The sequence below is a fragment of the Hordeum vulgare genome, chromosome 4H (genome assembly GCF_904849725.1).
Source record: "Hordeum vulgare subsp. vulgare chromosome 4H, MorexV3_pseudomolecules_assembly, whole genome shotgun sequence".
NCBI lineage: Eukaryota > Viridiplantae > Streptophyta > Magnoliopsida > Poales > Poaceae > Hordeum > Hordeum vulgare.
This window is the reverse complement of record NC_058521.1, coordinates 604,023,865-604,086,370: the sequence shown is the minus strand read 5'-3', so window position 1 is coordinate 604,086,370 and position 62,506 is coordinate 604,023,865. Positions and strand designations below refer to the sequence as shown.

General features: G+C 46.0%; 5 protein-coding genes and 1 pseudogene across 7 annotated transcripts; all 6 read left to right on the top strand.

Annotated features, from left to right (window-relative positions):
• The first annotated feature begins 11,247 nt into the window (after window positions 1–11,247).
• Window positions 11,248–17,874, top strand: LOC123449989. Of its 2 annotated transcripts, none has more exons than XM_045127383.1 (16): window positions 11,248–11,472; window positions 11,787–11,878; window positions 12,094–12,173; window positions 12,247–12,305; window positions 12,650–12,735; window positions 12,957–13,075; window positions 13,144–13,200; window positions 13,269–13,327; window positions 13,642–13,727; window positions 13,924–14,042; window positions 14,111–14,163; window positions 14,255–14,362; window positions 14,985–15,137; window positions 15,219–16,176; window positions 16,927–17,065; window positions 17,227–17,874. In XM_045127383.1, exons 1-16 carry the CDS (start codon window positions 11,319–11,321, stop codon window positions 17,428–17,430), a joined length of 2,526 nt encoding a protein of 841 aa, XP_044983318.1. In that variant the 5' UTR covers window positions 11,248–11,318; the 3' UTR covers window positions 17,431–17,874. The 2 variants fall into 2 exon arrangements, with proteins under 2 accessions (XP_044983318.1, XP_044983319.1); XM_045127384.1 differs by having other exon boundaries at window positions 11,277–11,472; window positions 11,790–11,878.
• Window positions 17,875–20,051: 2,177 nt separating this feature from the next.
• LOC123449987 (DNA-directed RNA polymerases II, IV and V subunit 9A-like) lies at window positions 20,052–21,888 on the top strand. The gene is made up of 4 exons (XM_045127382.1): window positions 20,052–20,195; window positions 20,290–20,365; window positions 20,880–21,038; window positions 21,584–21,888. The coding sequence occupies exons 1-4, from the start codon at window positions 20,167–20,169 to the stop codon at window positions 21,662–21,664; spliced, it is 345 nt and encodes a 114-aa protein (XP_044983317.1). The 5' UTR covers window positions 20,052–20,166; the 3' UTR covers window positions 21,665–21,888.
• Window positions 21,889–21,995: 107 nt separating this feature from the next.
• On the top strand, window positions 21,996–24,509 carry LOC123449984 (2-oxoglutarate-dependent dioxygenase 11-like). Of its 2 annotated transcripts, XM_045127378.1 has the most exons (5): window positions 21,996–22,365; window positions 22,502–22,749; window positions 22,961–23,285; window positions 23,430–23,704; window positions 24,430–24,509. In XM_045127378.1, the coding sequence occupies exons 1-4, from the start codon at window positions 22,072–22,074 to the stop codon at window positions 23,670–23,672; spliced, it is 1,110 nt and encodes a 369-aa protein (XP_044983313.1). In that variant the 5' UTR covers window positions 21,996–22,071; the 3' UTR covers window positions 23,673–23,704; window positions 24,430–24,509. The 2 variants fall into 2 exon arrangements, with proteins under 2 accessions (XP_044983313.1, XP_044983312.1); XM_045127377.1 differs by lacking the exon at window positions 24,430–24,509 and having other exon boundaries at window positions 23,430–23,916.
• On the top strand, window positions 24,016–26,428 carry LOC123449986 (2-oxoglutarate-dependent dioxygenase 11-like). The gene is made up of 4 exons (XM_045127381.1): window positions 24,016–24,719; window positions 24,875–25,122; window positions 25,356–25,680; window positions 25,857–26,428. The coding sequence occupies exons 1-4, from the start codon at window positions 24,501–24,503 to the stop codon at window positions 26,106–26,108; spliced, it is 1,044 nt and encodes a 347-aa protein (XP_044983316.1). The 5' UTR covers window positions 24,016–24,500; the 3' UTR covers window positions 26,109–26,428.
• Window positions 26,429–26,647: 219 nt separating this feature from the next.
• LOC123449988 lies at window positions 26,648–28,604 on the top strand (annotated as a pseudogene).
• A 713-nt stretch (window positions 28,605–29,317) lies between these two features.
• Window positions 29,318–31,989, top strand: LOC123449985 (metalloendoproteinase 1-MMP-like). The gene has a single exon (XM_045127379.1). The coding sequence runs from the start codon at window positions 30,359–30,361 to the stop codon at window positions 31,430–31,432; it is 1,074 nt and encodes a 357-aa protein (XP_044983314.1). The 5' UTR covers window positions 29,318–30,358; the 3' UTR covers window positions 31,433–31,989.
• The last annotated feature ends 30,517 nt before the right edge of the window (window positions 31,990–62,506 follow it).

Below are 62,506 nucleotides of genomic sequence, written 5' to 3'. Positions count from 1 at the left end.
GTAATTTCAGATTAAAAAAACCTATATCTACCATCCATATTGCACTTGTATCACCATCTCTTCGCCGAACTAGTGCACCTATACAACTTACCATTGTATTGGGTGTGTTGGGGACACAAGTGATTCTTTGTTATTTGGTTGCAGGGTTGCTTGAGAGAGACCATCTTCATCCTATGCCTCCCGCGGATTGATAAACCTTAGGTCACCCACTTGAGGGAAAATTGCTACTGTCCTACAAACCTCTGCACTTGGAGGCCCAACAACTCTACAAGGAGAAGGTTGCGTAGTAGACATCAAGCGACTCTAGCGGTCGCTCGATGCTCGGGCCGCGAGGGATCGGCCGAGCTCCAGCCGCAGTCGCAAGCAGTTGTTTCCGAATGACCGCCAGTGGCACATCGAGGTGATGCGGACACCTCTACTGAACTTGGCCGCAACCACTATGATCGCTGATTCAGTTCAGCCGAGTGACACTTCAGCCAGAGAAGGCATTCAACAGATCCAGACTCTATTGAAGACTGTCATGCAGTAGAAGTGTGCATTGTTGCAATCGCGGCATCGCATTCACACCAAGTCCGTCCAAGCGGCCACCATGCAGTCGGCTCATAGCCCGCACGTGCACAGACGACGTCAAAGGTCTCCGCCTCTTCTGAGAGGCCTGCATGAAGACTCGAGGCAAGGTCACCTCCTCATGGGAGTGGCTCACTCGGTCGGCGTCCTCATGACCGCAGGCCAAGCCCCAATCGGCGTCGGGATAATGAGGGCGACGACTATCGGCCCCCCGGGTTCAACGCTCGGTCTATAATCACGCAACACATGGTTGATCGATCGTGAGCTGGTCGGGGAGTGTCCGGCCTCGAGTGCTTCGGCCGACACATCCGCAAAGCAGAAATCCCCTCCAACTACCGGTTGGCCACAGAGATCGAAAACTTCAATGGCGAGTAGAAGCCAGAGACCTGTCTGGAAGACTACCGAGTGGCCATCCAGATCGGCGGCGACGATGATTATGTTGCTATGAGGCATTTTCCCCTCATGTTGGAGGGTCTACGAGGACGTGGCTCAATCAGCTACCCTCCAGTAGCATCCACAGTTGGGGCGATCTTGCTCGAGTGTTCATTAAGACTTTCGAGGGCACATACAAGTGCCCATGCGGCCTGACAAAGCTGCAACATTGTGTCCAGAGGAGCAACGAGACTCTTAGGGAGTACATCCAGCAGTGTACCACACTGCACAACACCGTTGAGAACGTCACAGAGCACCAGGCCATGTGCGCCTTCAAAGCGGGCACTCGGAATCGGGAGCTGATTCTCAAGTTTGGCCGATTGGGGGACCTATTCCTTAGTCGGGCCAAGGAAATCACCAATCGGTACGTGAATGGCGAAGAGGAAGACCGCCTCCGCAGCGGCAAAGGCCGAGCCAGCGAAGCCTGTCAGTCGAGCAACGCTGGGAAGAAGCAGAAGCGAAAAGGTGACCCATCGGGCAAAGACAAAGTAGTTGCTGTTCCAGGGCAGAGCCAAAATAAATCCAAGAAAAAGAAGAAGGACTAGGCTGGCAAGAAAGCCGAGTCAAAGAGCGGCCTATTGGACCAGCCATGTCCGATTCATTCTCGCAAAGACGAGGAGGGGGAGCCATCCCCGACAAGCACACAGCTCGCGACTGCCGTATCCTCCAGAAGGAGATGAGCGGAGAGCCCTCCGGGGAATTCCAATGTGTTTTTAGTGGAATTACTGTGCATTTCTGTGATTTTTTACACTGTAGTTATTAGTGGTATTATTAGTGTAATTTTAGCCATTTGTATAGTTGATTCACAACAGCATCAACTATATTTTTTAAGTATTTTAGCGCTCAGAGTATTATTCGGCTGTGCGGTTAGATGTCATCAGTTTTGGTCTTCTTCATCCTCCTGTAGTCAGCTTGGTCCACCTTTTGTTAGCTTTTGACTCTTTTAGCCGCTTTTTGTACGGTTTTGAATAGTTTTGTGTGCGGACCTGTTTATAGTTTGGTGTGTGTGTGGGGAGGGAGGGAGGGAGGGAGGGAGGGAGGGAGGGAGCGAGAGAGAGAGGGAGCGAGAGAGCGAGGGAGCGAGAGAGAGAGAGAGAGAGAGAGAGAGAGAGGGAGGGAGGGAGGGAGGGAGGGAGGGAGGGAGGGAGGGAGAGAGGGAGAGGGAGAGGGAGAGGGAGAGGGAGAGGGAGAGGGAGAGAGAGAGAGAGAGAGAGAGAGAGAGAGAGAGAGAGAGAGAGAGAGAGAGACCTGCCCCAACATTTGGTATACAGAGCCAAGTTGTGATCCACTTATTCGGCCATGTCCATCATCCCGTACGGCGCCTGAGGGAGCACGTCGTCGCTCCTCGTGCTGATGCTCACCGATGACAACTACACCGTATGGGTGATCAAGGTGGAGGCGAACCTCGATGCGCAAGGGCTATGGGTGGGTGGCGGCCGTCATCGCCAAGAAGGACAAGCCGGCGAGGGCATACAGGCGTGGGAATGATCCTGATAATAATACCAGGGGTACAAACTAAGGGGCGGAGTCTAACTAGGCATAGTGGATGCACTCGGATTTACGAGTTCAGGTCCCACTCGAAAGTGTTAATAGCCCTACGTCTCCAGCCCAGAGGCTGGTGTTTGCTTATAGAGGGTGTAAAAGATTACAAGTGTTGAACCTTGAGCCAATGTCCGGGAGTGGCTTATATAGTGGCTGCCACGACCGGCAGAACACCATTACACGCAATAAATGCTAATAATTAAGGGAATTACTAGAAACTATGGCTTTGATTAGGAACCCGACTAACTATTCACATCATCGTCTAAGAAATTTATCGGTGAAAGCAACCGAATAACTATCCACCATAACATGCATATTATTTTTAGAAAAAAATATATTTCTTCACGTACTGGTGTAGACGGGGTACTATTTGGGACAGAAAAATGGTTGCTTTCTCTTGCTTAAACTCAACAAATCAATAATAGTGTTACATAGCAAAACAATCTATGGTTGAATGGTTAGAAAGACAGTGATATAATCGGCCCATCAGGATTCAAGTCCTATTGCTCGTATTATTTCTTAATTTATTTTAGGATTCCTGACGACGAGCATTTAGTTGAAGGAGACATTCCCGTCGATGACGAGGCGACTACGGTGACTTCGTAAATCTTAAAATGATATATCAACTCAGTTTTCTCGAAGGTGCTCGTAGGGGTAGGGTGTATGTATGTTCGTTCATAGGGATGGGTGTATGCGTGTATATATGAGCATTTATGTATGTATTATGTTAAAAAAAGTGTTACATATTAACATTATAGTGCATGTATATGTCGGATGCCTTCCGACGGTTGTGTGATGGTTGCCCGACACGTTGATTGTAATCATACTGCTAAAAAAATAAAAAAAAACTTAATGTAATCATTTACTTATTATTTGCTTTGACTTTTTATATATCTATCTCTATCAAAATTAATTCTTGCAAGTAACGAGTTCAAGTAGATTGACAATCCTCTTTCCTGTGTTGGGTGTAAGTGTTTGATTTTATATGTGTAGGCGGTAATGACGAGAGTTTGTCTTGATTCTCCTATTGATTTGATGAAGCTTGGTTCTTGCCGAGGGAAATATTTATCGCTACTATATTGCTTCAACCTTCCTCTTCGGGATAAAACCTAACATAATTCACAAGTAGGAGTGGGATGAAGGAAAGGCGGTGTAGGTGGGCCCACACGTTGTGGTGGCACGCCTTAGGCCTGTGGTGCGTCACCTGGTCGTGTAGGCTCCCTGTGGCTCCTCCCATGCCTTTCCGAAGCTTCTAGGTCCTTCATTGCCCGAAAAAAATAATGTTAAATTGGCACTACATTTTGACCTTCCTACGTATTGATTTCCCGCGAAACTAATAATTTGCAGAAAACATAACTCACATTGAAAACTAAATTAATTGGTTATTCTAAAAATTATTATATATTGGTAATATAATAACATGAAGTAATTAAAAATATACATACATTTGCTACGTATCACATCACTAGAGGAAGAACAACGCAACATATTAAGCGGTAATCAACATCTCCCATGTCCTCAAGAATAAATGAAATACTACTCACAACATTCATATGGATCATGGTCAGTAGGTACAAATATATGATGAACAATTTAAACACAAAAATAAATCACCAATAAATCTCCTATGCATAACCTACAATGTGTAATCAACACACATAAGTACTTCGGTTTATCAATATGAGGTTTCATACAAAGAATGAACAATAGGTATGAATTATGGTTTGGAGATGAGATCATGTTGATGAAGATGTTGATGAAGATAATTATCTCCATGATGAACAGAGTGTTGGTGATAACGAAGGCTTTAAATTTCCTCTCATGGAGGGAAGTTTTCCCTATAGAATCGCTCTGCTGGGAGCCAAGGTTCCGCTTCGCAGACGACGGTTGAAAGTCCCGAGGATTTTTAATGGGGCTTTTTGAAAAAGCTCAAACATTGTTTTAGTTTTGGATAAAAATTTGAATATGCGAACATTTTTTTATCTTGTGAACGTTATTCTTAAAATGTGAAAGAAAAATAAAAAACAATTTTACAAAATGGGAACTTATTTGAATTTGTGACGATTATTTTAGAACATTAGTTAGCATGCACGTGTAACACACGACTAACCGAATAATTTATAAATTGCTTTTTATATTAAATTTTTAGTATATATATATATAGCTGCAAAAATATTGAAACACACACAATATACACATTACTTGCACTTCATTGAAAAATTGAAAACAAATGTATTCAATGGAATAATGAAAAAAATGTTTGGAGTAATATAAGACAAGGAGAAACATTGGGCTCACTTGAAGGTTGCAGCAAGCTGGAATGAATCCTAACTTCTTCACTTGATGCATCATATCTAGCTTCGATGTCTGAAAAAGGCTTAAAATACACATAATCTGGCATTAGAACAGGACACAACCTGGTATTTCAAAGGAAATATATACAACCTGAGATCTTTTGGCACTTGCATATAAAGGTTGAGGTATCACCTGCAAAAACTCCAAAAAATCAAACAGAAATCCGTTGTGAGTAACTGCAAATCACAAAAAATATCAACAGTCCCAACATATATAACCAGTGAACGAAAACGGTAGTGTAAAATCAAAATAATAGGTAGGTCCTTTGCTGAGCACAAATCATAATAATCGGTTGACGTGAAATTAAAGCTTCTAGAGCTACCTCACAGGTGAAGAATTGTGGCTTATTAATGGGGTATGCCGGTCTTGTGACATCCTCAACTTTTGCTACAGTGAGCATTGTAATTAAGCTACAGTGATGACCATGATCAAGAACTAATCATTTTGCTAAATTGGATATGATCAAGTTGAAATTCATATCTCTTTTCAAATTCCACGCAAAATGACCCTGAATTATATGGAAATAAAATAATTCCCCAAACAACATCGGAAAAATGTTGCACAATTGTGGAATAATCCAAAACAATTATTATTAAGGAAACCAAAATCACCCTCGATGTTGGTGTGGACCCCACCATCAAAACAGAGTCATTTTTGCATTTAAAAGTGCTCTTAAATTCCATGGAAAAATCCAAACATATTCCAATGGGCCCAATTATTTTTGTGGTACTAATCAAATGGAGCTCTCTTGGTCTCTTCAGCCCTCCCAGCCTTTTGCATCTTTTGTTGTTCTAGAGATGCACCGGGAGATCTACAATTTGAGGCTAAAAGTTTCAGAAATGAAAAGTTACGCTATATTTGCAAGGAAAATAGACTATAGTTAAATTAAAATGGGACTATCTTATGTTAAGTGTCCACTCCTCGAGTGGAATTAAATGGACTATTTGTTGAGATTGTAAATTGATTAAGTTAAACAATAGGTCTTGAAGTGAATCATGTTTTGAACAGTTTTCAGCTACTAACTGAAATTGTTGAGGTTCTGAAAATGTTCAGGTTTGCACTTATAGCTGTACTTTTACAATTTAGGACCATTAATCTATAGATAATGTTGTGGATTAATTCCAAAAATGAAGTGCAATCTCTACAAAAAGAGTGTACCTGCAATATTATTCAGATTAAATGCAGTCTAGTTTGTTAATTGAATTTGTTACTACTCCATGAGTCTAGTTTTTCTGTTTCCTAGTTTGTTAACTAAATTCGTATTAAATTCATTCTAGACTGACTTTTAGACTGATTTTCCACCAAAATTCAAAATACACTGCTCAGTTTCAAAATGAAAAATACACTCCTTACTTTTACAAACTAAAAATTACTGTACGACACTACAAAACTTGCTTGCAATAAAAGCCCAACTCTCTAAAAGTGAAACCTTAACTAACTTTTAGACTGTATTTTTACTCCAACTTTTCTTTATATTCAGATCATTTTAACTGACATTTAGACTGACTTCTAGATTGAATTTTAAACTTGTTTGCTTGCATTAAGCCGACAGTACACTTTATATTCAGATCAGGAGCCAAGCTCTAAAATTGAATTTTTAACTGACTTTTCAACTAATTTTTACTACAGCATCTGTTACAATTTCAGTTTCAGATAGAGATTATATTCAGATTAGGAGACTGACTTTTTATTCAGTTTAAGATAAGGAGAACAGAGAATCTACAATTCTATTGTAACATCCCAATCAATTCAACTTAAGCAAAGAATCTATAGTACTCAGGCCAATCAGTATGAAAGCATCTGTGTAAGGAATCGAAGAATCTACAACACCGACGAGGAGCAAACCTTCAGGTTGGTGTGCTTGACGATGGAGTCCCAGAGCGGGCGGATGAACATGTCGGAGCTGGCCGCTCTCCTACAGCCGCGGCTGCTGTGTGGCCGTAGCCATGCCGTAGTCAGACCTGCGCCTGATGCACAAACCGGCTCGAGTGTAAGATGGATCGAAAGAATAAGCTTCGTCGCACCGTCTTGTTAGTACCCGCCGCAGATCGAGCACGGCCGTTGCAGATCAGAGCCCAGGACGGAAAAAAAAAAAATCACATTTTCACTAATACGGAGGGACATGCGAGAGGAAGAGAGAGCCGCCGGTCGCCGTAGCATCACTACTGCTCCCCCCGGAAGCCACTGTTGTTGGCAATGCAGGAGGCGGCCAACAGGGGCTCGGAGGAGAATGGGAAGGGCGTCGGGGGGATGGACAGCGGCGCATGGCGCAGCAGCTGCTGCTCGACGCCGGTGAAGGCGGAGTTGTACTACGACCAGAAGGCGTCGCCGGGGCCGTCGGGGATGACGTCGGACTTGAGCGTGCGGACGTTCAGCGGCCGATTAGAGGAGGAGCACTACTCGGCCTCCTTCTCCGCGGCGGGGTCCGAGGCGAGCGCGCGCCACCGCGGCAAGGCCCATGGCGCGAGCTACATGGCCAACACGGAGTCGTCGCGCGCCAAGCAGGCGCGGTCGCAGAGCGCGCCGCGGCATTGCCCCGAGGCGGCCTCGCCGTCGCGGTCGTACGAGCGGCCGCCTAGTGGGAGCGGCGGCCGGCGCAGGACGTCCCTCGACCCGCGGGATCTCGCTGGGGCGACGACGCCGTGGGGTGGGGCGGGGCGAACTGCGGGGTGGGGAGGGGCTGACGGGGCGGGGCGGACCTGAGGAGCGATGGCCGGCGGGGGCGACGACGGCTTGGCCGGCGACGACGGCGAGATGGGAGGCGAGGTGAGACAGGAGCGGAGCGACACCCCGATGCGCGTTAATTTTGGAGTGGGATTACGTGCTGTAGGATGGGTGGTGGAGGTGAAGCACGGTCAGTCATGGGAATTTGCTAAGTGCACACAAAGATGTATTAGGTAAATGCTGGTTGTTGGATTAGGATTTGTGGAATTAATTGTGTGGTGCTGATTGCTTTGTGTATTTTATTGTACTATTTGCTGGGTGCACGTAAGAAAGTTCTCGTTTGATTGTTTAATAATAGTATAGATGACCAGTCTTTGTGTCTTTTGCACATTCTTTTAAAAGATAAACATAATTTAGATAAACTTCAACATTTTTCGAAAATGGGGAAACTTTTTTGGGATATCAAACAGTTTTTCAAGCGCGTGTTTTCCTATTGAAAATGCGAACGAAATTTCAAATTCCAATTAAATTTTGAAATAAAAATATTTTTTGAAATCCCAAACATTGTATGGGAAAACATATGTTTTTTGAGTTTTTGGATACTTGCAAAATAAATAGTAGAAAAGAAATGAAAAAATAAAGAAAGAAAAAACAAAGCAAAACAAAATACCAAAAGTAAAACTGAAATAACCAAGAAAGAAAAGAACAGTGGGGAAACCTTCGAGATGGTCCCCTAAACTGGACAAGAAGTAGAAGGTTCCTAAAATTGGAGGTTATGGTTGGCTCGCTAGCTTTCTAAGGGCATGTACAACGGGGGCAACACCTTATTGCCGTCTCAGGTTTTAAACTAATCAAAAAGTAATGAAGCTATCATTTTAAAGAAATTCCGACCAACCGAGGACACACTGTATACCGGACCCACGTCCTTTCCATGCATGTTGCTTTTCTGCTGGTCTCTCGATCTCTCTCCTTGCATGCATCAACAAAGCTATCTTCCTTTCTCTTGCTTTTCATCCCGAAGAGACTGACTCCTCTACAGGCTACACTAGCTACTATGAAGCTACACCTTTTAATCCGAACCTAGCTTCGATCCTACGTGGACCTGCGGAGCATCAGCTTGAGGCCATCCGTTGTACATGCCCTAAGAGGGGACGACAATGATGCAAGTCCCTTACATGCATAAACACCGAACACTGAAGATTTTTTAGTTATACAATGAATATTTTTTGTAATGAACACTAAACACTGAACATTTTTTAATATACGGTAAATATTTGTGTACAAACTATAAAGACACAGTGCACTTTTGAAATAATTCTTTTGTATTTTGAATAGGTTTTCATATACTTAGCTCCATTGAAAACAACAACCAATCTTTTGGGGAAAACGTACTAAAATCCAAAGAGAAAAAAAAATGGTGTTTGGTCGAGAGTGGGCCAGCCCATTTTTGCAGGCTTTCAGGCTTAGCCTTTCTGTTTTATGCCCATGGACGTCATACACAGGAGGTCTCCCAAAATCATGAGTTGTGCCTCACTTATCATAATCAGGAAGTTTTTTTTTCCTTTTTTATGAGATTCGCTTAGTCAAATTGTTTTTATCTCTTGAACTGTGCATCCATATTTTAAAACATTTTTATGATTTTTCAAACTAGATCTCATGTTAATTGATTTCGACGGACTACTTTTGTCATGGAAAAAACAAAAAGAACAACAAACAAAACACAAAAAGCCACAATAAAAAACACAATTGACGAAAAATAGAAGAAAAGGACGAAGCCGAAGGCACAGTTACGCAAGAACTTTGGTTACTCCACAAGAATAAGACATGTGCCTCTCTTGTTGGCATAATTTTTGTTCCTTTCTAAGAAACACATTTTTGCTTCTCCCGAAAGCAAATATGTGCTTCTACCAGAGGCAAATTTGTGTTTTCTTGTGACAACATTGTTCTTTTGAAAGGAAATAAATCTGTGCTTCTTGTGAATGCACATGTTTGTTTTTCTATTTTTTGGGAAACACAATGCAAATCACAACACAAATTTTTGCTTCTCATGGAAGCACATATTTCGTCCTTTTTAAAAAGCTTGGTCGTGCTTCTCGCGAAATCAAATTTGTGCTACTCATGAAAGCATATTTTTTTGCGCATTTGTTTTATTCATAACCTAGGAAAAAAGGTATGAAAACCAAAAAGCCGAGAAGCTCATATAAAAACTAGAAATGGGCCAGCCACACAACTGGGCGTGCCACTGAAAGTGACCCCTGGAGGTCTGCAATCTCCTCATTTAACTTATACAATATTTTAAGGGCATTAAACTTTTTTTAAACACCTATAACTTTATTCATACTTATAAAAGTTACATGTACACTGATTTGGACCTAGCATCCAAGAAAATTCAAAGTAACTTCTATGACTAAGAAGTAAGAACTACAATGAAATTCCTTGAAAACACCTTATTCGCGGTACCAATCTCTGGTGGGAAAAAAAAATACTCCAAAGACTTTGGTAAAGAAGCTATAATCAGGCTGAAGCAACGACGTTGTCACTCTTTCACCCGCAGGAACATTACCAAGAAGGATTTTTGGAAGTGCATTGTGTTGCCCATCCAAAAACATGAGAAGTCTTGCTTGATGAACATACTTGGGCCGGGGATGATTCCTAGAAGTGCACGCCGTTGAATCATTATATTTTAACCATGGTGACAATAAATATATTTCACCTTCATAAAGAATCAGACAAAAAAAAGCTTGACACAACAACATAAATTCATCCGAATAATCGGACCTACGAGGAAAGAAAACTCTCTAACCTCATGACAAACCAAAAGAACAAGACGAAACTTATTCTCACAAAACTATGATGATTACTAGACGTTGACTAAAAACATAGGGGTTGTGAAGGTATAAGGTCTTCCACCTCTCAGCGTCTAGATGACAGTCGGAGGCAAGGGGACCTAAATTTCTTAGATTTTCTTTTGAGGAACCCTAAATTTCTTAGATGCTGCCGCCGCCATCACCTAAATCTTTTATTCTTAAATAGCTAGAATTCACTACTCCCTCCGTCACGGTTTAGAAGGCGTGCATGCAAATTCTTTAGGACATAGGTGGTTATTGATTGGCTGTGAAATGAGTTAAAAAATAGCATTCACACTACGCATGCATATAGAAGTAGTACAACGGAGTACTAGTTAGCTGCTAGGAGTAAATGCAACGTGCCTTAATCTTTGTCTATTTTGGAAACGCACGCAAGTCTAACTGTGTCTTCAAAACCGTGACGGAGGGAGTATTAATTTTTCTTCTTCATGTAATAATGTCACATCATCAATTCATGCATGTAGTCATAAGTTATTTTTTTCATTAATCTCTTAATGCAAAACATACCCTCATGCATGAATCTCTAGGTAATTAAGCAAGACATTTTTCGCATTAACATTAGTTTTTTAATATATATTCATATATTTTGAAATAAGTTTCGAGGCATCGTCTAGTTTGTTCATATATTTTTAATATTTATTCATAGATGAGGGCAGCGGGGGCACGAGAAACCCTCAACTCGGCAATCAGGCCCAATGACAGCCGCCAGCGGTGATCTAACAGATTCGGCCCAGGCCCATGTACAGGCCAGCCCAGGCCCTTTTCCCTCCCACTGTCGTCTTCGTCTAATCTCTATTTCCGGAAGCGAAAAAACGGCGGCCGTCGTATTCGTTGGAATTCCGCCACCAAATTCAAAACCCACTCTCTCTCCCCCACCCTCCGCCTCATCCGATGGCCCCAGCGGCAGCCGTCGACCCGGGAGAATCGACGCCGGCCACCGCCGCGACGCCGCGCACCGGCCCCGCCCGGCCGGATCTCGCGCGCCGGCTCCCCGTCACCCCGCGCGAGCTAGGGTTTACGCCGTTCCGCAACCCTCCCCCTCAAGGTACGGCCGCCGCCGCTCCCCGTCCGTTCTCTCCGGAGCTCGAGCCCCCTCGGTCGAGTCGCCTAGCCCGGCGACGGCCGCCCGCTGCGCAAGTCGGTCTCTTCCCCCCCCTCTTTTTTTCTTTCAAATCCCCCCGTACCACTCCGGGGCGCAAGATGGGTCTTTTCTTGGTTTTTACCTACCAAATCTTGGCCCGCTGTTCGTGTTGCTTGTTGCCTGTGTCCGGATTCCTGCCCTGCGCTAGCCAGAGAGCGAGTTGATTTCTTGAAATGAGTCGAGTGGTGGGGATAATTCAGAGAGCCTTTTGTCTGCAGAAGAGGGGGCGCTGCAGAATTCGTCAGAGGGGAAAATTCAGGCGCCTGAGTTGAAGCCTCTTGCCGGATCTCAAGCTGTTCCAAAAACCGAGGTGAACCCCTCTTCCCTCTCTCCATCTCTCTGCGTATTCAGCTGTGTGTGTGTGTGTGTGTGTGTGTGTGTGCTCTGCTCATGCATCTTCCCTCCCACATGGTCCGGCTCCCTCCCTGCTGCCCAGGAGCTGTTTCCATTTTTCATACTGTCACGGTTCGTCATAATTGTTTTGGTTGGTTGAAATGTATTGACATGGTTTATCATAATTGTTAGGGCGTCAGCACACCTATAAGTTTGGTTAAGAGCATACATGCACAGTTGGATGCACAGATACCAGTCAATGCAGATCTTAGGTGAGCTATTACTACTTGTAAGTCTCAACAGTGATGTGAGTTTCTGAAATGTAATTTTTATCTTCTTTTGTAGCCAGAGAAAACCACCAGCAAAGGCCACCATGCTCCCCAAGCGCGACCCTCCTCCTCTAGGTACAGCGACGCCAGCCGCTTGGCTTCTGCTTTTTAATTTATGCCTCAGCCCCTCAATCGATAGCGTGTGCAGTGAGTTGGTGATGTTTCTGTGCTTGCTCGCCTGCTTAAGTTGCCCTTTCCCCACCATCATTTTTCTTTTCAAATTCATATATACTTTGAAGGCAAATTAGGGTTTTTTAACTTTTTATAGCCTGCCAAAATTTGGGCTACTGATGTTAGTACTTACCTGAGGTTGGATTCCATGCCTTGCATTTGCTAGATTGCGAAATTGAATCTTGGCCACCTACCTTGCTCGAAACCAGTCAAGTCGATATATAATACAAATAACCTTTTGTTTGCAGAGGGAGCACTGCCAAATTCATCAGAGGAGATTCAGAATCCGGAGTGGAAACCTCATGCCAGATCTCAAGCTCCTCCAAGAACTGTGGTAAACCCCTCCCCCATCTTCCCATCTCTCTGTATGCGGGCACAAATCATGTGCATTCAGCTGTGTATACTCATGCTTCACTTCCCTCCCACATGGTCTCTCTCGCTCCCTCTGTACCGAAGAACTGATTATATTTTAGAATGTAGTTTTAATAGTGGCATGGTTTTTCATAATTGTTTTAGATAGTTGTAATATATTGACATGTTTATCATAATTGGCAGGACGTGAGGACACCTGTAAGTTGGGTTAAGAGCGCCCGTGAAGCTTTGGCGCACAAAGCATTCACCGACGAACATAATGCACTGTTGGATGCACAGATACTAGTCAATGGGGATCTTAGGTGAGTTATTATTACTCAGTCTCAACAGTTATGTGAGTTTCTCCAATTTAATTTTATGTTCTTTGTAGCCAGGGAAAACCACCAGCAAAGTCTGCCCTACGCCCCGTGCGCAACCCTCCTCTTAGGTGAGTTATTATTACTCAGTCTCAACAGGTATGTGAGTTTCTCCAATTTGATTTTATCTTCTTTGTAGCCAGGGAAAGCCACCAGCAAAGTGTGCCCTACGCCCTGTGCGCAACCCTCCTCGTCTAGGTACGGAGACGCCAGCCTCCTGGCTTCTGCTTTTTAATTTCTGTTCGAGACCCTCAATCGATAGCTTGTGTAGCGAGTTGTTGATTTTTCTGTGCTTGCTCGCCTGCTCAAGTCACCTTTGCCGCCCCTCTTTTTTCTTTCAAATTTGTATATACTTTGGGTGCAAAATAGGGGTTCTCATAGCCTGCCAAAATTTGGGCCAGTGATGTTGGATTCCTGCCTTGCATCGGCTAGATCGCAAAATTGAATCTTGTCCGCTTACTTTGCTCAAAATCAGTCAAGCCGATATAATACAGAGAACCTTTTGTTTGCAGAGGGAGCACTGCCAAATTCACCAGAGGAGATTCAGACTCCTGAATGGAAACCTTATGCTGGATCTCAAGCTGTTCCAGATACCATGGTAACCCCCCCCCCCCCCTCTCTTTCCATCTGTGTGTGCACGCCCTGCAGGTGTGCTTGCTCATGCACGTCTTCACTCCTGCATGGTCTGTCTCCTTCCCTGCTGAAGAGCTGTTTTTTTTTTCAGATTTTTTTTTATACATCTCAGTCCTTTTGGTTAGTTGGAATATATTAACATAGTTTATCGTGATTGTTAGGGCGTGAGGACACCTGGAAGTTCGCTTAAGAACACCTGTGAAGCGTTGGCACATGAAGCATTCACCGATGAACAGCATGCACAGTTATATGCACATATATTAATCACTGCAGATCTTAAGTGAGTTATTACTTCTAAGTCTCAACAGTTATTTGAGTTTCTTCATGTAATTTCCTTTTTCTTTTTAGACAGGGAAAACCACCATCAAAGGCTGCCATGGTTCTGGCCTTTGGACAACCTGGTATGTGCAAATAGCCAAATACACGTCAATGTAGATCCGTTGATTTGCTCTGTGTTTATCTTCTACCTTTAATGTTTGTGATGACGTACAGTGGAGGGTCAGAAACATGCATGGGAAGAGGTTTGGCGTGCTGCTCTTGACAGATACCAGAGCCAAATGTCACCACTGGGCTTTGAGACGCCTTTTAGTTCCCAGAATGGTAAGTACATTATGTTTTGCGGTAGATCAACTGCTTGTATTTTTTGTTCCATCACTAAGTACAACTCGCAGTGGCTCACATATATTTTCCTGCAAAAAAAGTGTTTCATATAGGATATTAGTAGTACCATCAAATTTTCTAAAGGCAACTTCGGTTGAGATAATTGCAATTATTATAAGTGCGCCATTTCGTTTACTTTTTAACCTTGTCTGCTGTTTTTGGTACATTTATGAGAATATTTCTCTCTTTAATACCTCACTTTACATGATTTGAATCAAATATGTTTTGATTACCTATCGACAAATATATGTTTGTAGTATGGGCACAAACTTCTGTGTGCAATTTTGGCCATTACTTTTATGTGAATATTTAGAACAAAATGTATAGAAAGATAGTATACTATATTTTTCACGGCAGATATACAGAGTTCTTGAGCTTAGGGAAACTTGGATTACATGCTTTCAAAACTAGCTTCTACAAACAAACTGTAACATATAGGTTTCCGAATTAGTTGAATATCTTATTATTAAACATACGTATATTTTCAAGAAAGAATGAAAGCTTCTTTAAGAAAACATATCTTCATGAAAAGTGCTGACAGAATGTGACATACCTTTTTTAGGCCCGTTAGAACCATCTCCTAACAGCATGAAGAATCTTGAGGAGTTTGAGCCGAAGGAGGCACATTCAGAGCTCGTTGATGCACAGACTAGCAAATGGCAGAACCAGAAGTCACCAGTGACTGGCTTTGAGACACCCATCAAGTCTTTGATAGGTAAATTAAATACCTTGTATGTTCTGATAAATCACATGCTTATATTTTTGTTCCATCATCACTAAATAAATGAGTTTGCAGGTAATTGCACAGCTCAAGGTTTGGATGTTCAGAATGGCGGAGAGGTTCAGCTGGCAGTCAGTTGTGCTGACAAAGTTGATCAAGAGCCACCTGATGACAGTAAGATAAAGAATAGAATCTATGGCGGGCTAGAATCTCTTTGCGGCAGCACTCCCTTGGAAAGTTCAGAAAGCTTGACGGAACAGGACTCATGTGTGAAATGCAGTAAAGATGGACAGCTGCTGAAATGTTCCAGCTGCTTCTTAGCTGCCCATGCTAGCTGTTTCGGTTCATCGGTGACATTCGATGACTCTGGCCATTTTGATTGCCCTGTTTGCTATTGCCGTAAAGCCGCTGAAGCATTGGAAAAGGCTAAGAAAACATATTCTGAAGCTAGGAAAAATTTATCTGTTTTCTGCAGCGGCTGGAAGCAATTTACAAAGGAATTCAGTGAGCAATCTATTGGAACTCAGCAAAGAGCTGCTAACTTCGAGGATCAGATGAATGGCTTTAACACAGCTAAAAAGCAAGGTAACCATCAGTCTGAAGCAGCTAAGCTGTCTTGCAAGGATGAAGAGCCTAATCATCTTAAAGAAAATGGTACAAGTGATGCTTGTCCTGATAAGGTAGTCACCACAAAGACAACCGTTTCTCCGAGTTCTGAAAATGCAAAATCCCATGGAGATGGCAATAGCAATTCGTCTCGTCAAGTGCCATATTCAGCTCGGGATAAATTCAGTTCTGTTGCAAATCACAACATCGGGGTTGGCAAAGAGAATTGTCTTATGAATTCTCCCAACTGCAATTTTTCTGATAGACCGGGAGCTATGTCTTCGCGAAACATGAGTCGCCGCAAAGTAAGCTTTCAAGAAATGGGGACAGTGGCACCAAATAGTACTTGGAAAACATTGAGGTACCAGGATCAGTTCGTGCATTCACCAGCAAGGAAAAGATACTATCCGTACCCACCCGAGCATTAGTAAGTTTTCTGTACTTCTTTTCTTGGTTGCACTCTCTGAATTATTAAGTATGCCTGTAACCTGTGGTTAATTTATATTCAAATTACACGAACCCCCCTGATTTATACTTGCAATTAAATAAAGCTGTGCCATGGATGTTTGTAGGTTGGAACATACAAAGTCACAGTTCTCTTGCTTAATTGAATTATTTAAGGTTGTTAGTTCAGTACCATTATAGCATAATGCATTTAGCTTTGAGATGGTCTAAACCTGAGAAGAGTATAAATCTCTTGAGGGAGGGGTTACTCCATGCCAGATACTGGTATGAGGGAAAATGGGTCTCTTCAATGATGGATAATTTTGAATTCGCAGTAGTTTTCGTGCTCATGGTTAGTCCGAATGAATTTATGTTTAGGATGGGGAAATTGGATTGTACTCTACGCTGTACCTAATTGCATATGACGCTGGCTGCTGTGGCCTGTGGCATAGCTATGGGCATGTTGTTACTGTTAAGCAATTTTTGCACAGGCACATAAAGTAATCTGCGCCAATGCAGTGCATTATTATCCTCTGCCGTGCAGTTTCACGTACGAAAATAATCCACACACATGAAAAAGGAAGCACACATTAAGATTTCTTTACAATGGCAGTGTTTCTAAATGCAGACGCCCCATCTGTTGAGAAAATACATACCCTTGTTTCCATCTAATGTGATGATGCATGCTCTGTTCTCAATGTCTCAACAGCTAAGCAAAAAATATGCCTTGCAGCTATAGTCCCCACACACCAGCTATGAGGAGTCCCCTGGCGCCAACCAAAACGCCTTTTACAGGTAAAACGCCTTTTACATCGACAACTGCAAGGCGCAAGATGATCTTCTGGAGCGAGGCAGAGGAGGTGGCTTTGAGGGTAAGCATGCATACACAGTGGTAGATTCGATGGCCCAGGGAGGCTACCGTGAAATTTCATTGCTAACTCTGAACCATCTCATAATTGAGCTGGGTAAGCTGTGACGCGTACTCACACACTTGCATGTGTCGCTAACTGTCCACTTGCATGTGTGGTTTCAGGAGGCAATGGCGAAGTTGGCCCCAAAGGGGGAGGCGGTGAAGGAGAAGAGGTCGATCTCGTGGGTGCGTATACACGAGTACTGCAGGGAGTCGATCCACCCCACACGCTGCCCAGACGACCTGAGGAAGAAGTGGAACCGCATGAAGAACAAACTGGGGGTTTGTCCTGAAGACGACGACAGAGTAGGAGACGGCTGCCTCTGAAACGCCCGTCCCCATCTTGCCGTGGTAGGAGAAAGGGAAGTGAAGTGGCCGTGCCCTTTGGCGCTGTATCGGCGAAACGTCTCTGTCCTAGTCTCCTAGAGGCCTGTTTCGCCCTCTGTTGTGGCGCGGCGGCGATCGTCTGTCTATATTTATGGTGAATCTGGTGACTCCTCAACCAAAAAGGTTTTGGTGAGATGGGTGTGCAAGGCCCAAGGATGGTGATGATGGTAGATGGGAGTGGGAACTGAAGTGCACAGACGTCATATGGACAAAACTCATGCTCCAGGTCATGTGTTGATGAACTGTATGATGAAGACTTGCATTATCAGCTAATTAATCTTGTACTACTAAGGCCTGACTGACAAAGTTGTTGTTTCCAGCGGCTGTGCTGGGACTTTTGTACTATTGTTTCATTAATTAATAATGGACAAATTGTTGTTCTTCTCCCTTTTGGCTGACAGGTGAAGCTGTTTTTTTTTTTTTTTTTTTTTTGCATATTGATTAATAATGGACAAGTGGTCCTTAGGTTTCTTTTTACTCCGCATATTAGGTTTGCCTTGAATCAAACTTTATAAAGTTTGAGCAAATTTACATCGAAAAATATTAACATCTACAATGCCAAACAAATACAGTATGAAAATATATACTGTGATGGAACTAATGAGTAATGATGCTGGTTTGGTATTGTATAAATGCTAGTATTTTTGACTTAAGAAAACCTAATATATGAAGTATATAAAAGGAGTCGTATATATGTGCGTGTGTGTGCTCAGAAATATGGAGCCATTTTCCTATATAGGCATGGATTTGCTATCAACACTAGCTGGGGTGGTTGCTATCTGAATCGTTTGTTTGCATCGAGATTCGCACTTTCTTGTAGATAAGATTCTCTCTCACATGTACACACACATGCGCGTATCCCAACATATAACGCGCGGCACAGATTGCTTACGCTCCAGCGTAACTTTATATCTTTGCTTTTCTGTATATATATATCATCACCCAAGATACATAATAAGTTATTCTTCACCCGAGGTAAACTTACATTGTTTCATAAATAAATTACATTTGAAATGCAAATAGTTACATTTATATTGATTCACCACGTAAAGTTTGACATAGAAACAAAAATATAGGTCATAAGACCATAAAAATGGTGTTTTATATATATTTTACACTATGTTTTCGTGTTTATAATTTTACGTGACACAAATTATTTTTTATAATGACTATATATTTCTTACGGTCTATTTTTATGTATGAAATGAGATAACATTGACGGAACATAAAATTACGATGCATTGATATAAAAATAGGGAATGTGAAGAATAACCATTCCTCACTCAGGGTGATATTTTTAGTTCTATATACATCTATTTCTCAATTGTTTTGTGGAAAGTGATTTCAGACAGGAGTAGATAATAAGTAGGGTTGTAAATGGCAGCCACAAGTCCCATTTATTTAGCTTTTTTCCAGCTTCATAGTTCATTTTTCTTAAAAGAACAAATTTTTGAACTACTAAATAATAAGTGGGTTTAAATGGGATTAAACGGGACCAGTTCCCTCCCTAATAATAAGAGAGGCAAAACAGCCACACAACGTGACAAAGAGTGAAGTGCGTAGGTGCAGGGTAAATTATCGTCGGCTCGACGGTCCATGCTTCGGATCATCGTCGTCGGCTGCTTTTGATAGTGTCGGATGACTTCCTAGCTCCGCCGGGCGACGACGTGGAGCAAGTGAAGCGCGGCATGACTGATGACACGCTATCCGTTGAAAACGTCGACATACATGTGTGTATTATTTCTATCTGGGAAACGTTTCTGGCCGGTGCGCCGGTCGAACTGGGCATGCAACATTTTTCTGTCTAAAATGTTGCAACCAGCGTCATATTTGCTACAAGCGTTTTTTATTTGCTACATTTGTCCAGTAAAAAAAACTGCATATACGTTTGGTTGCAACTCCAGTTCGTCAGACTTTTCGTTACAATCGATGTTTTTTTACTTTTGCTATAACCGTGTTAATTTTTGGTACAACCGGCATCATTTTTTGCTGCAACCGTTCACTAAAAAAGTTGCATACACGTTCACGTAGATATTTGTTACAACCCGTGTTTGACTTTTGCTACCACGCACCACCAACTTCGTTTTTTTGCTACGATCACGTAGATATTTTTCGCTACAAATTTTGTTTTCTGTTGCAATCGTTGAAAAAATTGCTGCATCACGTCGAATTTTTACTGCATCGGGAAGAAAAATGTTGCATGAAGATCCAACAGTGTGGACGCACGGGAGGTGGTGGATCGTGCGGTCCGCGCGCGGCCGGGCGAAAGTTTCGGCCGGGGCAGCATTGCCCTTTCTATTTCCACGAGGAATGTTTTGCAAGGCTTGGCTTCTGGCATTCATTCACAAAAGAGAGAAGGAAGTATGTAGATGGAGGAAACAAATTACGTCCCTTTTTCGTCCTATAAGAAAATAGAGAAAACAAAGGAGGCGGAAAAAATAAAATGCCTAAATAAATGAACCAGAGGGGCAAAATCGGGAATAATAATAAACAGACGGAAACAAGCTGGGCAAGACGGTGGGAAGAGAGAGAGACCGACGTATATAAACCGGACCAAACCCACAGGAAAAAGAAAAAAAGACTGATCTGCCCGTCGACTCTCGCTCCAGGGCCAGCAGCAGGAGGAAGGCAGCGGAACGCCAATCCAACTCCGCCGCCGCCGCCGCCGCCGCCGCCATGAGCGCCATGAAGTTCTGCCGCGAGTGGTACGTACGCACCTACGCGCCTCCCTCCCTCCCCCTCTTCCTGATGATGGCCGGAGTTGATTGATCGACTGCTTCCTGATGTCGGCGGCGGCAGCAACAACATCCTGTACCCCAAGGAGGAGAAGGAGCGGCAGCTGCTCCTCTTCGCCTGCCGCAACTGCGAGCACCAGGTATCCACCTTCTCTCGCCGCCAAACCCTATCCCCCCAATCCCCACCCACTTACGCAATGCCGCGATTTATTTACCCCACGGCTCATTCATCGCCCGAGGCCCCCGAATCCTAGCTAGCTAGGGTTTTCGCCCCCCCCGATCCAAATCGCTGCTCGATCGCACGCACCTGCCGCTCGATCGACCGCCCCAATTTCCACGGGGCAGCTCTGCCCGGTTACATCGAAAACAGGATCATCATAGCCCATAATGTCTGTCTGCCTACCTTTTTTTTTTGTTTTCTTTTGTTGTTGTCGTCGTCGTCAAAATTGATAACCAGTCATGCCATGCCCGCATTTCCTATCCACGCCGGCGGTTATTCACCCGTTGCCCTGCAAACAGGCTTGACCCCGAATGAATATGAATGAGCAAACGTCCTCTGCTTGCACCATCCTGCAAAGACTTGGTAAATGGTACAAGAAGGATGTTCTCACCACTTCTCGCCTGCCTGCTTTGCTGTGCTTTGTCCTTGTCCAGGAGGTGGCCGCCGACAACTGCGTCTACCGCAACATCGTGCACCACGAGGCCGGGGAGCGCACGCAGGTCCTGCAGGACGTGGCTTCCGACCCAACCCTTCCCCGCACCAAGGACGTCCGCTGCTCTGCCTGCGGCCACGGCGAGGCCGTCTTCTTCCAGGTCCATGCCGCCAACCTGTTTGCTTATTTGCTTCTATCTGTGTATTGTATACATGGCTTCAGATATCATGCCATGATCCATCACATGGCACTGCACTTTTTATCAACCTGATGTTCAAGCTTGCTTGCATCTATACCTCCTCATCCCTAGTATATATGTCTGCACTCCAAACTGCATTATCACTCTGGTTTGTGCTTTAAAGACCAACTGATATGTTTATGCAACAGCAAGGATACCTTTTATGCAACACTGCCAACTGATTGATTAGGGGCCACCGGAACGTACCACTCATCCTCTACTATTTAGAATGACTGCAACTTAATATCTCTTGCATAATGAAGTTTGGCTGTCGGTTATTATTCTTCCCCTGTTTTCATGGTAGATCAACATCCACCTGTGAAGCTTGAATGTTCTTAATAGTTACAAAATGTCCTTGGTAGAAAGAATTTGACTGTATAAAAATGTCCTTCATAGATTTTTTTTTGACTGAAGATGTCTGAATACAGCAATTATTAACCTGTTGCTGTCTTTATGATGATTTGCAGGCTACAGCAAGAGGGGAGGAGGGGATGACTCTGTTCTTCGTATGCTGCAACCCCTCCTGCGGCAACCGGTGGAGGGAGTGAGCGATTCACATCTCCTTCCTGCGGAGGCTACCGGCGACCCGTGCCCTTTAGGATCATGCTCTGGAATTTAGTTTCCGATAGCTAGCTTCTTGTTAGAGCACAAGGGAGCTGAACTTGTGAAACATATAAATGTGGTTTCGGTACTTGCTCGTGGCCATGCATATATCGTGCAAACCTTTATTATGCCGCCCCCTAATCACATTTGATAGATTGGTTATTGCCTACGCACTGTTAATTCCTCTGTTTCTGATGTCCTGTGCAAAGTGGGTTATGACTTATGAGCAGCATCGTGCGAGTGTGATGTTTCTTCCCTGGTAAGAAAAGACAAAGCTGGATTGTATTCTGTGGTAATATGTGGACTGGGTTTTCTGAACGTGAAAGTACTGGATGCCTCGTTTTACCATCTTATGTTATATATGTGCCAAAAGACACGAGGTCGACTGAAGACTGAAGCATCTCAGGAGAAGCAACAGGAGATGCAATCTCTTACCGTCCCGAGCGTGCAGGCCATGGTGGCGGCCACCGGCAGAGCCACCGTGCCGCCAAGGTATCTCCGGCCGGCCGAGGTGGTCGCTGGCGACAGCGAGGCCCAGATCCCCATCATCGACTACCAGAGGCTGCTGCTGGAGCTGGAGCTGGACCACTGTGGCGAGGAGTCTGCACGCCTTCACAGGGCCTGCCAGGACTGGGGCTTCTTTCAGGTCAGTTCCTTGGCTGAAAGTTTCCATTGCTTCATCTCTGTTGCCTATGTTTCCTCAAACACAGGAGACCTACATCCACTTGAGTTGCTCTTATAATTGCGTTATCGTGATATTAGAAAGTAACTGGTTCTTGCAGCTGATTAACCACAGCGTCCCAGACGATGTGGTAGAGGGAATGAAGATCAGCATCCAGCAGTTCTTTCAGTTACCCATGGAGACGAAGAAACAGTTTGCTCTGGAGCGAGGGCAGCAGGAAGGCTACGGTCAACACTTCGTCTTCTCGGAGGATCAGAAGCTCGACTGGGCTGACATGCTTTACCTCTACACGCAGCCACATGAGAGCAGGAACACCAAGCTCTGGCCAGACCAGCCTGCCAACTTCAGGTATGCCTGTCTCAGTCTCTCAGATGTCATTTTTGTTGTCTCCTTTAGTTTTTCCTACTTGCAAGCGCAAACTAGGTAGAAAAACAATTAAAAAAAGCATCATTTCTAGCGCAAATTGTGGTTCCAAGTCTTACGTTACTAGATGGAACATTCTAGTGCAGTTCTTACCCGTGATAGTGATACGTGTTGTTGCATTTTAAATCTCATTCAGATCGACGTTGGATGTATATTCTGGTGCTGTGAAGGATGTATCAGACTCCCTTTTGGCCACCATGACGAAGAACTTGGGACTGAAAAGAGAAGCGATCGCTGACAAATGCATCCCTGGAATGCAGTCTGTCAGAATAAACTACTACCCCCCATGCGCCCAGGCAGAGAAAGTCGTTGGCTTATCCCCCCATTCTGATGCTGATCTCCTAACCCTTGTCCTCCAAGTGAATCACGTCCAGGGCCTGCAGATCAAGAGGAACGGCAGCTGGCTTCCTGTCAAGCCTGTCTCGGGCGCTTTTCTCGTCAACATCGGAGATATGTTTGAGGTGAGAGCGAGCAGTCGAACACCGATTCGATGCTGCTGTCTGCTGATGGCCAGATGTTGTACGGTGCAGTATGCTTGCAGAACTAATAATATCATCAACCAAATAAATCCATTTCCGTTGTTTGTTTTGCTTTGACGAGGACAGGTCTTCACGAACGGGAGGTACAAAAGCATCGAGCACCGGGCGGTCGTCGACCCGAAGGAAGAACGGCTGTCGGTCGCGGCGTTCCACCTCCCAAACGTCCATGCCATGATAGGTCCTCTGAAGGAGATGGCAGCGCATGAAGAGGACGCCTACAAGACGCTGGACCATGAGAGCTTCATGAAGCTTTTCTACGGGAGGAAACTCGAGGGGAAGAGCTTCTTGGAGCAGATGAAGCTAAATTAGCTGGCCAGCAGCTGAATGCTACCATATATCAGGTAAATAAGCCATGTTCGGTGCAGGCACTGTTGATTTGCGTCGGTGCATCATTCTTGTATCAGATGCTCAGATAGTATAACAATGAAAAAAATAGCGCGCTATATAAAATAGCGTTGCCTCTGAAAATATGCTATTAGCGTGCTATATCATTGCTATAGCGTGCTATTAACAAGACATTATACACTGATCAATTTAGCGAGCCAATTCTGTATATGCTATAGCGTAATTTTTTTCAGTGAGTATAATGCATGTATCGGTTTTGCAATCGATCATGCTCCGGAATTTAGTTTCGGATATCTAGTTGTCTTGTTAGAGGCACAAGAGGGCTGAACTTGTCAAACATATATTGTGATTTCAGTGTGATTTAGAGGCACAAACCTTTATTACAGATTGTTTCTACTAGCCTATCCGCTGTTAATTTCTCTATGCTGCTTGATGCCCCACAAAGTGGGTTATGTGCTGTGCGGCCATGAAGTAGCTCTATGGTTTCAGTTTCCATCCAGTGTGAAGTTGATTCCCATGAGATAGAAAAAGGTTTTCAACGGGGGGAGAAGAAAAAGTTGATCCCGAGAAACTAGTAGACAATCTGTTTAAAAAACAAAGAAACTAGTAGAAGAAGAAGAAGAAGACAAACGAGTTGGCAGTATTTTTATGGATGTTGTAGCAGGACTGAATTTCTGAATATTATATTGCTGGATGATGCCATCTGTGTATATGCCAAAAGGCATGAGGTAGATAGAAGACAAGACTGAGCTATCAGAGGAACTAGTGGCATCTCAAGAGCAGCAACAGGAGATGGAATCTCTCCCCGTCCCGAGCGTTCAGGCCATGGTGGCGGCCACCGGCGGAGCCGATGTGCCGCTGAGGTATCTCCGGCCAGCGGAGGCGGTCACCGGTGACGGCGAGGCCCAGATCCCGATCATCGACCACCGGAGGCTGCTGCTGGAGCTGGACCGCCGTGGCGAGGAGTCTGCACGCCTCCACAGCGCCTGCCAGGACTGGGGCTTCTTCCAGGTTAGCTTCCTTGGCTTCCATCTTCCTCTGCTGCCTGCTAACTCTGTTACTTCAACCCAACAAACCTACCAAAGATGTATACTTCCAGTTGACTTCCTGTTATAATTTTGCCAGTTCCTGATACTAGTAGAAAGCATTTGCTCTTGTGTTTGCAGCTAATTAATCACACTGTCCCAGACGATGTGGTGGAGGGAATGAAGGCCAGCATCCAAGAATTCTTCCGGTTACCCGCGGAGACGAAGAAGCGATTCACGCAGGAGTTGGGGCAGCTGGAAGGCTACGGTCAGCTGTTCGTCGTCTCGGAGGATCAGAAGCTTGACTGGGCTGACATGCTTTACCTCTACACGCAGCCACCTGAGAGCAGGAACAAAAAGTTCTGGCCTGACCAGCCTGCCAACTTCAGGTATGATTGTGATTGTGATTGTGATTCTTCATCGCCTGTTGCTGTCTTGTTACTGTTCACAACCTGATTACAGTGAAATGATAGTACTTTTTTGTTGTCTCCTTTATGAGTTTGCCCTACTTGGGAGGGCAAATTGGGTAGAAAACATTATTAGAATAACTCGTCGTTTCTTCTAGTCTCAAGTGTCAACTGCAAACCTGTCATTAAGTGTTTTGATTCTGAATCCCATTCAGATCGATGCTGGATAGATACTCTGGTGCTGTGAAGGAGATAACGGATACCCTTTTGGCTACAATGTCGGAGAACTTGGGACTGAAACAAGAGGTGATTGCTGACAGATGCGTGGGCGGAGTGCAGTCTGTCAGGATGAACTACTACCCGCCATGCGCCCAAGCAGACAAAGTCATCGGCTTCTCCCCGCACTCTGACGCGGATCTCCTGACTCTTGTCCTCCAAGTGAACCATGTCCAAGGCTTGCAGATCAAGAGGAATGGCAGCTGGTTTCCCGTCAAGCCTGTCGAGGGCGCTCTCATCGTCAACATTGGGGATATCTTTGAGGTAATTAAACATGTGCGGTCGAACAGCAACTGCTCAGTGCTTCTATGTGCTGATGAACAGATGTTATCAGTGCCTGGTGCTGTATGCTATTTTTTTTTGTAAGATTAAGAACTGCGCCAACTGAATAATAATAATTTGATTCTCGCTGTCTGTTCTTGCTTTGCTGAGGGCTGCAGATCTTCACGAATGGGTGGTACAGGAGCATCGAGCACCGAGCCGTCGTCAACCCGAAGGAAGAACGGCTGTCGGTCGCGGCGTTCCACTCCCCAAACATCCACGCCATGATAGGTCCTCTGAAGGAAATTACGGCACGTGAAGGCGGGGAAGAAGAGGCGTACAAGACGCTGGACCACGAGAACTTCATGAGGCTTTTCTTCGCAACGAAGTTGGAGGGGAAGAGCTTCTTAGATCGGATGAAGCTAAACTAGCAGCTGAATGCTACCCACCATAGCAGGTAAACCTTGTTGTCGGTTACGAACTGCGGGTGCATCTGTGGTGTCTCCGAGGTTCCAGGCATCACTAGTTAGTTAGCATCCTCGCATCTGTGAAGATCTGTTCTTCGTGTGCTGCAACTGCAACCTCTCCCTGCAGACCCATTAATTCCCTTAAGGCCCTAACAGAGCATGCTCTGCAATTTAGTAGTACTTGTCAAACATATGTTGTTTGTTTCAGTACTTGCTCAGGAGCATGCATATGTTCCGCAAACCTTTATTATGCACCCTTATCATATTTGATAGATTGGTTCTTATGTTCTTGATGTCCTGTACAAAGTGGGTTATGTGCTGTGCACCCATGAGGTACCTGTATCATATCAGTTTGTATCCAGTGTGAAAATAAAAGGAGAATGGAAGTTGATCCCCGGAAGAAGGCAAACAAGCAAGTTGGCAGTATTCTATGGTTGTAGCTGTACTGATTTTCTCCTGAATATTAAATTACTGGATGATGCGTCGTTCGTCACCATCTGTCTATATATGCCAAAAGACATGAGGTAGGCAGAACAGAAGACTGAAGCGTCCGGGGAACCAGTAGCATCTCAATTCTCAGGAGCGGCAGGAGGAGATGGAATCTCTCCCTGTCCCGAGTGTGCAGGCCATGGTGGAGGCCACCGGCGGAGACCATGTGCCGTCAAGGTATCTCCGGCCAGAGGCGGCAGCGGACGGGCTGTCACCGGTGCCGAAGACGGCGATTGTGGGAGTCAGATCCCCATCATCGACTACGGGAGGCTGCTGCTGGACCATGGTGAGGAGTCTGCACGCCTCCACAGCGCCTGCCAGGACTGGGGCTTCTTCCAGGTTAGTTCTGTTCAGCTTCAACCGTTAGCTCGGAATTTCCATTGCATTCCTTCTGTCTCTGCTCACTGCATGCCTCTGTTGCCATGCATATGTTTCCTCAAACCAACAAACCTAGGGAAGACACACTTCCAGTTGACTTCCTCTTACAATTGTGCCTCAAATCAACTAGAAAGTATTTGCTCGCCTGTTTGCAGTTAATTAACCAGTGTCCCGGACGACGTGGTGAAGGGAATGAAGGTCAGCATCCAAGGATTCTTTCAGCTTTTCGCAGAGACGAAGAGACGGCCAGCGAGGGCGGCTGGAAGGCTACGGTCAGCTGTTCGTCGTCTCGGAGGATCAGAAACTCGACTGGGCTGACCGCTGACATATGCTATTCTATTACTCAGAGTCACCTGAGAGCAGGAACACCAAGCTCTGGCCTGACCAGCCTGCTAGCTTCAGGTATGATTGGGAGTATATTCTTCATTTCATTGCCCGGACCTTTCAGCTTAGTTACAACGGAATGATGCTTTTTGGTCGTCTCTTTTATTATTTTGGCCTAATTTGGAGAGAAAATTGGGTAGAAAACAATTTCCGAAATATCTTTTAGTGGTTCCAAGATTTTGCCCTGCTAGTGCTAGATGGAGCATCGAGTTCTCAAGTGCTGCGTTTTAAGTTTTTTTCAGATCAACGCTGTATAGATATGCCAGTGCCGTAAAGGATATAGCAGATTCACTTGTGGCTACGATGGCAAAGAATCTGGGGTTGAAGCAAGAGGTGATTGCCGACAGATGCATCAGCGGACTACAGACCGTCAGAATGAACTACTACCCGCCATGCTCTCAGGCAGACAAAGTCGTGGGCTTGTACCCGCACTCGGACGCCGATCTCCTGACCCTTGTGCTCCAAGTGAACCATGTGCACGGCCTGCAGATCAAGAGGAACGGGAGCTGGCTCCCCGTGAGGCCCGTCGAGGGCGCTTTGGTCGTCAACATTGGAGATATCTTCGAGGTAAGTAACTAGCATGCACTAACTACAACTACAGAAGGCTGGTCTCTGCCGCTGAACGGATACTGTAGGGTGCCTTGCGCCGTGCATGCTGCATTTTGTGGAATTAAACACCCAAATGGATTGATTTCCGTTGTGCCGTATTTGCTTAGATTTTGTAGAACTAACATTGAACCGGCTAAATAAATCGATTTTCCGTTGTCTGTTTTGCTTTGATGAGGGCTGCAGATCTTGACGAACGGGTACAGGAGATCGAGCACCGCGTGGTCGTGGACCCCAAGGAGGAGCGGCTGTCGGTGGCGGTGTTCCACTCTCCGAACACGCGCACCACGATAGGCCCTCTGAAGGAGCTTATGCGATGGTGGAGCACGAGAGGTTCAGGAAGCTCTTCTTCGCGACGAAGCTCGAGGGGAAGAGCTTCATGGAGCGGATGAAGCTCAAGTAGCTAGCGGCTGAACGGTACGTGGCATAGCAGGTACAGTAGTAAACCATGTCATTGGTTCCGAATTGGCGGCTGTTTCCAACCTTTCCTTTCTGGAGAAGAGATGAAGCATTGTGGGTGGATGATACCATGCATGCTATGCAAAACAATCAGTACACATACATATACTCCCTCCGTTTTTAAATATAAGTCTTTTCTTAAAATTTCACTATAAACTACATACGGATGTATATAGACATATTTTAAAGTGTAAATTCTTTTATTTTATTTTGTATGTAGTCAATAATGAAATCTTTTAAAATACTTATATTTAAAAACGGAAGGAGTATATGGGAAAGCAGGTGGTGTGCCGATCATTTCTATTGCCTGGTAGTAAGAAGTAGGAGGAGAGCGGGGAAAGTAGCAGTTGCGGATGCATCTGTAGCTGGTGTGTCCGAGGTTGCAGGCCTGACTAGCTAGCATCCTTGCATCATCATTGGTAATAGATATCCAGATATTCTAAGTGTAGCCTGTCTATCATGAATGTGTGAGCGAGACGAGAGTCAACATTGTGCCGGGCCATATATTGCCTCGAGCCCTCCAACTAGCATCCTACTAGTTCCTTTTCTGTTTGGTGAGATGAGAAGGTTGGCCGAATAACATTGTTTTGTCTTTTGCTTAGAAATGAAACTACAAAAGTAGCATCAGGGAGCAGACAGCCCAAAAAGAAACCTATTTTGTTCCAATAAAGTGTGGGCGTAGGGCACTTATTCGACTACAAACACAGAGAGTCAGCCAAGAGTGAAAATAATACTCTCTCCGTCTCAAAATAAGTGTCTCAAGCTTAATATAATTTTATACTAAAGCACGTCTCAAAATAAGTGTCTCAAGCTTAATATAATTTTATACTAAAACACGTTTCAAAATAAGTGTCTCAAACTTAATATAATTTTATACTAAAGCTGGTATAAAGTTAAGACACTTATTTTAGAACGGAGGGAGTATAAAGTGGCTTGGGGGACATGTGTAGATGGACAGGATAGGATGAACTAACGAGTTTTTTCTTCTTTTGTATGAGGGAGTCAGTCAGTCAAGGACGAAAAAGTGTGGATGTAGACAAAGAAAAGGAAACAATCCCCAGAAAATCATCAGGATTGCAAGGCGAGCGAACCGTGCCCGTCCAAACAAGACTTGATACCGAATTATTGGACATGATACTGGATTACTGATGATGCTGATAGAGTGATAGTGATGTCGTCTGCAGCAGCTTGATGAGGACTCGTCGCCGGCCAGGCCAGGTCGTGGCACAAATAAAGAAGGAAGCAGAAAATACTGGTAAGACGAGTGGCGACGAAGCTGAAGCTGAAAGTTGTGTATGTCTTCTCCGTTGGAAGATAAGAGACAAAGAGAGCAGGAGAGGACACGCATACGTTGCAAAGCCAGACATTTCTTGTGTCTTCCGAACTTGCATTTTTTCTTTTCAAGCAAGAGCATATATGTACATATATAGCTCCAAATAATCAAGACAGTGTCATCACCTCAGTTTGGCAAAACGAAATCTAAGAGGGCCGGAGCAGGGTACGAAGGACCGATCCGTTCCATTGCCTTGACTGTATCATGTCTGAATCGGATGATTGAGGACGCATGCAGGTGGCACAAGGAAAAGAGATAAAAGAAAGGAACGCTCACAGGTGGCGACCAAGCCAAGCTGAAAGCTGCGTCTGAGGACAGACACGCATCAAGTTTCAAAGCATACCCCGTTTTCATCTCCTCTTCCTCCTTTTTTTTTTCAAACCAAAAGCAAAAGCAGAGCAGAAGCTTCAGTTTAACACAGACAAATTATTAGTCTAGTTGTGCGGCTTTGGCCCAACACAAGTACACCCTCAACATTCTTCTTCTTCTTCTTCTTTATTTATATGCAATATCTGCAGTCAAAGTGTTTCGGAACACGAGCATAGCATAGCATGCGCGCGCCCCCATGTCCTCCTCTGCTCTCCCCTTCTTCCTCTTCTTCTTCTTCTTCTTCTTGCACCTCCTGCTGCTTCCACCATGCTGCGTCTGCTGCTCCCGGCACCTCCTCCTCCACGCCGGCGCCGGCGCCAACTCCTCCTCCTCGCTGGCGGACATGCTCCAGGTCACCCACGGCGGCGCCAACGGCAGCGTCACCGACGGCCTGAGGCGCTACCTGGCGCGCTTCGGCTACGCGTCCTCCGCGCCTGACGACGCCGACGGCCGGGTCGTGGTGAGCCTCTACCAGTCCACCCTCGGCCTCCCCGTCACCGGCCGCCTCGACGCCCCCACCCTCGACCTCCTCGCCACCCCGCGCTGCGGCGTCCCGGACCTCCAACACAGCTCCCAAGCGAACGCCACCGCCACCGCCACCGCCCGCTTCGCCTTCTTCGACGGCCAGCCGCGGTGGGCGCGGGCGCCGGGCCACTTCCTGCTGACCTACGCCGTGCTCTCCACCCCGCCCTACCAGCCCCTCCCGCTGCCCCGCAAGGCCGTGCGGGGGGCCTTCCGCGCCGCGTTCGCGCGCTGGGCGCGCGTCATCCCGGTGCGGTTCCGCGAGACGCGGGACTACAACACGGCGGACGTCCGCGTGGGGTTCCTCGCCGGCGACCACGGCGACGGCGAGCCCTTCGACGGGCCGCTCGGCGTGCTCGGCCACGCCTTCTCCCCGCCCAGCGGCCAGCTCCACCTCGACGCCGCCGAGCGCTGGGCCGTCGGGGACCTGGACGCCGCGGGCGCCGGCGCCGTCGACCTGGAGTCGGTGGCCACGCACGAGATCGGCCACGTGCTGGGCCTCGCGCACTCGTCGGCCCCGGACGCCGTCATGTACCCGAGCCTCAAGCCGCGGACGCGCAAGGCGGAGCTCACCCTCGACGACGTCCGCGGCGTGCAGGCGCTCTACGGCTCCAACCCGCGCTTCAGCCTCAGCTCCCTCTCCGAGCCCGACACCTCCTCCGCCTCCGCCTCCGCCCCGGCGGCGGCCATCACCAGGTCGCCCGGGAAGAAGACGACCATCGTCCTGCTCCTGCTGCTTCTCTGCTAGCTTGATCAAGGTCTTCTTGAGCTGGGTAGGTAGAATGGTACGTAGATAGATATACACTCTGTACTCTACACATGGGTAACACGACACGTCGTAAATTAGTTGGTTGGATTTGAGAGAGGAACTGATGGCCGATCAGGGTTTTATCAGGCAGGCAGGTACGTTGGGTCGATCGATCGATCGAGTTCCTCGTGAATTTGGGAGCTGGCTTTGAATTGAAGAAACGGTTTTATATTTATATAGTGCAAGAATGGAAAGAAAAAAAAGAAGAAAATTTGAAAAGCACAAGTCAAGCATGTCGTCGTCCTTTGTTTGTGAAGCAAACATGACATCTTTCTTTTCTTCTCTTCTTGGTTGATGGACAGGTGGTTAATGATGAGCTGAGCATGGTTTGATTCTGGAGAAGAAAGTTGCTTAGGCCTCCTTTGATTCATAGGTTAGGAATATCATAGGAATAGAATATTTTTTAGAAAAATGAGATGTCATGTATTTCAAATCCTATGTAATGGATTAGGACGGGAGACATGCATCCTTTGGTTCACATCATGGGATTTTTCCTACTATTGAGTCCAGGGCTAATGCTTATTTTTCTATGGAATGGGAAGGATAGAAGGAATTCGTCCATAGGAATAGGATTCTATTCCTACAAACCAAAGGACTCCTATCCTACAAAAAAATCCCTCCAAACCAAAGGACTCTAAGGTGTGGCTAGTTCTTCTCGGTGTGTATTTGTTGGAGCACTATCAGGGAGGCATATATTATATTATGGTGTAGCAACTACGGAGTAGCAAAAGATAAAGTGAAGAGACGAGACGAAAGCAACATGCACGACGAGGCACACACGATTTGATGGATATCCTTTCTTTCTTTCGGGGTCGGAAAAGTTGCACCAACGTCGCCTTCGCTAGCTGCACAGTCCACAAGCACACGCGTGGAATCCGTGTGGCCTAGTCGGGCCGGCAGCCATGGAACTGGTGACGGACAGACTCTCTCTCGGTTGAGCAATGGCGGGTCAGTGTCGTCGTGTCGTCCAAACTGACTTTTCCGCCGCATCTACGTACTGGTTCTGGTGCGTGCGCACGCCTGCCGCAAGTGGTGAGCCACGTCTTTTCATCCACGGACCCGGACGCACGAAATCGATGAAACAGTGACTGTATATCGTGCACGAGAAAGAATTAGCTACCAGGTGCCGCCAGGTGGACGCCTTTCGGAATGAAAAATATATTTTTTTCAATTTTTTTTTGATCTGTTCACCATCTGTCATATCAGTCTAAGAACAACTCTACGTGTGGCGCGCTAAAAGAAATCTACAGCACTGAAATCCATTCCTATTTTTGTGCGCGGCAGGGCACCCGCTCCAGCAGACGCGGTAAAAAATGGAGCGCGGTGTTGACGTTCTAGCAGACGCTGCATCGAGCAGCCAACCACATCATTTAATATTATAAACATACATTTTTTTATTGAAACAACATAAATATAGTTGAATTGCATGAGCTAGTTCAAAATCATCCAACGAAGATCATGATAAATATAAAGTTCAAACGCAATCACGCCTCATCTTCTTCCTTCTCTTCTTCTTCGTGCGAGTCTTCGCCCGAGGACGATTCGTCGTCCTCGTCGTTAGTCATGCGTCCATCCATGAGACCATCTCCAACGACATTATACAAAGCTATGCCCGGTGCTCCGGAAGCCATGCGTGCACCCATGTCAATCGAAGGAGCTCTCATGCCTCCATGAGAGAACCAAAAGCCTCTCATGGTAGCTCTCAAGTCACCAATGCCTCCCGTAGATGCTTGCATGCCTTCAATGGTTGCTCCGAAGCCATCCATGCCTCCCATGGTTGCTCCCATGCCACCTATGCCTCCCATGTCGTCCATGATAGCTTCCATGCCTTCGAAGCCACACATGCCTCCCAATCCTCTCATGGTAGCTTCCATGCCTCCAAAGCCTCCCATGCCCATGGATCTTTTTTGGGCAAGGACTTCATCACAGGAAAGATTGAGGAACTCCTTTTGCCTATCATCGAACGTAGATGTGCCCATGAAGAACAAGTGTTTCTCCCATTCAAATAATCTAGCTCGCTCCTACATGGCCAATTTCTTCTCCTACAAGGCCACCTTCCTCTCATCGGCCGTCATACTCCTCTCCTCGGCCGCCAACCTTCTCTCCTTGGCCATCACGTCTTGGCTCCTTGCCATCCTTCGCACCTCGGTTGCTTCCTTTCTTGTCGCTAAAAGAACATTCATAGCATTCGTTAACTCATCATCTCCTCTCCTATTCTTCTTTCCTTTTGCTTCTTTGTTACTTCCATTTGGTCATTTTGGTTTGGAGTAGGCAACCGAGTTTGGTGTAGGGCTCCTATTGCCATCATCACTTGATGCCTCCTCCTCATCATCCAAATTAACAGTTGCCCTCCTTCTCTTGCTCTCCTCTTGGTCATCACGTGCCTTCCACTTCTCTACACCCTTCAACACATCGTACCAATGGGGCAACACAAATGCTCTCCCTTTCTCGATCTTGCCTTTCTTGTTCTTCTTCTCTTCTCCTAAATAGGTTTTGTGCAATATTGAGCTACAAACAAGAGAACAAATTATTAGCATTTGGAACACCAAAGAAGAAGCATGCACATGGAACATAAAGAAATGTGACTTACCCTATCTCTATCATTAGTGCCACTTGGGTTTATCGTGTCAACCGACTTCATTGCCGCCGCCCACCTTTGATAATCTTTGTTGATTGTCGACCATCGGGAGCGAAGAGATCTATTGGTTCGCTCAATCCCACTCTTGTTTCGCTCATCAAAGTACTCCTTCATCCGGTCCCAATATGTATCTCTACTTTGGTCCCTTCATCGAGGTAGAAAACAGAGGGAGAAAGGGCGGTGCTCACCGAGGAGCACACGAAGGCTCGTTGAGGGACTAGTCGCAGTAGACGACAACAGGATCGAAGGAGAACATCAACGGCCACAGGAGGAAGCAGCCGAGCTCGACGGGGGCGGGATCGACGGAGAACGACACCAGTCCTCGTAGTTGAAGCAGCGGAGCTCGACGGGGGTGGCGATGGCGAGGAGGCTCGAAGGCAACGACGATCTCCGACGCAGCAGCCTGGCGATCTCACTAGGGACATGATGTGGTCTATGTATTCACACACGTATTACGGTTTCCGGTTAATACAATTATAGCATGAACAGTAGACAATTATCATGAACAAGAAAATATAATAATAATCATTTTGTTATTGCCTCTAGGGCATATTTCCAACAATAGCCCCTCCAGCGAGAGTGAACACATATCCTGATGTGAATTTTCTATCATCTTTGTCTGCCGCAAAATCTACGTCTGAATACCCTCTTATCTCTAGGAAATCAGATCTTCTGTATGTTAGCATGAGGTCCTTTGTGCCTTGCGCATAACTCAATGCTTTCTTTACCATCTTCCAGTGCTCTATGCCTGGATTCTCTTGATATCTACCGAGTACGCCGGTGATAAAAATTAAGTTAGGGTGAGTGCACATTTGTGCATATTGTAAACTTACAACAACCGAAGCATATGATACTGCTTTCATTTGATTGATCTCGTACTGGTTCTTGGGACATTGGAATTTCCCAAAATTATCGCCCTTGACTATAGGAGTAGGTGTTTATACTTTTGGAGAACCTTTTCTAAATATGCCTTTTGTGATAGTCCGAACACTCCATTATTCCTATTCGGTGAATTTCAATGCCTAAAACATACGATATTTCACCAAGATCTTTTATATCAAAATTTGAGGACAAGAACTTCTTTGTTTCTTGTAGCAGACTAACATCACTTCTAGCAAGCAAGATATCATCCACATATAAGATTAGGAAAATATATTTCCCACTTTTGAACTTTGCATAAACGCAATTATCCCCAACATTATCTTTAAATCCAAATCTTTTAATTATCTCACTGAACTTTAGATACCAGTGTCTAGAGGCTTGCCTTAATCCATAAATGGATTTCTTCAGACGGCATCCCATATGTTCCTTTCCTTCCATGATAAAACCCTTGGGTTGTTTCATGTAAACATTTTCTTGTAAATCCCCATTTAGAAATGTCGTCTTTACATCTATTTGATGTAAACATTTATGGCTGTTGCACCTTGCTACGTCCATTTTGCATCATGCTTTCATGTTGATATATATTGCTTTATGGGCTGTTATATTACTTTGTGGTACCATATTTATGCCTTTTCTCTCTTATTTTGCAAGGTTTATTTGAAGAGGAAGAATTCAGGCAGCTGGAATTCTGGACTGGAAAAGGAGCAAATCTTAGTCCACTATTCTGCACATCTCCAAATGCCCTGAAAAGTTACGTGGAATTTTTTTGGATTATATAAAAAATACTAGGCGAAAGAAGTACCAGAGGGGGGCTACCAGGGCGCCACAAGCCCTGCCACCGCCACCCCCTGGTGGCGGATGGCAAGCTTGTGGGCTCCCTGACGGCCCACTAGCCCCCCTCTTTTGCTATATGAAGGGTTTCATTCCAGAAAAAATCAACCGGGAGCTTTTTCGTGGTTTCGCCGCCGCCACGAGGCGAAACTTGAGCAGATCCAATCTAGAGCTCCGGCAGGACAATCCTGCCGGGGAAACTTCCCTCCCGGAGGGGGAAATCGTCGCCATCGTCATCACCAACATTCCTCTCGTCGGAGGGGAGGCATCTTCATCAACATCTTCATCAGCACCATCTCCTCTCCAATCCCTAGTTCATCTGTTGTAACCAATCTCTGTCTCACGACTCCGATTGGTACTTGTAAGGTTACTAGTAGTGTTGATTACTCTTTGTAGTTGATGCTAGTTGGATTACTTGGTGGAAGAGTTTATGTTCAGATTCTTGACGCTATTCATTACACCTCTGATCATGATTATGATTATGCTTTGTGAGTAGTTACTTTTGTTCCTGAGGACATGGGATAAGTCATGCTGATAATAGTCATGTGAATTTGATATTCGTTCGGTATTTTGATATGATGTATGTTGTTTTTCCTCTAGTGGTGTTATGTGAACGTCGACTACATAACACTTCACCATACTTGGGCCTAGAGGAAGGCATTGGAGAGTAGTAAGTAGATGATGGGTTGCTGGAGTGACAGAATCTTAAACCCGAGTCTATGCGTTGCTTCGTGAGGGGATGATTTGGATCCACTAGTTTAATGCTATGGTTAGACGTTGTCTTAATTCTTATTTTGTAGTTGCGGATGCTTGCGAGAGAGGTTAATCATAAGTGGGATGCTTGTCCAAGTAAGGGCAGTACCCAAGCTCCGATCCACCCACATATCAAACTATCAAAGTAACAAACGCGAATCATATGAACATGATGAAACTAGCATGACAGAAATTCCCGTGTGTCCTCGGGAGCGTTTTTCCTCCTATAAGACTTTGTTCAGGCTTGTCCCTTGCTGCAAAAGGGATTAGGCCACTTGCTGAACCATTTCTACTACTTGTTACTTGTTACTTTTCGCTTGCTACGTTTCACCTCACTACACCATCACTTGTTACCGCTACTTTCAGTGCTTGCAGTTATTACCTTTCTGAAAACCGTTTATCAGAGCCTTGTGCTCCTCGTTGGGTTCGACACTCTTACTTATCGAAAGGACTACGATTGATCCCCTATACTTGTGGGTCATCAAGACTCTTTTCTGGCGCCGTTGCCGGGGAGTGAAGCGCCTTTGGTAAGTGGAAATTGGTAAGGAAACATTTTTATATTGTGCTGAAATTTATTGTCACTTGTCACTATGGAAACTATTCCTTTGAGGAGTTTGTTCGGGGTATCTTCACCATGAACGGAAGCACGAGGAGTTGTTCCTCGACCTGAGGTACCTACTGAAAATATCTTTTATGAAATTCCTTCGGGTATGCTTGAGAAACTGCTGGCTAATCCTTTTATAGGAGATGGATCTTCACATCCAGACTTGCATCTGATCTATGTAGATGAAGTTTGTGGTTTATTTAAGCTTGCAGGTTTGCCCGAGGATGAGGTAAAGAAGAAAGTCTTTCCTTTATCTTTGAAGGATAAGGCGTTGACATGGTATAGGCTATGTGATGATACTGAATCATGGGACTACAATCGGTTGAAATTGGAATTTCATCAAAAGTTTTATCCTATGCATTTAGTACATCGTGATCGGAACTTTATTTATAACTTTTGGCCTCGTGACAGGGAAAGCATAGCTCAAGCTTGGGGGAGGCTTAAATCAATGCTATATTCATGCCCCAATCATGAGCTCTTGAGAGAAATCATCACTCAAAACTTTTATGCTCGGCTTTCTCATGAAGATCGTACCATGCTTGACACTTCTTGTACCGGTTCTTTTATGAAGAAGGATATTGACCACAAGTGGAATTTATTGGAAAGAGTCAAACGCAACTCTGAAGATTGGGAGCTGGATGAAGGTAAGGAGTCAGGTATGAATTACCAGTTTGATTGCGTTAAATCTTTTGTTGAGACAAACACTTCTAGAGATTTTAGCGCTAAGTATGGACTTGACTCTGAGATAGTAGCTTCTATATGTGAATCTTTTGCTACTCATGTTGATCTTCCCAAAGAGAAGTGGTTTAATTATCATCCTCCTGTAGAAAGCAACATGGTCAAAACCAATCTAGTTGAGGAGAAAGTCATTGCTTTTAGTGATCCTGTTGTTCCTTGTGCTTACACTGAGAAACCACCATACCCTGCTAGGATAAATGATTATTCTAAAGCTCCAACTGTGATACGTAGGTGTTACATTAGGCCACTTGCACCCCCTAAGGAAATTAGAGTTGAACCTAGTGTTGCTATTATCAAAGATCTCTTAGCCGAAGACGTAGACGAGCATGTTATCAAATTCTGTGAGGACTCTGCTAGAATAGCTAAACCTCACGCGAAAGACAAATACGGACCTGTAATTGGCCTGCCCGTTGTTTCTGTCAAGATAGGAGATCACTGTTACCATGGTTTATGTGATATGGGAGCTAGTGTTAGTGCAATACCCCGTTCTCTATATGATGAAATCAAAGATGAGATTGCACCTGCTGAGTTAGAACCCATTGATGTCACTATTACGCTAGCTAATAGAGACACTATTTGCCCTCTGGGAATTGTGAGAGACGTAGAAGTCATGTGTGATAAGACGAAGTATCCTACTGATTTCCTCGTCCTTGGTACTGCACAAGATAACTTTTGTCCCATCATATTTGGTAGACCCTTTCTCAACATTGTCAATGCTCACATTGATTGCATTAAGCAGACTGTCACAGTTAGTTTCGAGGGTGTGTCTCATGAATTTAACTTCTCCAAGTTTGGAAGACAACCCCATGAAAAAGAGTCGTCTGGAAGGGATGAAATCATTGCTCTTGCCTCTATTGCCGTACCTCCTACGGATCCTTTAGAGCAATATCTGCTTGAGCATGAAAATGATATGCATATGGAGGAGAGAGATGATATAGATAAAATTGTCTTAGAACAATATCCTATTCTCAAGAATAATCTGCCTGTTGAACTGCTTGGGGATCCTCCCCCACCAAAGGGTGATCATGTGTTCGAGCTTAAACAGTTGCCTGATACTCTTAAGTATGCCTATCTTGATGAGCACGAAGAGAAGAAGTTACTAAGAACTCCGAGGAAGCATCGTGCTGCTACTGGATATACTCTTGATGATCTTATGGGTATTAGTCCCACTCTATGTCAGCACAAGATTAAAACCGATCCTGACTTTAAACCAGTTGCTGATCATCAAAGGAGATTAAATCCTAAGATGAAAGAGGTCGTTAGAAAAGAAATATTAAAGCTTCTGGAAGCAGGAATCATTTATCCTGTTGCTCATAGTGATTGGGTAAGTCCAGTACATTGCTTACCTAAGAAGGGAGGTATCACCGTCGTTCCTAATGATAAGGATGAACTAATCCCACAAAGAATTATTACTGGCTATAGGATGGTGATAGACTTCCGGAAACTGAACAAGGCAACCAGGAAAGATCATTATCCTTTGCCGTTTATCGACCAAATGCTAGAAATGCTATCATAACACACACACTTCTGCTTTCTAGACGGTTATTCAGGTTTCTCGCAAATACCTGTTGCACAATCTGATCAGGAGAAAACCAATTTCACCCGCCCCTTCGGTACCTTTGCTTATAGACGTATGCCTTTTGGCTTATGCAATGCACCTGCCACCTTTCAAAGATGTATGATGGCTATATTCTCTGACTTTTGTGAAAAGATTGTCGAGGTTTTCATGGATGACTTCTCCGTTTACAGGTCTTCCTTTGATGATTGCCTCAGCAACCTTGACCGAGTCTTACAGAGATGCGAAGATACCATCCTCGTCTTGAATTGGGAGAAGTGCCACTTTATGGTTAATGAAGGTATCGTCTTAGGACACAAAATTTCTGAAAGATGCATTGAAGTTGATAAGGCTAAGGTTGATGCAATTGAGAAAATGCCTTGCCCCACAGATATCAGAGGTATACGAAGTTTCCTAGGTCATGTTGGTTTCTATAGAAGGTTCATTAAAGACTTCTCTAAGATTTCTAGGCCTCTTACCAACCTCTTGAAGAAGGATGTTCCTTTTGTTTTTGATGAGGATTGTGAGGAAGCTTTCGAAATACTTAAGAAGGCTGTGATAACCGCACCTATTGTTCAACCACCTGACTGGAACTTGCCCTTTGAAATCATGTGCGATGCTAGTGATTATGATGTTGGTGCCGTTCTAGGACAAAGTATTGACAAGAAGTTGAATGTTATTCACTACGCTAGTAAAACTCTAGACAGTGCCCAAAGAAACTATGCCACTACGGAGAAGGAATTTTTAGCAGTCGTGTTTGCATGTGAAAAGTTCAGATCTTATATAGTTGACTCCAAAGTCACTATTCACTCTGATCATGCCGCTATTAAGTACCTTATGGAGAAGAAGGACGCTAAGCCTAGGCTGATCAGATGGGTTCTCCTGCTACAGGAATTTGATTTGCATGTCGTTGACCGAAAGGGTGCTGATAACCCTGTAGCAGATAACTTGTCTAGGCTAGAGAATGTCCTTGATGACCCACTACCTATTGATGACAGCTTTCCTGATGAGTAATTGAATGTCATCCGCACTTCACATAGTTCATCGTGGTATGCTGATTACACAAACTATATCGTAGCCAAATACATACTACCCAGTTTCACCTATCAGCAAAAGAAGAAATTCTTCTTTGATTTGAGACATTACTTTTGGGATGATCCTCACTTCTATAAGGAAGGAGTAGATGGTGTTATTAGACGTTGTGTACGTGAACATGAACAGGGACAGATCTTGCAGAAGTGTCATTCCGAAGCCTATGGAGGACACAACGCTGGAGATAGAACTGCCCATAAGGTATTGCAATCAGGTTTCTATTGGCCCACTCTCTTCAAGGATGCCCGTAAATTTGTCTTGTCTTGTGACGAATGCCAAAGAATAGGGAACATCAGTAAGCGTCAGGAAATGCCTATGAACTATTCACTTGTCATTGAACCATTTGATGTCTGGGGCTTTGATTATATGGGACCCTTCCCGAGTTCTAATGGGTACACTCACATCTTAGTTGCTGTGGATTACGTCACTAAGTGGGTAGAAGCTATCCCCACTAAAAATTGCTGATCACCACACCTCTATTAAGATGCTTAAAGAAGTCATTTTCCCAAGATTTGGAGTCCCTAGATATTTGATGACTGATGGCGGTTCACACTTCATTCATGGTGTTTTCCGTAAGATGCTCCCTAAGTATGATGTCAACCATAGAGTTGCGTCTCCTTATCATCCTCAGTCTAGTGGTCAAGTGGAGTTGAGTAATAGGGAGATCAAATTGATCTTACAAAAGACCGTCAATAGATCTTGAAAGAATTGGTCTAGCAAACTTGACGATGCACTATGGGCTTATAGGACTGCCTATAAGAATCCCATGGGCATGTTGCCGCATAAAATTGTTTACGGTAAGGCCTGTCATTTACCTCTTGAGCTGGAACACAAAGCTTATTGGGCAATCAAAGAGCTCAACTTTGATTTCAAACTTGCCGGTGAGAAGCGGTTTTTTGATATCAGCTCATTAGATGAATGGAGGGCCCAGACATACAAGAATGCCAAGTTGTTCAAGGGAAAGGTTAAGAGATGGCACGACAAACGAATACAGAAACGAGAGTTCAATGTAGGTGATTATGTCCTGCTATACAATTCTCGTTTGAGATTCTTTGCAGGCAAGCTTCTCTCTAAATGGGAAGGTCCTTACGTTATCGAGGAAGTATATCGTTCCGATGCCATCAAAATCAATAACATGGAAGGAAATTTTCCTAGAGTGGTAAATGGGCAAAGAATCAAGCATTACATCTCTGGTACTCCCATAAATGTTGAGACCAATATCATCAATGTCATAACTCCAGAGGAGTACATAAGGGATGTTTATCAGCCTGTTTCAGGCCGTGAAAATGAAGAGGTATCTGTTTCGGTAAGAAATTGGACTCCGATGCTTTTCCAATAGGAAATTTCCTCCGTTTTGGAATTTTTGGAAAATTAGAAAAATAAAAAGCAGTCCGGAGAGCGCATGAAGCGGCCATAAGCTTGGAAACCGCCACCTACCCCCTGGTGGCGGAGGGAGGGCTTGTGGGCACCTCATGTGTCTCCCGGACTCCGTTTTCTTGCGGAGCACTCCTTCTGGTCCAGAAAAAATCAATATATATTCGCCCGAAGGTTTTGAGCACCGTATCGCACAGTTTTCCTCTGTTTTTGTTTCGAGCTTGTTGTCTGCCGCAGATTTAGGTCAAGATGTCTTCTCAAGATTCAGAAGAAGAGATCTATGTGGTCGATGATCGTTCTAACTCTAGGATTAGTGGGGACTTGGAACCATATGGCTGGACCACTGACGAGGAAGAGGACTATGAGCCCAAGGGGAAGGAACAAACGAGTTCCGATGAAGAGGAAGCTCCTCTACCTCAACCTGGACGCACTTATGTGGAGTTCAAGAAGTCAAGCCTCCCTAACCATAGGAAGAAGCCTAATACCTTGTTTATCCCTTCTCGTTTCTTGTAGGAGAGTAAGCAGGAACTTTGCCATAGAGTGTTGAAACTTGAGGAGGAAAACGACGATCTAAGGAAGCAGAACTTTTTGCTCAAGTGGAAATTAGACAAGCTCAAGACTGCTTCAACAACTCCACCACCTTCACCACCAAAGGAAGACAACTAAGCATTGGTATGGGCAATCCCCTTGGTTTCTGCCAAGCTTGGGGGAGTTGCCCTGGTATCGTATCACCTTTATATCTTTTGCTTTTACCTTTGTTTTAGTTATTTCCTTTTCAGTTTTTATTTCTTCTCTTAGAGGAATAACCTTTATATCAACATAGACATTAGTCATTGTTGCAATTAATAAGAAGTAATAAGGAAAGAGAGGTTCACATATAAATCTATCATCTTAGACACTTTTTACAATTGTGAGCACTCACCAAACTATTACATGCTTAGGAGTAGATGTTGGACAAGGAAGACAACATAATGAATCGTGTTTGCTTGGTTCCAAACAATGTTATATGATTAGAGATCCCTTAGCATGTGACGATTGCTTCCACCTCATATTAGCCAAAACTCCCGCACCAAGTAGAGATACTACTTGTGCATCCATAAACCTTCAACCCAGTTTTGCCATGAGAGTCCACCATACCTACCTATGGATTGAATAAGATCCTTCAAGTAAGTTGTCATCGGTGCAAGCAATAAAAATTGCTCTCTAATATGTATGATCTATTAGTGTGTGGAAAATAAGCTTTGTACGAACATGTGATGAGGAAGACATAAAAGCGACAGACTGCATGATGAAGTTCTTTATCACAGGAGGCAATATAAAGTGACGTTCCTCCGCACTAAGAGGACACACATTCAAACCTCAAAAGCGCATGACAACCTCTGCTTCCCTCTACGAAGGGCCTATCTTGTACCTTTACTTTTTTCCCTTGTAAGAGTCATGGTGATCTTCACCAATTCCCTATTTTTGCCTTTGGCTTGGATACCGTCACATGCTTGGAAAATATCTATATTCATATATCAACTTGGAGTTGAGTACTTATGCTTTATTATTGTTGACTTTACCTTTGAGGTAAATAGTTGGGAGGCAAAACTATAAGCCCCTATCTTCCTCTGTGTCCAGCTGAAACTTTGACACCATGAATACCACGTGAGTTGTAACAATTGTGGAAAACAAAAGAGATGATTGAGTATGTGGGTTTGCCTTACAAGCTCTTATTTGACTCTTTCTGATGTTGTGATAAATTGCAATTGCCTCAATGACTTTGGACTGTTGTTGGTTACTTCTCGGTAAGGTTTTTGCTTCATGCTTTGCTTTGTGAAGGAATTGTTACTTTCCCATAAGAATCTTTATGATGTATTGCTGTCCTATGTGTGATCATGATGCCCTCATGTCCGTATTATGTTTTATCGACACCTTCATCCCTCAACATGTGGACATGTTTATGGAACTTGGTTTTCGCTTGAGGACAAGCGAGGTCTAAGCTTGGGGGAGTTGATACGTCCATTTTGCATCATGCTTTCATGTTGATATTTATTGCTTTATGGGCTGTTATATTACTTTGTGGTACCATATTTATGCCTTTTCTCTCTTATTTTGCAAGGTTTATTTGAAGAGGGAGAATTCAGGCAGCTGGAATTCTGGACTGGAAAAGGAGCAAATGTTAGTCCACTATTCTGCACATCTCCAAATGCCCTGAAAAGTTATGTGGAATTTTTTTGGGATTATATAAAAAATACTAGGCGAAATAAGTACCAGAGGGGGGCTACCAGGGCGCCACAAGCCCTGCCACCGCCACCCCCGCTGGTGGCGGATGGCAAGCTTGTGGGCTCCCTGACGGCCCACTAGCCCCCCTCTTTTGCTATATGAAGGGTTTCATTCCAGAAAAAATCAACCGGGAGCTTTTTCGTGGTTTCGCCGCCGCCACGAGGCAGCACTTGAGCAGATCCAATCTAGAGCTCCGGCAGGACGATCCTGCCGGGGAAACTTCCCTCCCGGAGGGGGAAATCATCGCCATCGTCATCACCAACATTCCTCTCGTCGGAGGGGAGGCATCTTCATCAACATCTTCATCAGCACCATCTCCTCTCCAATCCCTAGTTCATCTCTTGTAACCAATCTCCGTCTCACGACTCCGATTGGTACTTGTAAGGTTACTAGTAGTGTTGATTACTCTTTGTAGTTGATGCTAGTTGGATTACTTGGTGGAAGAGTTTATGTTCAGATCCTTGATGCTATTCATTACACCTCTGATCATGATTATGATTATGCTTTGTGAGTAGTTACTTTTGTTCCTAAGGACATGGGATAAGTCATGCTGATAATAGTCATGTGAATTTGATATTCATTCGGTATTTTGATATGTTGTATGTTGTTTTTCCTCTAGTGGTGTTATGTGAACATCGACTACATAACACTTCACCATACTTGGGCCTAGAGGAAGGCATTGGGGAGTAGTAAGTAGATGATGGGTTGCTGGAGTGACAGAAGCTTAAACCCCAGTCTATGCGTTGCTTCGTGAGGGGTTGATTTGGATCCACTAGTTTAATGCTATGGTTAGACGTTGTCTTAATTCTTATTTTATAGTTGCGGATGCTTGCAAGAGAGGTTAATCATAAGTGGGATGCTTGTCCAAGTAAGGGCAGTACCCAAGCGCCGGTCAAACTATCAAAGTAACGAATGCGAATCATATGAACATGATGAAACTAGCATGACAGAAATTCCCGTGTGTCCTCGGGAGCGTTTTTCCTCCTATAAGACTTTGTTCAGGCTTGTCCCTTGCTGCAAAAGGGATTGGGACACTTGCTGCACCATTGCTACTACTTGTTACTTGTTACTTTTCGCTTGCTACGTTTCACCTCACTACACCATCACTTGTTACCGCTACTTTCAGTGCTTGCAATTATTACCTTGCTGAAACCCGTTTATCAGAGCCTTCTGCTCCTCGTTGGGTTCGACACTCTTACTTATCGAAAGGACTACGATTGATCCCCTATACTTGTGGGTCATCACACCTTCCCTTCATGCTCAACAAGGGGTTCAGTCGGCTCATGCTGGACAGGTTCCGGGTCTTCTCCCATAGTTGTCATAGGTGGAGTTACACCAGGTAGTATGAAAAATGGCTCCTGAATCATCGGATTAGGTGCATGCACCCTCTTCTCCTCAAGATCAATTTTCCGAGCTACCATGCCCCCCCTCATCATTTCATCCTCTAAGTAGACTACATGTCTTGTTTCTAGAAACTTTGTGTATCTCTCTGGACAGTAGAAACGAAACCCCTTTGATCTATCAGGATAGCCAATGAAGTGGCAACTTACTGTTTTGGGATCTACCTTTGCAATATTTGGATTAAATATTTTGGCCTCAGCTGGGCTCCCCCACACCCTGAAGTGTTGTGGGGAGGGCATTCTTCCTGTCCACAACTTGTATGGTGTTTTGGGCACTAACTTGCTTGGTACTCTATTAAGAATGTGAATGACGGTTTTAACTGCTTCCATCCATAATCCCAATGGCAAGGTGGAGTAACTCATCATGTCCATAAGTGTACGGTTACACCTTTCAGCTACTCCATTTTGCAGAGGCTCGCCCGACATTGAATACTGGGCCACTATGCCAGTCTCCTATAAGAACTTTGCAAAAGGTCGACGGACCTGGCCATATGGAATGTGCCAACCGTAATACTCCCACCCCCACGGTCACATCTCATTATCTTTATTCTTTTGTCATGCTTATTTTCAACTTCAGCTTTGAATATCTTAAATTTATCCAACGTTTCATTTTTTCTTTGGTTGGATAAATATAACCATATTGGGAGTAATCAGCTGTGAATGTTATGAACGAGTCATAGCCATCCACACTTTTCACACGAAATGGTGCATAAATGTGAGTGTGAATGATTTCTAGTGTTCTTGTGCTTCAATTTGCACGCTTTTTTATTTGTTTTACATACTTTCATTTAATGCAACCAATGCATTGTTCTAAGTCTGAGAACTCTAATGGAGGAAGAATTTCACTTTTAACTAGTCTTTCTATTCTCCCCTTCGAAATATGGCCCAAGCTACAGTGCCATAATTTCGATGAGTCATGAGTTCTCTTTCTTTTCTTTTGTTCTTTATCCGACGCGGAAACATGCTCATTCACATTACACACATAATACACTTCTTCATGCAGTGATAATAAATAAAGCTCATTGTGAAGTAAAGCAACACCCACATGAGTATTACCAAACCATATGGCACACTTGCCATGTCCAAAATAACATTCATAATGATCTTTGTCCAAACATGAAACACTAATCAAGTTTCTGTGACATGAAGGAACATATAAAATATCTCTAAGCAGAAGTGTGAATCCATCAGCTAACTCGAGGGAGATGTCGTCGACAGCTTCAACTTCTGCTTGAACTCCAATTGCTACTTCAATGCTTCTTTCGCTTCTTTGTGTAGTCCGTGTCGAATGGATTCCCTGCAATGAGTTTGCAACATGAACAATTGCATTTGAGTCAATCCACCAAGTAGATTTCAAAAACTGTGTACACAAGGATTCATTTCCAAATGAAACAGTGTTGTTACCTTTCTTTGCCATTGTCGACTTTAGCCAATGAGGGTAATCTTTCTTGTAATGCCCAGTCTTCTTACAGTGGAGACACGTATCTTTGTTCAATGGAAAAGGCTTTTGCTTATGCCGATATTGCGTGGGAGCTTTTCCATGTGCCTTTGAAGGGGAACCATTGCTATTTTGATTGTAGTTCCTTTTTTTGTTATCCTTCACATAGCTCACAGAACCACAATGTGAGGTTTTAAGTCTTTCCTCTTATTGAACACACATGGCTATAGTCTTTCCAATGTCCCATTTTTTCACGCGGCATGTTGTAATTGACAACAAAAGTGTCAAACTCTTTTGGCAGTGAAGGCATAACTAGGTGAACAAGGAGTACAGGCTTGAGCTCCAAGTCCGAATCCATGGGTTGAAGCTTAGCTGCCATATTGCTCATCCCAAGGATGTGCTCTCTTATGCCATGTCGACCACGTGTGTATTTTTCTGTCACCAGCTGTTTTAGCAACTGAGTAGCATATATCTGTGAAGAACCAGTAAACTAGCTCTTTATCTTTTGAAGAAACTCCCCTATAGAAGTACACTTCGCAATTGAGCTCACAATAACATTCTCAGTTGTGTTCTTTATGAAAGCCATGCACTTTTTATTGGCGGTGAGCCACTTTTGGTTGTCTAGGGTATATGACATCTCCACTAGAGCATAATCCCTCCTATTTTTTGTCCCAAGCAACATCATCATCATTTGCATCTCTGACTGGCTTTGTTGGTCTGACCGGCTGTGGAGTGTCCACAACTCAGTCCACCTCGGCACAAACAAAAGCCAAGTCTACCTTCTTTCTCCATTCAGTCTAGTTGTCGCCTCTGAGGGTTGGAACATCCTTGATGCCGCTCATCAAGTAGTACCCTCATGAAAACCATGATGAAGTGATATCATAACAACAATTGCATGCATTAATCCAACGTTGGTCAAAATTAAAACATACAACTATTTGTGCAATTAAAATTATATCACCGTTGGGCAGAAAATAGAAATAAATGCACATATAACAACAATAAATCATGATTATGTTATTAACAATGTTGGTCATAAAAATAACACAATCATAATTGTTTCAATAATCACTTTAACATGCTCTTAAAATTTAATTGTCACTTTAGTTTTATTTACTCTTTAAAAGAGAACTTTTAATTATTAGAGGCGGAAAACATGAACAAAAATTCATGAACTTTATACTTTTCAGAAGCATTTCTTTTACTTTTCCATTTTCCAAACAAAACTTATGTTGGACAATTTTGAATAGAAAGAAACTCAATGAAAAAATTGGACAAAAAGGAAATAAAACGCGGCCTGTGCGATGCTGTGCCCGGTCCATGGCCTGCGCGCGCCTCTTCGGGCCGAAACCGGCCCAGCCACCCAGCACACGCGTCTTCCGGCCTGGTCCGCCGGCTCTACGACCTATTCTACTCTCGGACTAGCCCACAGCCTACGTTGCAGTCCCGGCCCACGACGAGATCCCACTAGCTCCTCGTCGTTCGATGCCATCCAACGGCCACGCGTGATTTTTGCCCCATCAAAACCAGGCGCGTCGGTGTGGCCGGGAAACCCTAGTTCACCCCCACCCACCGCACGCCTCGCACGCTTTGCCTCTTGCTCCATAGCGGCGGCTAGGACTAGTAGCCCCGTTGTGTCTCCGACAAGCCGGTGACGGTGTTGGACACTATCGCGACGCGCGAGCCCCTTCTGCACCCCCTCCTTTCTTTTATCCATCCTACCACTCCACCTGCTCATGAGAGGGAGGCAGAGAGGCGTAGCTGCACCCCTCTAACCCCCTGCGCCATGCAAGCATGTGAAGTGGCGGCACACTGGCTGCCCCCCTTGCCGGCGTGCACCGTTGCCTTCCCCCTCCGTCGGTCGCGCGTTCGCCTTGCGGTGAGCGCGTCGCCGTCGAACGGTTTGGCTCCGGTGCTCTGTCTCCCTGCTGGTTCTTTGTCCCGATGCCTCGCTAGTCGATGCACATCGGGATCGAAAGGAACGGCGTGGCACAACGGCGGGACTCTTTTCAAGCGAGCTCACGGCCCTTACCAGTGATAAAAATATTATTTGCCCCTTCTCGAATTAGGGTTCTATGGGAGGGAAAAAAATTCCTTCATTTCTTTACTACTGCAACTTCTATAACCTACCTTGGACTGATACCATTGATAGAACTGTAGGATCATCTAGGCTAGAGATTAACGGTAGTTTGTCTTTGCATGGCATCTGGATCGACATCAGAGAGGGTGAGAACAGAGAGATGAGAGGAGGAGGGATACCTTCTCCTTGGGTCGACGATCCTGTCGAGGTGGCCATGGTAGAGGGCGACGACGACGACGGTGCTTCCCGTCACTACTACTCTCACCTAGATCGGTAGGGTTTGTCAGTGTGGTGTGCGATAACATAAAGAACCTCGTGTTGCATGCCGTCGGCTCCCACTTCTTTATATAACGCAGGTGACAGGGGTCGTCAACCATAGTGGGTTGACCGCCCCCGATCAAGGTGCGGATCGAAGGGCCCGGTGGGCTGTTGGGCCCACTCAGGAGGAGATCATCCTAACACTTATTGCATGTGGTCCCCGTGAAAAATCCATCATGAACGAAAATGACCTCTTAGCACAATTGTCTCACCATATATTTAGAGATTCCTAATTATCAAAGATAAGATCAAGAATAACCAATTGTACATCAATTTTTATCGTCTTCTCTAGATTACTTGACGAAAATAAGATAAGATGTCGTGGGTATAAGTTTGACAGTAGATGTGTAGGATATGAAAGGATGGGCAGAGCCTTAGCTACGGCAAGGTTGTATGAGTTCAGGCCCCTCTACGGTGGTGGTAAAAGCCCTACGTCTCAGTGCTCTTGGGAGATTAGTGTCGAGTGGAATATGGGATTACAGTAAATGCCAACCCCTGCACCAGTGGGGAAGGGCGGCTTATATAGAGTGCACTGCCCTTCACAACGGCCCGGTGGACAGGGGTGGAGTAGTGGCGAATAAATGCCTACATTATAGGTAACGTATGCCTTAAATGCTAATAATGGTGTATGAAAACGTATGACCGTTGCCCTCCTGGGAGGTTACGATGTACAGAGTGGAATTCAGTCGGTACATTAAATACGCTCCGAATGCTCGTCACCGACTGGATGATGGGGGAGTCCTTAGTTCAGTCGGAACTGACTAAGGGCCTTGTCCTTTATGAAGGGTAGTCCTTGGGTAGGACCTATAGGGCAGGCCTATGACCCTACCCTGGGACTATAACCCCATCATTAGTCCCCGAATGGATCGAGGTTGGAACGACGAAGTGATGCCTGGAGTACGGATCCGACTGGTATGGATGTGACTTTGGTGTTGTTTGCCTCGATCCATTTTATCCTTTCAACCAGTGATGCGAGTGAATATACCAGTGAAACGAACCGTCAGGGACCGAGTGCTTCCGCGGAATCTTTTGATGTGACTGGTCAACTGACAGCAGCGGATTTACTGGGATCCTCAAATTTCGGTTGCCGCGCGCTTAGCGGGGATGACGACATCGTCATCGAGTAGTTTCTGCCGCCTCGATTACCGCGCCTTTATCTTCTCCACTAATATCGCAACAGCCGGTCGGGGGATAAGGTTTCGGGGCCACGTGTTAGTGACCCAGTCGGAAGCTTATTTAAACCTCTCCGGCGGGGGTTTCTCGTTGTGCTGCCCTTGTTACCTGCATTCGCCTCGCTTCTCCCGTAGCTCCCTGCGCGCTCCAAGCCTCCTCCTTCCTCTCCTCCTTTGCGGATCTGCTGCCTTCACCATGACGAAGGGGCAGACGAGTAAGCTCGAGTCGCAGAAGAAGAAGAAGAAGAAGGCGGCCCCTGCTCAGCGGCGTCAGCGGGCACTGCCGGCGGGTTGGATCCAGGGGGATTTCCTCCCCTCCACGGTGACGACGTACGACTTGCTGGAGCTGGTGGAGCAGGGCATGATTGCCAACAAGTCATGGAGGCTGCCGGTGGAGGGCGAGACGGAGCCGGCGCCGCAGGAGGGAGAGCGCGTCTTGCTGCTCAGCCACGTGTACAGGGGCTTCTCCTTGCCTCCCCACCCCTTCTTCAGAGGTATTATGAATCACTTTGGGGCGCAGCTCCATCATTTACCTCCAAACGCGATACCTCATCTCGCCGCATTCGTCACCCTTTGCGAGTGCTTTATTGGATGTCCCCCCCATTGGGGGCTCTTTAAGTACATCTTCTCCGCTCGGTCCCAGACTGTCAAAAAGCTTAGCCAGTCGGACGATAAAACCCATCTCCTCCAGCTCTGTGGGGGCTTAGGCTTCCAGGAGAAAACGAAGAGTAGCTACCCCCCCCCTCTCCAGTTGTCCGAGTCAGTTAGGAACTGGCAGTCGACCTGGTTCTACTTCCAGGACATAGCTTGTCCGAATGCCGCGACTGGGTTGCTGAAAGTGCATGCTATGCCCCTAATCGTCTTTTGGTGTTAATGACAACACATACATAGGAAACTAATCCTATTTGTTGAGTGTATCTCAGGACGGCAAGTACTTTAAGTAGATTGAGATTTATGTGCCAAAGGTTGTCTGAAAAGATTGGTGATTTATATTTCGAGAAGGCTCGGGATTAAGAAGAGATGATGAAGAGTAGTCTTTTGAGTTTACTGATATTGAGTATAGGGATCCCGCACTATTAAGAGGGGATCACAGGTTCTGCGATAAACTTGCTCATACTACATCTCTACTATCATACCAAACACCACATACTATCCACTCTGTCTTCAACTCAATGCATGTCCAATTGCCTCGGACATCCGGCTTCCTCCGGACGTCCGAGGGCCGGACGTCCGGCTGGCTTCGGAAATCCGCAGCCAGCCACCAGAAGTTTGTGAGGCATATAACTCGGAAATCCGGCTCCCTCCGGACATTCGAGGGCCGGACGTCTGGCCAAGCTCCGGAAATCCGGAAGTCCTCACTAGTAGAATGTGTGCTCTATATCTCAGAAATCCGGCTACCTCCGGACGTCCGAGTGCCGGACGTCCGACCCCCATCGGAAATCCGGAAGCCACCACCAGTAGAAATTGTGCTGTATAATAAGGATTTCCGGGCCACTCCGGACGTCCGTACGCTGATGAATTCAAATATGATCAGGCGCATCTACAGGCCTCGGACGACCGACCCCTGTCGGACGTCCGGTCGCTGATGAATTCAGAAGAGTTCCAGTCGTGCCACAGGTCTCGGACGACCGACCCCTATCGGACGTCCGGCATGTGTCGGACGTCCGGACCCTGTGTGACTTATTGCACCTCCAACGGCTGGACTTCACCCCACACTATAAATACTCTTCTCCCACCTTGTGAAAGGGTGTTCAACACAGCTAAGATACACCCAAGAACACCTTTCCTCTTACTCACTCTTGTTTACACCAAATCCTAGATCCCAAGAACATTTGTGAGTCCTTTTGAGTGTTGTTCCAATCAAAAGATAGATCGTCTCCCTCTCCTCCTTCCCACCAAAGTGATTTGTGATTTGAGCAAGTTTTGAGCAATCCCCGTGATCTTGTTACTCTTGGAGGTTGGAGACTCCTAGGCGGTAGGAGTCTTCGGAGAGGAATCAAACCATTGTGATTTCCCCCGGAAAGTTTGTGAAGGTTTGGAAGCCACCTCAAGGCTTACCACTAGTGGTTGAGAAACGCCTTCGTGGAGTTATCTCAAAGGGAGAATAGGGTGAGCCTTCATGGCGTTGGTGTGCCTTCGTGGTAACATCCGCCCCTCTAACGGTGACGTAGCTTCCCTCCAAGGAAGTGAACATCGGGATACATCCTTGTCTCTCTTGGAGTTTCGGTTATTCCTAACCCTAACTCTCTACTTGTGTTAATCCTTATTACATACTTGTATTTGCTTATTGTTTACCGCTTGCCTTGCTTCACCCCTAATAGCTTACTCTTTGTCATAGCAATTATTAGGCTTACACTTATATTCCGCACTTTAGCCTAAAATTGCCAAGTAATTATTAAAATTTGGATTTGTACCTATTCACCCCCCCTCTAGGTCCATCTCGATCCTTTTCAGTTGCCACCGTTTAGCCTGGACCGTCCGGCCCCTCCCAGGCAGCTTGCGCTCTCAAAGTTGGAAAAGATCCAGATCCAGCCTCTGGTCGACGCGCTGATAGCCGTCGTCCGCAAGGGAGTCACCGGCACGAACTTGCTGGAGACTTTTCTGGGTCGGCACATCCAGCCGCTGCAAGCCCGACACCACGCCATGTGGCACTATGTGGGGCCTGAGGGTTCCACTCGGACTCACCCAGAGTGCGTGACCGGGGAGACGGTGACAGCGTGGGTCCGTGGCATCACAGGCGCATGCGACAATCCCCAAGGAGCCCGACGAGTGAGGCCCTTCCGCGCCGACAACCCTCCTCCGAATGAGGTGAGAAGTGCTTTCAATCTTCTTAGATTTATTGCTTTTCTTGTACCGCCGCCTGACATCTGGCGTTGTCGACTGTATTTTGTGCAGGAGTGGACCAACTGGCATTCTCCCGTCTCGAACGAGAATCCAGCTGAGGAAGAGGAGGGCAACTAGGAGGGCAGCGTGGACAGCGCCGAGTACGTCTCCGACAGCGGGGAGACGGAGGAGGAGACTGAAGAGGAGGAGGGGGAGGTTGGGGAGCAGAGCTCGCCACCTCCACCATCAGAGCCTCGAACTAAGCTCCGTCACGAACCCGCGGCTCCACCGGCTCCTCCAGCGGCCCCGAGTGCTCCGCCAGCCTCTCCCATGGCTCCGAGTGCTCGGAGCGTGAAGAGGACTAGGGACGCTGCTGCTGAGCCCACGGACCAGTCGTCCAAGGTGGCTAAACCTAGCGGCCCCAAGCCTCGGAAAGCTTTGCCTCGGATGAGGATCGCTGTTCCAGTCGCCTCAGCGTAAGTGTCTTGTCCTCCCATCTTGTTTCAGTATCTGGTTGAACTCATGCTTATCCGTCGAGTGGATTTTACTCGACAGAGCTGCTACCTCCGGCACCTCTCAGCCGCGCTGGGACGATGATCCCATGGATACGGAAAACGTTGCCACATCCTAGCAAGGTACGTTGTCGCGACTCCGAGAGTTTATATTATTGTTTCTTGAGCGCTGTCTTTAATCTTGCCCTTTTTCTGTAATCTCGTGTTGTTCAGTCGGGCTTCCTTCGGAGGTGATTCATCTCGAGGAGGACGACCAAAGGGGATCAGGGCCAACTTTGGCGCCTATCCTTGAGGTTGTTCCATCTGCTGCTGCTCCCACCATGGACGCGTCGCCGACCGAGACGATGTCGTCGACTGAGGCGGTGCCCCTCGCGGCGGAACCGACTGGAGCGGGACTTGGGATGCCCAAGGAGTCTTCTGTCGTGCCAGGTCCGTCGACCGTCCAGTACGACGCCCGACACCTCCCGGAAGACCAAGTAGGAGCTGCCAAGGAGGCCATGGTGCAGGTGGAGTTGATGGTGGGTGATGCCAAGGGAGCGTACGACTCGATCGCGTCTTTGTACAAGAGAAGCTTGGAGCTCCGGGACGATATCCGAGTAAGTGCGCTAGTAAATGTTTACTTTCCTCTTGTGACCCACTAGGGGTTTAAGTGATATACTCGGATACAGTAGGATTATTTTTCAGTGGGTTCACTTAGAGTGAACCCAGTGGGTGTAGTCCCCGAGACTTCTGTCGAGTGCTTGCAGCGGCAGTTGTCTTTATATGTATTTCCCGTTATCTGAGAAGATCAAAGCTGGTCTGCCCGAATATTACCAGTGGGGGCACTTGGGGTGCATCCGCTGGATGTAGTCCCCGAGAGTAGTGTTACTCAGGTCGGGTAATAGCATTGTCGTAGATTTGTCTGTTTGTCATGGAGCTCAATAGGGCCGACCTGTTCGAGCTTCATGCCAGTGGGGTCACTCTTAGTGAACCCACTGGGTGTAGTCCCCGAGACCGCTGTCGAGTGCTTGCATCGGCAGGGGTCTGAAGAACTTTGAGCTTTGTTTGTTTTCCTTGTTGAATGTGTCTGATCTTCCCTTTGCGCTGATTCGGCAGAAGACTTGTGAAATGGGATCCGCGTACAATGCTTTGAAGGCTGAAAAGGTTCAGCTTGCTACAGAGTTGGAGGCGGCTGTGAATGACTTGGCTGGTGTGAAGGGGGCTCTTGCTGATCGAGAGAAGTCTTTGGAGGAGTCCCGGGAGACTAACAAGGCATTGGTGGCCGAAATTGAGAAAATGGGCAAGCAAAGAACTGAACTGATGGGTCAGATGAAGTTGATGAACAGTCGATGCATTTCGCAGGAGAAGTACGTCAGCGACTGGGCAAGGAAGATGATTGCACTGCTCGGTGGTAAGGTTTTTTTGCCGAGTGCTTCTTGACTTTGTAGTTCATTCTGCGCTTACTTTGTGCTTGTCTTTTATTGGCAGATTTTTCTCTGGACGCCGAGGCTGAAGCAGCCGACATTGAACGGTCGGTTGTTCCGAACGTTCCACTCGGCGACGAAGCCAATCGGGACATGCTCCGAGCACATATTCGCCTTGGCAGAGTGGGACCTTTCATCGGCCGTCTGAGAGAAGTTATCGGCCGGATCGACAAGGAGCTGTGGCCCGAAGACGATTCCCGGCAGGAAATAGAAGGGTTGATGACTTGGCTGGAGGACGTCCCGAACAGAGTGCAGGCATGGAAGAAGTCTGCCGCTCGTTGTGGTGCGAACGTGGCGCTATCGCTGGTCCGAGTGCACTGCAAGGAAGCTCGCGAAGAAAAGCTGAAGGCGTTGCAGGTCGCCAACACCAAGAAGCTTCGATTCGAAGATTTCATGGAGACCTTCTAGAGACAGCCACTCGTATCGTGGACGGGATCGACCTTGAGACCTTTGTGGAGCCTGTCAGTCCCGGTGCCAGTCCTGATGACGCTTGAAAAAGTTTACCTCGGTATGCCGAGTGGTATCTGTATCAAACTTGGGCCACTGCTGTTGGCCGTCACATTCGTGGTTCGGTGTGGATAAGCTTGATCCACACCGAGCCGACTATCGTAGATCCAACTTTGAATTAGAATATTTTGCTCTTCTTTCGCCAAGTTTTTTTTTGACACGATTTTGGCTCGTGGTTTTTGTTTGGCGTTTCTTGGTGAAGCCAATGGCAAACATGCGGAGCATGTAATTGTCAGTTGTCTTCACATCCACATGAGCCTCAATGAGGGTCTGCTAAGCCTCCGAGTGGATCTCGAGGATACACTCGAAGGAAGCTTTTTACTTAGCCGATTCTGGATCGCAGCTAAGTCCCCGAGTGCGGCATCTCATGCGCACTCGGAGTGAGTTGATACTCATGTAGTTGTCAGTTGTCTTCACATCCACATGAGCCTCAATGAGGGTTTGCTAAGCCTCCGAGTGGATCTCAAGGATAAACTTGAAGGAAGCTTTTTTACTTAGGCGATTCTGGATCGCAGCTAAGTCCCCGAGTGCGGCTTTTAGTGCGCACTCGGAACGAGTTTGAACTCATGTAGTTGTCAGTTATCTTCACATCCACTTGAGCCTCAATGAGGGTCTGCTAAGCCTCCGAGTGGATCTCGAAGATACACTCTAAGGAAGCTTTTTTACTTAGGCGATTCTGGATCGCAGCTAAGTCTCCGAGTGCGGCTTTTAGTGCGCACTCGGAGCAAGTTTTGTACTTAGGCGATTCTGAATCGCAGCTAAGTCCCCGAGTGCGGCTGTTAGTGCACACTCGGAGCGAGTTCGTACTTAGGCGATTCTGGATCGCAGCTAATTCCCCGAGTGCGGCTTTTGGTCCGCACTCGGAGCGAGTTCGTACTTAGGCGATTCTGGATCGCAGCTAAGTCCCCGAGTGCGGCTGTTAGTGCACACTCGAAGTGAGTTCGTACTTAGGCGATTCTGGATCGCAGCTAAGTCCCCGAGTGCGGCTTTTGGTGCGCACTCGGAGCGAGTTCGTACTTAGGCGATTCTGGATCGCAGCTAAGTCCCCGAGTGCGGCTTTTGGTGCGCACTCGGAGCGAGTTTGTACTTAGGCGATTCTAGGTCGCAGCTAAGTCCCCGAGTGCGACTTTTGGTGTGCACTCGGAGCGAGTTCGTACTTAGGCGATTCTGGATCGCAGCTAAGTCCCTGAGTGCGGCTTTTAGTGCACACTCGGAGCGAGTTTTTTACTTAGGCGACTCTGGTTCGCAGCTAAGTCCCCAAGTGCGGCTGTTAGCGAACACTCGGAGAGAGTTTTTTACTTAGGCGACTCTGGGTCGTAGCTAAGTCCCCGAGTGCGTCTGTTAGCGCACACTCACGGAGAGTTTTTTACTTAGGCGACTCTGGGTCACAGCTAAGTCCCCGAGTGCGGCTGTTAGGGCGCACTCGGAGAGAGTTTTTTACTTAGGCGACTCTGGGTCGCAGCTAAGTCCCCGAGTGCGGCTGTTAGCACACACTCGGAGAGAGTTTTTTACTTAGGCGACTCTGGGTTGCATCTAAGTCCCCGAGTACGGCTGTTAGCGCACACTCGGAGAGAGTTTTTTACTTAGGCGACTCTAGGTCGCAGCTAAGTCCCCGAGTGCGGCTGTTAGCGCACAGTCGGAGAGAGTTTTTTAGACCGGAGTGTGCAAACGCGGAAGAATTTTGGACCTACAAAAAATCAGTCTGCTTTGTATTACTTCAATGATACTTGTTCTTTACATTGCCCCCGTCGGCGGTCACGTGTAGAAGCGCTTCAGGAGATCCCCGTTCCATGCTCGTGGCTCGTCCGTTTCCCTGTCGAGGTTGTAGAGTCAATATGCTCCGTTGTTCAGCACCTTAGAGATGATGAAGGGTCCTTCCCAGGTGGGAGCCAACTTGTGAGGCCTTTGCTGGTCCACTCGGAGCACCAGGTCGCCAGCTTGGAATGTGCGACTCCTGACGTGCCGCGCGTGAAATCGCCGCAGATCTTGTTGATAAATTGTTGAGTGAGTCAGTGCCATCTCGCGCTCTTCTTCTAGTAGATCCACTCCGTCTTGCCTGGCTTGCTCTGCTTCGGCTTCGGAGAAGAGTTCGACTCGTGGAGAGTTGTGAAGCAAGTCACTCGGAAGGACTGCCTCGGCTTCATAAACGAGGAAGAACGGGGATTGCCCTGTAGATCTATTCGGAGTTGTGCGGAGGCCCCACAGCACCGAAGGCAGCTTCGTGACCCATGCGCCGGCGGCATGTCCAACTTCTCGCAGGAGACGAGGCTTCAACCCTTGAAGAATAAGTCCATTCGCCCGCTCTGCTTGCCCCTTTGTTTGGGGGTGCGCCACAGATGCAAAATCCACTCGGATACCTTGGCCTGTGCAAAAACCTTTGAATCTGTCCGAGTCAAAGTTTGTGCCATTGTGGGTGATTATCTGTGCGGAACCCCAAATCTGGCGATGATGTCTCTGACAAACTTGATGGCCGTAAGGGCGTCGAGCTTCTTGATGGGCTTGGCTTCAATCCACTTGGTGAACTTGTCGACTGCTACCAACAGATGTGTGAATCCCCCTTGGCCTGTTCTGAATGGACCGACTGTATCCAATCCCCACACGGCGAACGGCCAAACAAGAGGGATTGTCTTCAACGCAGATGTTGGCTTGTGGGACTTGTTCGAATAGAATTGACAGCCTTCGCATCGGTCGACCATATCCTTTGCCATTTCATTCGCCTGCAACCAGAAGAAGCTAGCTCTGAATGCTTTGGCGACGATTGCTCTTGAGGAGGCATGATGGTCGCAGGTTCCCGAATGGATTTCTTCCAGGATTAACTGTCCCTCCTCAGGGGAGATGCATCGCTGAAGGACTCCTGAAACACTTTCCTTGTACAACTGGCCATCAATGACGGTGAAGGACTTCGACCTGCGGACGATCTGCCTTGCTTGGACTTCGTCCTCTGGTAATTCTTGCCTCAGGATGTATGCAATGAACGACACAGTCCAATCGGGGATGAGAGCAAGAATCTCCATGATCAAATCCACCACAGCGGGGACCTCGACTTCAGTCGGGTCTGTTGAGCTCTTCGGTTGTACTGGTTCCTCTGTAAAAGGATCTTCTTTCACAGAAGGGAGATGTAGGTGCTCGAGGCAGACATCACTCGGGACTGGTCTCCGAGTGGATTCGAGTTTTGCCAACTCATCAGCTGCTTGGTTTTTCAGTCACGGAACGTGGTGAAGTTCCAGACCTTCAAACTTCTTCTCAAGCTTCCTTACTACGTTGCAGTATGCAGTCATGGTGGGGTTCCTGACATCCCACTCCTTCATCACTTGATTAACCACCAAATCTGAATCACCATAGACCATTAGGCGACGGACGCCGAGTGTGATGGCCATGCGCAATCCGTAAAGGAGAGCTTCATACTCTGCCTCATTGTTGGAAGAATAGAAATGTATCTGCAACACATACTTAAGCTTATCACCTTTTGGCGATATGATCACTACGCCAGCGCCGGAGCCATTCAGCATCTTGGACCCATCGAAGAACATAGTCCAATGAGCCGAGTAGATGTGAGTCGGTTGCTGTTGTTCTACCCATTCTGCTATGAAGTCAACCAGAGCTTGAGACTTTATAGCCTTCTTGGCTTCGAACTTGATGTCGCAGTATAACATCTCCATAGCCCACTTCGCCACTCGGCCTGATGCGTCTCGATTGTGGAGGATTTCCGACAACGGAGCATCAGAAACGACAGACACCGAGTGGTCTTGGAAATAATGAGCCACCTTCTTCGCAGTCATGTAGATCCCATAAATAAGCTTTTGATAATGGGGATACCTCTGCTTGGAAGGAGTCAGGACTTCGGAGACATAATATACTGGCCACTGAACCTTGTACGCTTTGCCTTCTTCTTCACGTTCGACTGTGAGAACAGTGCTGACGACTTGATTTGTAGCCGTGATGTACAGAAGAAGGGGTTCTTTACCGAGCGGGGCAGTAAGAACCGGCTGGGTAGAAAGCAGGGCTTTCAGGTCATCGAATGCAATCTGGGCTTCGTCTGTCCACTCGAAAGTGTCTGATTTCTTCATGAGTCGGTACAGAGGTAACGCCTTCTCGCCGAGTCGAGCGATAAACCTGCTCAAAGCCGCTAGGCAACCTGTGAGCCTTTGAACATCATGTATTCTGACCGGCCGCTCCATTCGGACGATGGTCCCGATCTTTTCAGGGTTGACATCGATTCCTCGTTCAGAAACGAAGAAACCGAGTAACTTTCCGCTGGGAACACCGAATGAACACTTGGCAGGGTTGAGCTTGATATCGTACCTACGAAGGTTGGCGAATGTTTCTGCCAAGTCAGTCAGCAGGTCGGAACCTTTGCGTGACTTGACTACGATATCGTCCATATATGCCTCCACATTTTGACCGATCTAGTCAAGGAGGCATTTCTGGATCATGCGCATAAAAGTTGCTCCTGCATTCTTCAAACCGAATGGCATAGTGATGTAGCAGAAACACCCGAATGGGGTGATGAGGGCTGTTTTTAATTCATCCGGACCATACAGACGGATCCGATGATAGCCCGAATAGGCTGAAAAGACCTCGATGACGCCTAGAGGGGGGGTGAATAGGCTATTTAAAAACTTCTTCAGATTTGGCTTGAACCTAATGCGGAAATAAACTAAGAGGGTACTTGTCAAGCACAAATCCTAAATGCACTAGGCACTGCAACGTGTATCAACAACACGATCTACCAAGATGGACACAATGCAGTTACTAACAAGCACAAGTAAGTTACACAAACTTACTTGAGCTATATCACACAACAAGTAGGTGAACAACACAAGATACTAGATCACACTATATCACACGATATATCAAGGGCTGCAAGTATGTACGTGTGGATATAGAGGGTATGCTTGAATGATTAATCTTGTACAAGAAATAGCCAACACAATATAATGAGCACAAACAATATGCAATGTATGTATGCTCAAGTAACACAAGTAAACCACAAGTAAGGAGTTAGGGTTAGGGATAACCAAGGTCATTGAGACGAAGATGTATCCCGATGTTCACTTCCTTGGAGGGAAGCTAGTCACCGTTAGAGAGGTGGATGTTACCACGAAGGCACACCAACGCCACGAAGGCTCACAATATTCTCCCTTTGAGATAACACCACGAAGGCGTTTCTCAACCACTAGTGGTAAGCCTTTGAGGTGGCTTCCAAACCCTCACAAACTTTTCCGGGGGAAATCACACGGATTGATTCCTCTCCGAAGAACTCCTACCGCCTAGGAGTCTCCAACCTCCAAGAGTAACAAGATCACGGAGAATGCTCAAAACTTGCTCAAATCACAACTAGCTTGGGTTGAGAGAAGGAGAGGGAGACGATCTATCTTTTGATTGGAACAACTCTCAAAGGGGCTCACAAATGCTCTTGGGATCTAAGATTTGGAGTGAGCAAATGTGTGTGAGGTGGAAATGTGTTCTTATGAGGATAAGGCTGTGTTAGGCAACCCTCTCACGAAGTGGGAGGGGGGTATTTATAGTGGGGAGAGAAAAAGATCCGTTGGGGACACTTTAAGTCACACAGGGTCCGGACGTCCGACAGTTGTCGGAAGTCCGGGCGTCCGCAAGGGGTCGGACGTCCGACAGGGGTCGGTCGTCCGAGGCCAGTAGATACGACTGAAACTATTTTGAATTAAACAGCGACCGGACGTCCGACAGGGGCTGGTCGTCCGAGGCCTGTAGATACGACTCAACCTATGTTGAATTTATCAGCCACCGGACGTTCGGGGAGGACCGGAAATCCGAGTTATACAGCTCAACTTCTACTGGTGGTAGGTTCCGGATTTCCGAGATATAGAACTCAACTTCTACCGGTGCAGGCTTCCGGATTTCCGGGTCTTGGCCGGACATCCGGGCCTCGGACGTCCGGACGGAGCCGGATGTCCGAGTTATATGGCTCTGATTTCTCTGGTATAGGATTCCGGATTTCCTAACTTGCCCGATGACCGGCGAGCCATAGAAAATAAATGGATCTTCAAGAAGAAGACTGATGCAAACGGTAATGTAACCGTTTACAAAGCTCGACTTGTCGCAAAGGGTTTTCGACAAATTCAAGGAGTTGACTATGAAGAGACTTTCTCTCCCTTAGCGAAGCTGAAATCAGTCCGAATCATGTTAGCAATTGCCGCCTTTTATGATTATGAAATTTGGCAAATGGATGTCAAAACAACGTTCCTTAACGGGAACCTTAAGGAAGAGTTGTATATGATGCAACCAGAAGGTTTTGTCGACCCTAAGGGTGCTAACAAAGTGTGCAAGCTCCAGCGCTCCATCTATGGGCTGGTGCAAGCATCTCGGAGTTGGAACATTCGCTTTAATGAGGTGATTAAAGCTTTTGGGTTCATACAGGTTTACGGAGAAGCCTGTCTGTACAAGAAAGTGAGTGGGAGCTCTCTAGCTTTCCTCATACTATATGTGGATGACATATTATTGATGGGGAATAATATAGAGATGTTGGAGAGCATAAAGGCCTATTTGAACAAGAGTTTTTCAATGAAGGACTTTGGAGAAGCTGTTGGTGA

What these genes read in the sequence shown, in the direction of transcription:
- LOC123449986 (XM_045127381.1), top strand. Translation starts at nt 24,501, where the DNA reads ATGGAATCTCTCCCCGTCCCGAGCGTTCAGGCCATGGTGGCGGCCACC. An exon ending in AGGACTGGGGCTTCTTCCAG is followed by an intron (nt 24,720 to 24,874) that starts GTTAGCTTCCTT and finishes TTGTGTTTGCAG; the next exon opens with CTAATTAATCACACTGTCCC. An exon ending in ACATTGGGGATATCTTTGAG is followed by an intron (nt 25,681 to 25,856) that starts GTAATTAAACAT and finishes TGAGGGCTGCAG; the next exon opens with ATCTTCACGAATGGGTGGTA.
- LOC123449989 (XM_045127383.1), top strand. Translation starts at nt 11,319, where the DNA reads ATGGCCCCAGCGGCAGCCGTCGACCCGGGAGAATCGACGCCGGCCACC. An exon ending in CCGCAACCCTCCCCCTCAAG is followed by an intron (nt 11,473 to 11,786) that starts GTACGGCCGCCG and finishes TTTTGTCTGCAG; the next exon opens with AAGAGGGGGCGCTGCAGAAT. An exon ending in GCCTTTTAGTTCCCAGAATG is followed by an intron (nt 14,363 to 14,984) that starts GTAAGTACATTA and finishes TACCTTTTTTAG; the next exon opens with GCCCGTTAGAACCATCTCCT.
- LOC123449984 (XM_045127378.1), top strand. Translation starts at nt 22,072, where the DNA reads ATGTTATATATGTGCCAAAAGACACGAGGTCGACTGAAGACTGAAGCA. An exon ending in AGGACTGGGGCTTCTTTCAG is followed by an intron (nt 22,366 to 22,501) that starts GTCAGTTCCTTG and finishes TGGTTCTTGCAG; the next exon opens with CTGATTAACCACAGCGTCCC. An exon ending in GACCAGCCTGCCAACTTCAG is followed by an intron (nt 22,750 to 22,960) that starts GTATGCCTGTCT and finishes AATCTCATTCAG; the next exon opens with ATCGACGTTGGATGTATATT.
- LOC123449987 (XM_045127382.1), top strand. Translation starts at nt 20,167, where the DNA reads ATGAGCGCCATGAAGTTCTGCCGCGAGTG. An exon ending in ATGAAGTTCTGCCGCGAGTG is followed by an intron (nt 20,196 to 20,289) that starts GTACGTACGCAC and finishes CGGCGGCGGCAG; the next exon opens with CAACAACATCCTGTACCCCA. An exon ending in GCCGCAACTGCGAGCACCAG is followed by an intron (nt 20,366 to 20,879) that starts GTATCCACCTTC and finishes GTCCTTGTCCAG; the next exon opens with GAGGTGGCCGCCGACAACTG.
- LOC123449985 (XM_045127379.1), top strand. Translation starts at nt 30,359, where the DNA reads ATGTCCTCCTCTGCTCTCCCCTTCTTCCTCTTCTTCTTCTTCTTCTTC.